At 40.6% G+C, this 72,089-nt stretch overlaps 2 protein-coding genes across 5 annotated transcripts; one reads left to right on the top strand and one right to left on the bottom strand.

Moving 5' to 3' along the window:
* The first annotated feature begins 13,914 nt into the window (after nt 1-13,914).
* Nucleotides 13,915-29,911, top strand: ndrg1a (N-myc downstream regulated 1a). 2 transcript variants are annotated; one of them, XM_060942781.1, is made up of 16 exons: nt 13,915-14,026; nt 18,038-18,106; nt 18,195-18,230; nt 24,408-24,513; nt 24,638-24,758; nt 25,601-25,663; nt 25,781-25,841; nt 26,197-26,283; nt 26,486-26,542; nt 26,628-26,731; nt 26,824-26,886; nt 26,972-27,023; nt 27,200-27,247; nt 27,668-27,703; nt 27,929-27,980; nt 28,654-29,911. In XM_060942781.1, exons 2-16 carry the CDS (start codon nt 18,056-18,058, stop codon nt 28,857-28,859), a joined length of 1,143 nt encoding a protein of 380 aa, XP_060798764.1. In that variant the 5' UTR covers nt 13,915-14,026; nt 18,038-18,055; the 3' UTR covers nt 28,860-29,911. The 2 variants fall into 2 exon arrangements, with proteins under 2 accessions (XP_060798764.1, XP_060798765.1); XM_060942782.1 differs by lacking the exon at nt 13,915-14,026 and adding an exon at nt 15,280-15,371.
* ccn4a (cellular communication network factor 4a) lies at nt 29,847-43,979 on the bottom strand. Of its 3 annotated transcripts, none has more exons than XM_060942785.1 (5): nt 43,746-43,979; nt 38,812-39,094; nt 38,115-38,369; nt 37,352-37,545; nt 29,847-31,027 (listed from the first exon to the last, which is right to left on the bottom strand). In XM_060942785.1, the coding sequence occupies exons 1-5, from the start codon at nt 43,791-43,793 to the stop codon at nt 30,935-30,937; spliced, it is 873 nt and encodes a 290-aa protein (XP_060798768.1). In that variant the 5' UTR covers nt 43,794-43,979; the 3' UTR covers nt 29,847-30,934. The 3 variants fall into 3 exon arrangements, with proteins under 3 accessions (XP_060798768.1, XP_060798766.1, XP_060798767.1); XM_060942783.1 differs by lacking the exon at nt 29,847-31,027 and adding an exon at nt 32,053-35,469 and having other exon boundaries at nt 43,746-43,972; XM_060942784.1 differs by lacking the exons at nt 29,847-31,027; nt 43,746-43,979 and adding an exon at nt 32,053-35,469 and having other exon boundaries at nt 38,703-39,045.
* Between the last annotated feature and the right edge of the window lie 28,110 nt (nt 43,980-72,089).

Below are 72,089 nucleotides of genomic sequence, written 5' to 3'. Positions count from 1 at the left end.
CTAGAGATAATGAGATGAGATGAGATTTTACTATTGTACCCCCCAAATAAACACTAATTTAAATTTTCTTGCAACTTAGGCCCTGTCCACACGGCAACGGATTCAGCTGAATCTGATAAAATTTTTTATCGTTTCAGCCTGGCGTCCACACGGCACCGGCGTTTTGGGTGCCCCAAAACTATATTTTTTGAGAACGGGTTCCAGAGTGGAAAAATCTGGCAACAGTGCCGTTGCGAAGTCGTCTAGATGAGTAGAACGGATTTGTTTACGATGACGTCACAACCACATGACTAGAACAAGCAGCACTCTCGCGCGCATCATTCGTAACAACAACAGCAACAATGGATAAGAATCTTTATTATTGGATAAGAATATTTTGAAATTGTTTACACATTAACCTGACTGACCTGCCAGACAGACAGTTTACACCTGCTTTGATGAACAGAAAGTACAGCCTTCCACACAAAGCAACAGTTACCTGACTATCATGGAGGCAGAGGGGAAAAGGGTCAGAAGACCCTTCAACAGACTGTTTTGTATGAACCACTGCATTGCATTCACTTTTGTATACAGCTTTTCTTTTAAATAAACAACTGAACCATTTCTTGAATTTCTTTTTTTTATTGGATAAGACTGCTTTTCAAAATGTTCACACACAATATAAAAAGTTATATAAATTATATAAAAATGCTTGGCGGCACGGTGGTGTAGTGGTTAGCGCTGTCGCCTCACAGCAAGAAGGTCCTGGGTTCGAGCCCCGGGGCCGGCGAGGGCCTTTCTGTGTGGAGTTTGCATGTTCTCCCCGTGTCCGCGTGGGTTTCCTCCGGGTGCTCCGGTTTCCCCCACAGTCCAAAGACATGCAGGTTAGGTTAACTGGTGACTCTAAATTGACCGTAGGTGTGAATGTGAGTGTGAATGGTTGTCTGTGTCTATGTGTCAGCCCTGTGATGACCTGGCGACTTGTCCAGGGTGTACCCCGCCTTTCGCCCGTAGTCAGCTGGGATAGGCTCCAGCTTGCCTGCGACCCTGTAGAAGGATAAAGCGGCTAGAGATAATGAGATGAGATAAAAATGCTTTTCAAAATGTTCACACACAATAAGAAAATTAAGTTATATAAAACTATGCACACTAATAAAACTAATTTGTACACACAGAAGGCACGATTTCCTTGCGTAGTCACAGCCATCTTCTTCTTGTTGTTGTGTGTTTGTTCCTGTGAGTGCTTCACGCTGGGTAGAAGAAGGGGTTTATGCACATGCGTCCTACTTCTTCTATTGTTCTGGTGTCTCCGATGGGACCGTCTTACAGCGCACGTAGAGGTGTGGCATGTGTATTGCATCGTTTTCAGCAAGCGTTGCGTTGCCATATGTACCTGATATTTTACTGATCTGTTGCCCATGTGGACACGATATTTTTTTTACCCGCTAAAAAAAAAATCTCGTTGCCGTTGTCGTGTGGATGTAGCCTTAGTTCAATCCTTGCATCAAGCTGAGACGGTAAAGCATTTACCACTTCATAATGTCATTCCTTCTCACAACACTTAAAAGATGTTTAGGGACTGAAGACAGCAAGTAATGAAGCGTTTCAGGTGTTATTTTGCTCAATTCTTCCTGTAAACAGGTCTTAAGGAGTGCAACAGTATGGAGTCGTCATTGTCATATTTTTTGCTTCAAAATTCGCCACACATTCTCTCTTGGGGACAGAGGGGACAGGCACCCTCTTCTTCTTCAGCCATACCTTTGTAATGTGCACAGAATGTGCTTTTGTGTTGTCTTGTTGAAATATTCCTGGAAAAGATCTCGTCCTGAAGGCGATATTGCTTCAAAATCTCAATGTACTTTTCTGCATTAATGCTGCCATCACAAAAGTGTAAGTTACCTTTCCCAAGGGCACTGACACAACCCTATACCATGGCACACCCTGGTTTTTGGACTTGTTGCTGGTAACAGTCTGGATGGTCTTTTTCATCTGTGGTCCAGAGCACATGGCGTCCATTCCTTACAAAAAAAGACCTGGAATACTGATTTGTCTGACCAAAATACATGTTTCCACTGTGTAACGGTCCATCCCAGATATCCCCAAGCCCAGAGAAGTCGATGGCACTTCTGGACACAGTTAACATAAGGCTTCCTTTTTGCACAGTAAAGTTTTAACTGGCATTTGTGGATGTAACTCTGTATTGTAGTGCTTGCCAAAGGTTTGCCAAAGTAATCCCGAGCCCATGTGGTTATATCAGCTATAGATGAATGACGGTCCTTGATGGAGTCCTGTCTGAGATCACGGGTGTTCAGCTTAGGCTTGTGCCCTTGCCCTTTATGCACCAAAATTCCTCCAGATCCCTTGAATTGTTTAAAGATATTATGCAACACAGAGGGTGAAATATCCAAATCCCTTCGTATCTTTCTTTGAGGAATACTGTTTTTCAACATTTCAATAATTTTCTCACACATTTTTTGACAAACTAGAGATCATTGGCCCATCTTTGCTCCTTAAAGACTAGGCCTTTCCTGGATGCTGATTTTGTCCCAAATCATGATGTCACCTGTTGACATCACTGTTTCAAATCACATAATTATTTAATTGTTTTACCTCATTACTAGCCCTAAATTGCCCCAGTCCCAACTTTTATTTGGAATATGTTGCAGGCCGGGCGGCACGGTGGTGTAGTGGTTAGCGCTGTTGCCTCACAGCAAGAAGGTCTGGGTTCGAGCCCCGTGGCCGATGAGGGCCTTTCTGTGCGGAGTTTGCATGTTGTCCGCGTGGGTTTCCTCTGGGTGCTCCGGTTTCCCCCACAGTCCAAAGACATGCAGGTTAGGTTAACTGGTGACTCTAAATTGACCGTAGGTGTGAATGGTTGTCTGTGTCTATGTGTCAGCCCTGTGATGACCTGGCGACTTGTCCAGGGTGTACCCCGCCTTTCACCCGTAGTCAGCTGGGATAGGCTCCAGCTTGCCTGCGACCCTGTAGAACAGGATAAAGTGGCTACAGATAATGAGATGAGATGAGATGTTGCAGACCTGAAACACAGGAATGGATGTCTCATCTCATCTGATTATCTCTAGCCGCTTTATCCTGTTCTACAGGGTCACAGGCAAGCTGGAGCCTATCCCAGCTGACTACGGGCGAAAGGCGGGGTACACCCTGGACAAGTCGCCAGGTCATCACAGGGCTGACACATAGACACAGACAACCATTCACACTCACATTCACACCTACGGTCAATTTAGAGTCACCGGTTAACCTAACCTGCATGTCTTTGGACTGTGGGGGAAACCGGAGCACCCGGAGGAAACCCACACGGACACGGGGAGAACATGCAAACTCCGCACAGAAAGGCCGTCGCCGGCCACGGGGCTCGAACCCGGACTTTCTTGCTGTGAGGTGACAGCACTAACCACTACACCACCATGCCGCCCCCAGGAATGGATGTATATTAACAAATTAAAAGTTGACTAGACAAAACATGAAATATCTTGGGTTCATACTGTCTGCAGTGTCAAAGTAAATTTATAAGTCAAAGTAAATTTAGAAATCACTGTTTTACTTGCATTTTCCATACCATCCTAACGTTTTCTGATTTGGGGTTGTATTCATTTAGCTGTAATGCAGAGAACGAATGTATCTCCACTTGAAACACACATCCTGAGAAACTGTTAGAAATCAGACGGAAGCAGATGCATTGGGCTTTCCTGAGTAAACTCTGGCAGAGCACACGTCATGAGGGTTCGAATCACTACTCACAATGATTCATACTGTAACCAGCATCACTGTGTCATATCCTCATGCTATACATCCCTTTGGATAAGGGCGTCTGCTAAATGTCACTAATGTAAAAAATATTCTGTCATGAAGATTGTCTCATGGAGGAAAACATATAATAAGTATATTATTACTAATTTGTGAAGGAAAAAAGTTCTTTTTTCTTCACAATAACAACAGCTTTTAAAATCCATTTCTTATTAGTCTTAGATTATGTTGGGCATCTGCCAGCTTGCCTGCGACCCTGTAGAACAGGATAAAATGGCTACAGATAATGAGATGAGATAAGATAGAAATGATAACGTTTTAGAATGATCATGTTTTAGAATAAACCTGTGATTTGACTTAAAGTCGACACTATCTACACCACACTGATCAACACCTTATGAACAATCAGATTCGAATATTCAACAGCTATGTGGTACGTTATGTCACACTTTACATTAAGATTCCTTTAATCAATGTAATTTACACCACTGGTGAACATTAACAAAACAAACTACAAATGCCATCATTAGTATCGAATTAATCACTTTAACAAAGTAATTAACACTTGTATTCCTTGATATTTGTAACTTGAATTTACGGTAGCTTTGTTAACATGACTTACAGTATGTTTTGCTCATGTTATCTAGCTCAGTAAATAATGCAAGTTAAGAGAACCAAACTATAAAGCCTCGATTTTATTCTTTTTCTGCTTTCCTGACAAGACGTTTGCGTATAGGGTGTCCAGAGAGTAAGCTTTGGTCACATTCTTGACACCCAGCCATACCAAACTACCCAGTGAAAAGGGAAAGGCCATTGTTTACATAATTATTCTGAAGAAATGAATACTTTCAGTTTTGCTTATATTTAATTACACTGTGAAAAAAAGAGGTGCTGGAAAAGCTGGACAATGGTGTAGAGCTTTCTCATGAACCCTAAATACATATTAGTATGACTGTCTTCCTAAATGTTGAAATGTTGAAATCTTTCTAAATTAAAAAACAAAAACGCAAACTTAAATATCAGTAAACAATAAAAAACAACAACAATCTTTTTTGCAGTGACCACCCTTTGCCTTTAAATCACAAGTATGCTTGTTGTACAATTTTAAGGAATGCAGTTGTTCTAACATCTTGAAGAACCTGTCACAGTTCTTCTGAAGAAATGTTTGTTATCTATGCTGAACAGGCCCTCTCTTGGGTTTTCTTCCTACAAATTAAGTAATTAAGTATATTTAATCTAAAAAGTGGTCTATCATTGGATAAGTTGCTTTACTTAATCAAAAAAGTCTCATCTCATTATCTCTAGCCGCTTTATCCTGTTCTACAGGGTCGCAGGCAAGCTGGAGCCTATCCCAGCTGACTACGGGCGAAAGGCGGGGCACACCCTGGACAAGTCGCCAGGTCATCACAGGGCTGACACAGACAACCATTCACACTCACATTCACACCTACGGTCAATTTAGAGTCACCAGTTAACCTAACCTGCATGTCTTTGGACTGTGGGGGAAACCGGAGCACCCGGAGGAAACCCACGCGGACACGGGGAGAACATGCAAACTCCGCACAGAAAGGCCCTCGCCGGCCACGGGGCTCGAACCTAGGACCTTCTTGCTGTGAGGCGACAGCGCTAACCACTACACCACCGTGCTGCCTTAATCAAAAAAGTACCACTTTTAATTTTTTTGGAAAACAAATGTTTGGTTATCAAAAACTTGCTCTTTTCCACTGACACAGTGAAACTCAAATAGATATAATTAAAGAGAACCTAAGACTTTTTGTCTAATATTGTGCACTCTAGTACATTTGAAGGCCAAAAGTATCCAAAAATGTACAAAAGTCTTAAGCCGGCTGAAAAACATATAGGTACACTATTGAGTACAAATCCTTCAAATGAACCAGAGTGAGGCGGCATAGTGGTGTAGTGGTTAGCACTATTGCCTCACAGCAAGAAGGTTTTGGGGTCGAGCCCAGCAGCCAATGGGGGCCTTTCTGTGTGGAGTTTGCATGTTCTACTCATGTCTCTATGGGTTTCCCCCCCAGTCCAAAGACATGCAGGTTAGGCTGATTGGTGGCTCTAAATTGACCGTAGGTGTGAATGTGAGTGTGAATGGTTGTTTGTCTCTGTGTCAGCCCTGTGATGACCTGGCGACTTGTCCAGGGTGTACCCCACCTCTCGCCCATAGTCAGCTGGGATAGGCTCCAGCTTGCCCGTGACCCTGTACAGGATAAGTGATTACGGATAATGGATGTAACCAGAATGAAACAACAAGATAAAATAATGTAAATGATTATCGAAAACCTTTATTTTATATGCAACATTTGACTTGACTTTGAGGTAACTTTGTGCTAACTGAACTTCTACTAATTTTAAATACAACCCCGATTCCAAAAAAGTTGGGACAAAGTACAAATTGTAAATAAAAACGGAATGCAATGATGTGGAAGTTTCAAAATTCCATATTTTATTCAGAATAGAACACAGATGACATATCAAATGTTTAAACTGAGAAAATGTATCATTTAAAGAGAAAAATTAGGTGATTTTAAATTTCATGACAACAACACATCTCAAAAAAGTTGGGACAAGGCCATGTTTACCACTGTGAGACATCCCCTTTTCTCTTTACAACAGTCTGTAAACGTCTGGGGATTGAGGAGACAAGTTGCTCAAGTTTAGGGATAGGAATGTTAACCCATTCTTGTCTAATGTAGGATTCTAGTTGCTCAACTGTCTTAGGTCTTTTTTGTTGTATCTTCCGTTTTATGATGCGCCAAATGTTTTCTATGGGTGAAAGATCTGGACTGCAGGCTGGCCAGTTCAGTACCCGGACCCTTCTTCTACGCAGCCATGATGCTGTAATTGATGCAGTATGTGGTTTGGCATTGTCATGCTGGAAAATGCAAGGTCTTCCCTGAAAGAGACATCGTCTGGATGGGAGCATATGTTGCTCTAGAACCTGGATATACCTTTCAGCATTGATGGTGTCTTTCCAGATGTGTAAGCTGCCCATGCCACACGCACTAATGCAACCCCATACCATCAGAGATGCAGGCTTCTGAACTGAGCGCTGATAACAACTTGGGTCGTCCTTCTCCTCTTTAGTCCGAATGACTAATAATGTTCTCTGGATATATTCCTGAGCCCATTTTGTGATTTCCAATACAGAATCATGCCTGTATGTCATGCAGTGCCGTCTAAGGGCCCGAAGATCACGGGCATCCAGTATGGTTTTCCAGTCTTGACCCTTACGCACAGAGATTCTTCCAGATTCTCTGAATCTTTTGATGATATTATGCACTGTAGATGATGATATGTTCAAACTCTTTGCAATTTTACACGGTCAAACTCCTTTCTGATATTGCGCCACTATTTGTCAGTGCAGAATTAGGTGGGGTTTACATTAGACCGTATCAGCGGATCATCAGATTAACGTTTTTAAAACGATTAGTGTGCACACAGCAACACCAATACACGATTCGCGTGCACACAGCAACACCAATACACGGATACACTCGGCTCCGCAGGCATCCTGCGCTCCAAATCACTCCGCCCTGAACAGCGAGTGCCCTCTGGAGGGTGCGCACTCCGGCCCTGCGCAGCTCACAGAGTGCGCGAGTGAAGCGCACAAGCAGTGATTTGGGACTGAGCCGCTGTGTGTGTGATCTCAGTGCATGTCGGGCACGCGCGTCACTTACCACTTGCAAGTGGAAGGATAGCAAGCCTAAAAACAATCATAACTACACAATGGGCAGTATTTGCATCAGTATTTGCAGTATTTTCATACTTTTATACTCTTTAATGAAAGGTGATACAAGGCGGAAGTCCGCGCCGTTTTTCAGCAGTCACGTCACATGACCAACGCCAGCGAATCAGGAAGGTGGATGTCACAGTGACGTTGTCCAATGACGACGCCAGCTAGAGCTCAGCACAGCGTATCCGCGTATTCTCAATGTTTACACAGCACCGGACCAGACACGATCTGGATTGAATATGTGGACCCTGGCGGATTCCCGTTTCCCAGCGTTTCCAGGCGTTTTAATGTAAACGGACAGTGCATCTGCGAAGAAAACGAGACAGATACGGTCTAATGTAAACTTGGCCTTAATGACCTATTGCCAATTGACCTAATGAGTTGCAATTTGGTCCTCCAACTGTTCCTTTTTTGTACCTTTAACTTTTCCAGCCTCTTATTGCCCCTGTCCCAACTTTTTTGAGATGTGTTGCTGTCGTGAAATTTCAAATGAGCCAATATTTGGCATGAAATTTCAAAATGTCTCACTTTCAACATTTGATATGTTGTCTATGTTCTATTGTGAATACAATATCAGTTTTTGAGATTTGTAAATTATTGCATTCCATTTTTATTTACAATTTGTACTTTGTCCCAACTTTTTTGGAATCGGGGTTGTACAAGCTAACATCACAATAAATACAGCCTCGCAAAATATGTACAAAGACAAGGTTAATAAACCTTTTAAGAGTTAGCAGACGTCTACGTGAGGAGTCTTTGATCTCGAAAGTAAGGTGTGAGGACACGGATCTCAAATACAGGGCAGGTGAAAGTCCATCACTCTTAGCTTTAGTGTAGTAAATAAACTCTTTGGTCCAAATCTCAAGCCTTGAATTTGTTTTACTTTGAATGAATATTTTTCAATTAAAGGTTGGCTTTTTCTCATTTTTTTTTCCAGTGTGAGATGAAGCTACTTCACCATAAGGTGGATTTTTTTCTAATCTCTTTTTTTTTTTTTTTTACTAATCTTTACAAGGGATGGCAATAATTGTGGAGGGCACTGTGTATTGTAAAAATATAGTGGTCTTCTAAACTATTTTAAATGCAGCTAGTAGTGTTCATCAATGATTTGTGGTGACACTGCCAAGCTGCCACTGCTGGGCCCTTGAGCAAGGCCCTTAACCCCTTCTGCTCCAGGGATGCTATATCATGGGTGACTCTGTGCTCTGACTCCAACTTCCTAACATGATGAGATATGCGAAGAAAATAACTTAATTATTTAAGACAAATAAGCCTTCATCATCATCTTCTTCTTCTGGGGATGAATGCTCATGAAAATGGTTTTGACTAGACTGCCACCCCAGACTAGGAACTGCTTTGCTGTGTGTTCAAGCAGAGGATCTGCCATATCCGTCTCCCACTGCTTATGTGCACCTTACTGGATGTAGTAAAATAAGTCGGCCAGATAAGGTCATAGTTTATAGCTACGTTTTATAACTATAAGTGAGATATGAGGTGGGTAGTAACCTTTTCCCATACAATGAAAATTGGTTATTTTACTCCAGTTGCATTTGTCCTGCATCTGATTGAGGTTGCAGTGGAAATAGAGCTCGATAGTTGATTAGCATGAGTTCTAACTTGGAGCTCTATTGTGAATGTGGCCCTTATTAGTGCTGCAGTCAGCTCACACTAGCTGTATTGTACAGACACAGAAATCTCTCTCTCTGTCTCTCTCGCTCTCACACACACACACACACACACACACACACACACAGATACACACGTACGTGCACACACACGTGCGTACGCACACACACAGATACACACACAAACACACAGATACACACACACACAGATACACACACACAGATACATGCACACACAGATACATGCACACATACACGCACGCACACACACACACACACACACAGATATACGCACACACACAGATACACACACAAACACACACAGATACACACACATGCGCGCGCACGCACACACGCTATAATAATTAAGGGGTAGATAATGTAAGGGTAAATATAGTACATGTAAGTAGGATGAGTTAACCATTTATATATAGTGGATATAAAAAAGTCTACACGCCCCTGTTAGAATTGCATGTTTTCAATGAAAGCAAGACACACTATATAGCTAAACATTTGTGGACACCTGACCATCACATCCTATTCCATTTTTTGTGCCCCCTTTGTAGATTTACACTCCACTCTTCTTTCCACTAAAATCTGGAGCGCAACTTTAGGGATTTGTCCATTCAGACACACAAACATTAGTGAGGTCAAGCACTGATGTCAGACAAAGAGGCCTGGGCATGTCCCAGGTCATCCCAAAGGTGTTCAGTGGGGTTAAGGTCAGGGTTCTGTGCAGGCCGCTCGAGTTCTTCCACTCCAATTTTGGCAGATCCGTTGGGTCTTCAACTGCCACCTCCGGCAGAGCTTCAACTGCATACCAGGGGAGGATGGGGACATTGAGTCCGAGTGGACCATCTTCCGTACCTCCATTGCTGAGGCGGCCGTAAGGTTGTTGGTGCCTGTTGTGACAGTAATCCCCGAATCCGGTGATGGACACCTGCAGTGAGGGGAGCTGTCAAGCTGAAGAAGGAGTCCTATCAGGCTTGGTTAGTCTGTGAGTCTCCAGAGGCAGCTGATAGATACCAATGGGCCAAGTGGAACGCGGCTCTGGCAGTCGCTGAAGCAAAAACTCGGGTGTGGGAGGAGTTCGGTGAGGCTTTCCATGGAGAAAGCGACTTTCGGTCAGTCTCGAAGAGATTCTGGCAACCCGTCTAGCGTCTCAGGAAGGGGAAGCAGTGCTCTGTCCCGACTGTTTACAGTGGGGATGGAGTGCTGTTGACCTCAAATGGGGACAGCGTCCGGCAGTGGAAGGAATATTTCGAGGATCTCCTCAATCCCACCTTCATGTTGTCCGAGGAGGACGCAGAGTCTGAGGGTGCTTGGGAGGACTCGCACATCACAGGGGCTGAGGTTGCCGAGGTGGTTAAAAAGCTCCTAAGCTACAGAATTGACTTTAAAGCATTGCTGCTGGTGTACAAATCTCTAAATGGTACAGGGCCCAATTACCTCTCTGATATGTTGCAGCGGCCTAACCCGATCAGATCTACCAGATCGCAGCAGCAAAATTTACTGGTAAAACCTGTTGTTAAAACAAAGTGTGGTGAAGCAGCTTTTAGCTACTATGCAGTACAGCTATGGAACCAACTGCCAGAGGACATCAAAAATGCTCCTGCTGTTGGCAGCTTCAAATCTAGACTAAAGACCAAGCTGTTCTCAGATGCTTTCTGCTAACTGATAAATATCGTCATCTTTACATGTTTTAAACTTTACTTAACTTTTACAGTCTTTGCATGTTTTAAACTTTACTTAACTTTTATTCCATTTTATTCTGCTGTTTTTAATTGAACTTTTACTTCATTTTATTACTTTATTTCTACTATTGTTTAATTCTGATATTATTTTTATTTTTCTCTCTTCTTCCCCCTTTATTTTATGTAATTTTATTTTCTATTGTTTACTGTTTTGCTTTTACCTCTGTAAAGCACATTGAACTACCACTGTGTATGAAATGTGCTATATAAATAAACTTGCCTTGCCTTGCCTCGGTAGCCGGGCTCCGGGGGTGGATGAAATTAGTCCTGAGCTCCTGAAGGCGCTAGATGTTGTTGGGCTGTCTTGGCTGACGCGCCTTTTCAATGTTGCGTCGAGGTCGGGGACAGTACCTCTGGATTAGCAGACTGGGGTGGTGATGCCACCAATTTTTCATCGCCAAATATTCGCAAACCCATCACGAACTGTAGTGTGAGCAGGGCCTAAGAACCGCAGTTCTATAAAATTGAGTCTTTGTTTGCCTTGTGTTTAAAGTCGGCCTGTTGTGTAGATTCTCAATTTGTGGATCAAAAGGGCACATTGATTAATTATCCTCTGTGGGTGCTTTTTGACCATGTAATTTACAAATTTTCAACTTTTTAAAAAACTTTTTATTTGAACCAGGATATGTTTCACATGCGAAAAAACTCATTGTTTCATTTCAGGTACCTACAATGGGGATCCAAAGGTCTAAAACCACTTGTGAAAATGCTTCTATTTTGCATTTGTACTTTTTTCAGTTCAAACATTTTTCATTAATATATATATATATATATATATATATATATATATATATTTGTTATATAATCTACAGTAACTTGAGTGCAAAGTAAAATCATATAAATTTTTACATGAATTCTAGAATTTCTTAGTATGTGGTATGACCCCCCCTTTTAGCTGATGTTTTGGAATCTGAAAAGCAGCAGTTTAGCAATACCACCATACTTCCTCTAAAAAAAAACCCTGCTTTGACAACAATGAGTCACAGACACACGCATGCACACACGCACGCGCGCACACACACACGCATACAAGCAAACTGGGATTATTCTTCATTGCCAGATTTGCATTCAGTGTACACTCTGAAGAAATGGTCACATCTAAAATCCTTAAGGGCTCGTCAGGTTCTATGCAGAATGCTACAAAAGAGTGTTCTCCCAACTAGGAGACAAATTAGAGCCCTGTTAGGAAGCTAAGCACCTGTAACTATACTTGAAGGGTCTTCAATATGTCTAAAATGAGTGTACTGATGATATATTTTATAACACTCTGAGATAAACAAACCAACCAACAAACAAATCTTACTTCATATGTTATTACCTCCACCAACTTTGTTGGAGGAGGTTATGTTTTCATCTCCATTTGTTTGTTTGTTTGTCTGTCTGTTCCCAACGTGACTCAAAAAGTAGTGAATGGATTTTGATGAACTTTTGAGGAAAGGTGAGCCATGGACCAAGAAACAAGCAGCAGCAGCAGCAGCAGAACTTTATTCATCACACGCTTGTGAAATTCCTCTCTGCATTTAACCCATCTGAAGCAGTGAACACACACATGAGCAATGAGCACAAACACATACCCAGAGCAGTGGGCAGCCATGCTAATAGTGCCCGAGAAGCAGTTAGGAGTTGGGTGCCTCGCTCAAGGGCACCTCAGCCCAAGGCCGTCCCATATTAACCTATTTGCTTCATTTTTCAGTTGTTGAACTATGACCAGTTCATCCATCCATCCATCCATTATCTGTAACCGCTTATCCTGTGCAGGGTCGCGGGCAAGCTGGAGCCTATCCTATGGGCGAGAGGCGGGGTACACCCTGGACAAGTCACCAGATAATCGCAGGGCTGACACATTACCCCTTTTCCACCAAATCAGTTCCAGGGCTGGTTCGGGGCCAGTGCTGGTGCTGGTTCACAACTCGTTCAACTTGCGAGCCAGCTGAGAACCAGTTTGCTTTTCCATAGCTCGGGGTGCTAAGGGGAGCCACGTCATTACGTCGCTGTATACGTCAGTTGTGTCGCTGTATACGTCAGTTACATCACTGCGTTTGCATAAACCTTGGCGCGAACATCGAAGCAACAACAACACGGAGAAGAAGCAGCAACAACAACAACAATAATGGATGACTTCGCGTTTGTACAGCTGCTGCTTCTCGTCACTTAAAAATGGCAACCTTTCGCGGTCTTGCTATTGTTGTTGATCTTAACAACTCCGCCCCCCCCTGCTGACGTAAGCGGTTCTTTCCTCTGGCCCAGCAGAGAGTTGGTGCTAGCCTGGAACCAGTTTTTCTGACCCCAGAGCCAGTTCTTTGTCAGTGGAAACAGAAAACCCGGTTCCAAACTAAGCACTGGTCCCGAACCAGCCCTGGAACTGCTTTGGTGGAAAAGGGAAAAGACAACCATTCATATTCACACCTACGGTCAATTTAGAGCCACCAATTAGCCTAACCTGCATGTCTTTGGACTGTGGGGGAAACCGGAGCACCCGGAGGAAACCCACACAGACACGGGGAGAACATGCAAACTCCACACAGAAAGGCCCTCGCTCGAACCCAGAACCTTCTTACTGTGAGGTGACCATGCCACACCACAGCGCCGCTCATCTAAACAATTGATTAGATTTTGCTGCAAATCCGAACATGTGGCTTGGTAGAGGTCAACCGAGTGCCCTTCTATTTTCATCGTGTGTTTATTTTTTTTGTACATGTAGTGCCTGATTTTTATACATGATTTATTTTCACATGATTTATGAAGACTTTATGCATGGTTTTTCACTTGCGATTTTATGCATGATGAATTCAGTCTCACATGTCACCTGTTTACTGAGTTAAACTTTCACACGATTTTTCCACGAAGTTGAAGAAAGGGAGTATCACAGGAAATCAGTCAGAATCGCCTGGTCAATTGATTCAGAAACACTGGCCAGTTGATGTGAACTCTGACTCCTGCCTCTGTGGTGTAGTGCTGCAGGAATGAGGTGTGGGTGAAGGTGTCAGTGTTGCAGTGGGATTGGCTTATAGTGGGCTGGGCTCAGTTCACACAAGCCTTTATAACACTCTGCATGAGACATCCTGTAGGAACAGTAGAGATCACACCAGTAACTTTTCTTCGAGTTTTGCATCACTTTCAGTCTCTTACTGGACAGCTAAAGAGAACTGGTGAGTGATCACTTGATGAAATGTTTACTTTTACAATGTTTTGTTACGGTTTATTCTTTAATCATATGTAGCCTATCGTGTGTTTATTTTCATTATATACAGCCTGTTGGACACCTTCTAAACCAGGTCTCATGTTATTACCCTGTCGACTAGTTATTGTGTTTTTATTTACTTACCTCATTCACTTCCTGCTCAAAGAAGGAAGCGCGCCTTGTTTTGCCTCATGGTGCGCGTGGCACTGGTGTTGTTTACACGTGCGTTATGGCGCATGCGCGACTTTTCACGCTGTTTACAGTTATTTTTAAATAGACGCCTACCTTACCTTGAAACGTCCTCTTTTCTCTCTCCAGTGTTCACATTCAGTCCCCTAATCTTAAGTCTGGCCCCCTACAGTCAGTCAGTCAGTCAGGGTGTTAGTGGTTATAAGTCAATGGTTGAGCTTTGGCACTCGATTGAACGGATGTGAGTCCAAAACTCACCCTTGAGCAAGACACCCAGCCCTCAGCAGCTCTGCTGTACACTAACACATCTTCATTAGCCTCTGTCAGGGAAACCTTGAAGGTTTTACACTACCGTTCAAAAGTTTGGGGTCACCCAGACAATTTTGTGTCTTCCATGAAAAGTCACACTTTTATTTACCACCATAAGTTGTAAAATGAATAGAAAATATAGTCGAGACATTTTTCTGGCCATTTTGAGCATTTAATCGACCCCACAAATGTGATGCTCCAGAAACTCAATCTGCTCAAAGGAAGGTCAGTTTTATAGCTTCTCTAAAGAGCTCAACTGTTTTCAGCTGTGCTAACATGATTGTACAAGGGTTTTCTAATCATCCATTAGCCTTCTGAGGCAATGAGCAAACACATTGTACCATTAGAACACTGGAGTGAGAGTTGCTGGAAATGGGCCTCTATACACCTATTGCACCAAAAACCAGACATTTGCAGCTAGAATAGTCATTTACCACATTAGCAATGTATAGAGTGGATTTCTGATTAGTTTAAAGTGATCTTCATTGAAAAGAACAGTGCTTTTCTTTCAAAAATAAGGACATTTCAAAGTGACCCCAAACTTTTGAACGGTAGTGTATGTAGAACCTTTTATTTATAGGCCTACTAGACCTGTTGTCCATACATAGAGCCCGCAATTACCCCCTTTTTCTAAGTATATAGGCTTATGCTTGTATCTGTAATTTTTACTGTTGTAATTTCTCTCTTTTTTTTTTTCTCCTCGATGTGACCATCATAGCTCTGAGTATTCAAGTCTGATCTGATACGGATGTGTAGCAAGTTGATTCTCTTCACAAATCCGTTGCAGAGTTGTGCAATGCAGATTATTGGATCAGGTTAGAAACCGTTTAAAACCTGATCTGATCTCATTCCAACATTTCAGGAAATGTTGGCATGCATTGCTAGTAAACCAATAAAGAAAATCAATTCTGTACATGATTTATTTATTTTTTTTTTAGGGGAAGCTAAAATGGTTGAGCTTTGGCACTTGATTGGCCAAATGGTTAGAGAAACAGCTTTAGAACCAAAAGGTTGCTGGTTCAATTCCCTGAACCAGCAGGATTGGCTCAAGTGCCCTTGAGCAAGGCGCATTACTGCCAACTGCTCTGGCATGTGTGGTAGTGTACCTTGTGTCTGATTAACCAAAGAAAAACTGATGATGCAATTATCAGCTCAGGCAAGAACCTGGCCATAATAATAAATTAAACAATAACGTAGTGATTTTTCTATTAGCACACTGAACAACCTCAGCATACTGATTTTCAGCTGTTTATCATTTAAACTGCAGGGAATTTGACAAACTCTGCGACGTGTACAAAGTTAAATGTAATTTTTTTAAGATATGATTTTTCCATTCTGAGCAATATTGCAAATTTTTTTAGATTATATAATATTAATGCAAAGTATTGTAGCTTGTTGTTGTAATCTTGGGTTAATAGGTTTCATATAAAAAGTACAGAACTTTGACATGCTTCATGGGTGCATAGTCTGTATTTCTGAAACCACACCCTATTTCATTAGACAGTGCATTATTTAGAGAATTGTGTTTTCATTCTAAGATGGTCCTAAACTTCTCAAATGCACCACCATGTGTTAATATCCAAATGATGGCACTTCGATGATGCAAAACATTCAAATTGCCTTTTTCAGGCCATTGTCTGGAGAGCAAGTAGAGTCTGTTATGTACAAGTATAACCAGTAGTAACTGATCTATCAGGCCTCCGGATATGGCAGATTAAATAAGTAACCAAAGATCATGGGCGTGAACATGGCAATTGCAGATGCCAGGTCTTGCTCTTTATGGTCTAGATTATAATTTGGCTTTGTGTAATGTTTAAAATAATTTGTCACATGAACACAAGACAGTAGACTTGAATATGGTCAGTACATTGAAGATTCCCTCTTTTTTTTTTTTATAAAATATATCCAAAATATGATGTGTGCAAAGAAGAGTTAGACAAAAAACATTCTCTATATACATATGGAAAACTTTTTTTTTTTAATTATTGTAAGTGTGACAATTTGTAAATGTACAAAATCCTTTTGTTTAATAGTTGGTGGCCTTACTAGATCATTTCTTAAATTATTAAAGCGAGCTCTTTCCTTTTGAAAGTGTAGTAGTGATGAAGCAAAATCCAGCAGTGACAAAAAGGAAGTGATACCAACATTTCCTAAGCTTTTGTGCAATGTCTAACAGGCAGAGATATTTCTTGCAGCTTGTATTTATAATGTTCACATTTTCTTACATGAAAGTTCATTGTCCTATGAGACGAGCTATAAACTAGGAAAATAATCATTGATGTTATGGTTGAGTGTCCTGTGTGTCAATCCGTACTGAGCAGGTGGCCCTGGATGTTTTTATGAAATAGGAAAGGTTAATGTCTTAACAGAGAGCATGCCCTAGTCACATGGAGATCTTACTGAGGCTTAACGTGTGTGTGTGTGTGTGTGTGTGTGTGTGAAAACTCCCAGGTAAACAATTAACTAGGATAGAAAACAAGTGAGCAGCCAAGATGTCAAACTGCGAACTTGCTTTATAACATAACTGGCCTGCATGCTTTAAAGTTTCACAGTGAAATCAAGGCATGTCTCATCATGACTGAGGTAGTATTGTAGCATTTCAGTGCTCACGTGTTCCCTGAGCAGGAATGTGCATGGGGATTGACACTGTACACCTCCACAGATGATGAAAAGCAAAGGAAATCATACTGTACTCGAACCCTCAGGATCACTGCTTGAAAAAGTGACCTAGCTAAAACTTTCTATCTACAGCCAGTTGTAACACAAAGACTTTTAACATCGCTTCAAAGCCAAGCTGTGGTTGTGTAAAAGGGGTGGAGTGCAGGGAGGGAGGGAGGGAGGGAGTCATGGAAGAGGCTGTGTCAGTGGCTTCCTCTGTGCAGCGTCCAGTCCCTGCCATAGAGGAAGAGCCTGACTGGTGACCTTTAGAAACCTCTCTTCAGACAAAGAGCCTGTTCAAGCTCTCGTTCCATTTACATGCACAGCAACATTCCGGCTGCCATCCTCCATAAGTACCAGCATCAATGTTGTTTAATTGCGTTATTTTCCCCCCTCTGTCCAAGTTATTCTCATTTTTTGGAAAAAATTGGCATACAGAAGAACCCATTCAGTATCAGAGTACCTATAAACAATAGAACCTATTTTGTTTAGACTGATATTTTAAAGCTGGATGTTATTTTTCTTTTGTATTGGAGAAACTATGTATGAGCACGCATTTGGATCCTGAATATGTTTACTCTGTCTTATAAATAAGCCAGTCAAGAAGAATAATGAAAGGAAATGTGTACTTCCTGCTTACAAACAAGATCCGGGGGAAAAAAGAAAGATGTACAGTAAATTTAGTAATGGGGCCAGCCAGAGAAGTGTATCATCTGTCTAACTGATAATGCATGTGTTCACTTGTACTGTTTTTCTGATATATTGTGAAAGCTTATAAGTGAAACTGTTGTGTGAAATATTAACATTCTCTTTCTTCTCACAGGTGTCTCCAAAACTGAAAATGGAAGAGATCCAGACCGAGACGAGACATTTGCTTGAAAAAGACCTCCAGGTATTATGATGAATAGATACTTTTTTTGTTTCTAGTAAATCCATACTTTTTACACCAGCGTTAAATCTCCATTGTTTGTTTACTCCAGGGATTAAGAGCAGCTGTTCAGCAGCTTGAGATGAAGGTAAGTCTTTTATAATTTTTCATATTTTGTTTTAAAGTTTTGTATTCAATGAGATGCTATGCACCAAGACTTTCTTCAGGTCATGATCAAATTAGGTGATCTTGAACAAAAGGAAATGAATGGGGTGGGGTTTTTTTTTTTTTTTTAATAAACTTTAGCAGTTTGACTTAACTTGTATCACACTTTTGGCAGTATACATCGCCGAAAAGCAGCTTTACAGAAATTGTGATGAATTTACAGAATTTTACAGAACTTTACAGAATTTAGATCCCTAATGAGCAAGTGGGATTATAAATCGCTGCATTGTGGAATTATATCATTATTCTTCTACAATTTTATATCCATGACATGTATACATATTTTTATTATTATTATTTTTTTAATATATACATCTAAAGTCAGAGTATGAAGTGTGTTGAAAGTATGTTGAATAGGAATCCTGGGATAAGTATAGATAGTTTTCACTGACGTCACGGCATTCCGGGGAACGCCCTCCAGCCGCCATCTTGTGGGGCAAACAAAACGGACCATTGCCATTACCGGCTACATTATCTCGGACGAATTTATGAAGTTATATAGTCAGTTTTCTAAAATAAAGATCAATGTCGGCAAAATTAAGCAAACAGAAGTATATAGATACATTAGATGACATCTCACGACAACGGTATGCAGCCAAACTGGCCTTGATTGGGGGAATTGACCCCTACGAAGTGGACAAAGATGCATTTTCAAGTGACTATGCAGGGCTGCCAAAGCCTGAAACTGCCAAAGCCTGCTCCAAAGCCTGAAACTGACTTCATCAAACTTTAAAGGCTGTCTGATATATACAACTTTATATATTCACAGCGTGCCTTTTGTCGGATGCCGCCTTTTTCACGGCTGAATCGCACAGATCCGTTTTTTTTTTTTTAGGGCGGCGTTGGAGTGTCTGATTATAATTTCAAAGTAAATTCTGTATTAAAATTACTAAATAAGCAAATCCATTACAGTCCATGAAACAGGAAGTATAAGGATGAGAAAAAAACAGTTTAAATCGGAAAGCTGCACACATTTGCGCAGTCCTGCACACCGCTCGGGCTGCGCAAATGTGCGCAGCTTTCCGATTTAAACTGTTTTTTTTTAGGCGCGCTGTTTGCATCCCAAACACAAATCAAATCATACAGAATAGACCTAAATGTCGTGGCTCAGGTGGCTAAGGCGCCATACCATAAATCCGGGGACCCGGGTTCGATTCCGACCCGAGGTCATTTCCTGATCCCTCCCCGTCTCTCTCTCCCACTCATTTCCTGTCCTGTCTCTACACTGTCCTATCCAATAAAGGTGAAAAAAAGCCCAAAAAAATATCTAAAAAAAAAAAGCGCTGTGCACATTATTTGATCAGAGATTTCTTTTCATCACGAGCGACCATGCGTCGGGCCAAGAAATTCTCTGCGTTTCCATGGAATCGTCTTCACAACGGTGAAACTCCAAAAGTCTCGGAACGTATCTCCATAATCTTGCTATAAGCAAGATACTGAAGTAAGACTGGCAATTTTTGGGCAAAAAGACTAGTCTTAGGAATTGGCTTATGAAGTAGTGTGAATTTAAACTCAGGCCCTGTTTAAGTGTGCACACTGATTTTGTGTTCCATAATTGTTCTATGTTCTCTCAGTCGTTTGTTTAATAGATAAGGTTTTGCATGCTCTCTCTCTCTTTTCCTTTCTAACACTTTAATTTCATTATTACACATATTTTGACCTCATCAAGACTTCAGTGGATTTAGTAGTGTTCTAAGCTAGTGGAGTTAGCTACCAAGGCTAATCTTTGTCTCCACACGTGGCCACAGGGCTCACAAACACACCTTAGCTGGCATTCCATTGTCTTAGCTAGCAATACAAGGCTAATCTTTGTCTCCACACGTGGCCACAGGCCTCACAAACACGCCTTAGCTAGCATTCCTTTGTCTTAGCTAGCAACCAAAGCTAACTCTTTTGTTCTACTTAGAAACACGTGGTCACGACCCCCCACACCTCAGCAAACACACACACACACATACATACACACACACACACACACACACACACACACACACACACACATAACACACACACCGTTTATGCTTGCTTATATGTATATATCTGCTGACATTATTCATTTTTATCTTTGTTATAATAAATTCATTTATTATTGAAACTGTGTTTATTTGTGTACCGATATTTTTGAAGCCATCCAATCTCAAAAGAATTCCAAGGTGCATGAGTTATGTAATACGGTACGTGATCATAATAATTTGGAATATACCATAATTTAACTGTTTGGTAATTTATTATTAAGCACCAAAATTAATGGTATTAATTAATGAGACTGATTCCATGAGTGATTTAATGATTCAACGAGACTGATTTAATGAGATTGATCACTTAATTACCAATTGCACCTACAGGAGCCATGTGACGCCACTGGTGTGTGTCGGCCATGAATGACAACATGGGCGAGCAGGAATTTAGTGAGGGAGAAACTTTTTAAGTTTTAGTAGTTTTTCGTCAGTTCAAGTTGATGACGATGTACTGACAGAGGAAGAAGTGGCCAGCGATAGGGAGGAAGATAGAGGTATTGAACCATACCAATTCGAGCCAGAATTGTCTGAGAGCGGGGACAGTGACAATCATGCAGACTGACTTGCAAACATGGAATGGCAAGCTTTTCAAAACGTTCTTAGAATTAGAATAGACTTAAAAAAAAAAGACTAAGATGATATGCTAGCCTAGTACAGCTACAGCTGACAGTCTTCAGTTCAACTTTTCCGTGGCTGTGCATAGTCTATCGCCGGCAGTAGACCACCCAGTAAATGTGCAATGGGGGGGGTTGGATGACAGATGACTGGAAGTTGAAGATGCATTCCTCAAGTTAGTAGTATTGCAGTATGTTGGAAACAAAATGCTTTACAGTTCATTGTAGCAAAGTCTTGACTAATTAGTGATTACCGTTATCTTTCGGAAAAAGGAACAGGACCACTTTCTCCACGGCATTTGTGTTGCTGCACCCGGCAGCGATACATTGCTTTCCGGGTTCTCGCCCCCTTTTTTTTTTTTTTCTCCTCCCCCTTCTCCATAACAGTTATAGGTTGTAGTTCAATGATTTGTCTCTTTCTCTACGTCATATGTCATAAGTTTCCGTCAAAATGAAAGTAATCTAGCAGAGAGTCGGACAAGCGCTACACTGTGTGGACGTCTGTGGGAAAACTGCTGGTAAAACCACCCACACTCCTGACGTTACTCAAAAGCCGCTAATAACGGCAACGTTGGTACCAGGATTCCTTTGGCGGGAAATTTAAACTTGACAAATTCTGAATGTTTCTGAGATTTACGACGTGGGTTTCAATTAAGTTTTGATTGTGGGGGCTTGTACTATTATTATCCAAAGAGGAAGGGGATACATTTCTTTTGGCCTTTAAGACTAGCTTTTGTAACTGATTGCATTTTCAATATCAGCTAGCTTTGTAAAAGTTTCAATATTTTTAATGTTTTATTTTTATTAATTATGCATTTATCTGCTTATATTGTAAATACTTCAATATGACTAGCCTGTTTTTTTTGCAAAGTTTATTATAAACTTTTTTTTTTTTGAAGAAAAATCTATTAAATGAATGTGCATTAAAGTGTGGGTTTTTGGGTTTCATCTCCTCTCATTATCTCTAGCCGCTTTATCCTGTTCTACAGGGTCACAGGCAAGCTGGAGCCTATCCCAGCTGACTATGGGCGAAAGGCGGGGTACACCCTGGACAAGTCGCCAGGTCATCACAGGGCTGACACATAGACACAGACAACCATTCACATTCACACCTACGGTCAATTTAGAGTCACCAGTTAACCTAACCTGCATGTCTTTGGACTGTGGGGGAAACCGGAGCACCCGGAGGAAACCCACGCGGACACGGGGAGAACATGCAAACTCCGTACAGAAAGGCCCTCATCGGCCACGGGGCTCAAACCCGGACCTTCTTGCTGTGAGGTGACAGCGCTAACCACTACACCACCGTGCTGCCCAGGTTTTTTTTTTTTTTCATTTAAATGAATTTGATCTTAATTTTACGATCTTGGACAACTCCATGTTAAGACATGAGATAAACACCATATTTGTGAATTTCCACTTCAAGCCAAATGATAATAGTTGAATAAAGTTAGTTACTATACCTGACCTGTACCTTCCACAGAAGGTGTCACAATGAATAAGTAAACCTACATTCATACAAAATAACTTATGGATGAGGGATTGTTCATGATGAGGTCAGTCATTTCATATTTCTGATTAACACATGAATTATGAAAACTCGGTTAGCCTAATTCTTGTGGCGCATCAGATGCTCTCATACAGCATCATGCCAGTGTCTTGCAGAGTGGCCTGAGACTTGATATGAGGGAATGCAACAGCTTGCCCTCCCATGCTGACCCCTACAGATTAGAGTGATCAGATTCCAGGTCATGTGTTTATTATGGAGCCTGTAGTGACGTGGGAGGCAGAAAGATGCGGCAGCCATCTGCCCAGAACTGGTTTAGGGCTGCTGGCAGAATTCACATGTAGGGCTTGTATTCTTTAAGGGGATTAGCAGTGAGCAGCAGACAACATGTGTTTGTCTTCAGTTGGCAGCGAATGAAGGCGTACAAGATATTTATCTCCTCACCTTGTCTAAACCCTTCTATTCCCATGAATTTTTCATCATTTATTTTTGTAAATCTACACCTACTTTGCATTCAACAACAACAAAAAAAAGAGTAGATGGAAAACTGGTTATTTTTGAGCTATTAATATATACACACAATGTTGTGGTAATGGAGATCGAAAACGATAATCAAAGAAAAACATCTGCAGTGTAAGCATTAAATGTATGATTTTGCTCTTGTCTTTGAGGGAATAGAGGATGGTTTGTGCTCCGTGAGCCTGTTGCTGTTTAGCCAGAGCCCCTCCTACAAAGATCCCCACTAACTTGGAGGTTTTTTTATTTAATTTATTTATTTAGGAGAAATATGTCTGCACAAACATGGTGGAAAGGTTTAGAACAATCTGCCTACGTCCTGTCTTGACCACGTTTTGGAGGCTCATGGGTTTTTAAATGTATTTATTTATTTTTAAAGTTAACTTCTCATTTCCACTTCCCATACCTGCCATTTTTACATGAGTAGAAAATGTTCAGTTAAAAAAGTAACGGGTTCCTGTTGTATATAAAAACCCATTTAAATCATTGAATCATCATTTTTAGTAAGTAGTTCAAAGCAAGTGCATCATGTACACATTTGTACTACATGTTGACATGCTACTACATTCGGTACTATATTCGGCTTCCTTGAGTGATGAACTCCACTCCACAATAAATGGGCCTTGAAGTTTCCGATGGCCGAATATTCAAGTTGTCTGATTCGGTCTGATCCAATTTACAGATCTCTTCAACTGGAATTATCTTGTTTTTGTCATAGTGCAAAGCATGCTGGGAGTGAGGGGCTTATGAAGAGGAGTGGCAACGGGGTATAAAGTCTTGAGCGCAGATGCAAAAGCTTACAAAGAGCTTACTTCCAGTTGGATCTTACTCACCTATTTACTGAACATTAGTTGCTTTTAGAGTTGCTATTACCAACAACCAACTGTAGAAATGGTTCTTGATGATTCTGAATCCGAGCCAGTGTTTGAAATCGAGTGTTTTGTGAGTACAGACTCTATGGCTTGGTGCTCAAACTGTTGTGAAGATTACTTGTGCTGGTTTTCAGATGTGGTCACAGACATGTTTGATGATAAATATTGGGATTTGCTGCAGCATTGATGCCAATTCTGTTTATATTTGCATTATAGATAATGAATAGGGGAGTTAAAGTTAGTACAATGGCTAAATATCTGAAAGAATGCTGTTAATGTTTAATAATCTGTGACTTAATGGGATAAGACTGTCTATTAGTGATATTTGTATTGGGTGAGATGTCAAAAATGGATTTGCAGTCTTCAGATCTGTGCATGCAGTGTTGAGCAGGTGTAATATGACGTTTACCTCATTTACAAATAAAAAAAATCAATTATACAGTGCTTTTTTACATTTTCTACTTAATTTTGTGGAATTATGTGCTTCCGATAAAGTCCTAAAATGTCCAGTTTTCTCAAGTGCATTGTAAAAATGCATTCCGCTTTATTTTCATTATGGTTCTTTGTGTACAGGAGCATGATGTTGAGACACCATATGGCCGAATCCATTGTACTATGAAGGGAGTCCCCAAAGGAGACAGACCTGTTATTCTCACCTTCCACGACATTGGCTTGAACCGTAAGTGTCAACCCAATTCCAGCATATTCATTTTGCATGCCTTTCAATAGTGCTGTAAATATGGCACTAAAAGTCTTGTGCCCCCTTTTTTTATTGTATTTAATTTTTTTTTCTCTCTCCAAAGACAAGACATGCTATGACACTCTTTTCCAACACGAGGACATGCATGAGATCATGCAGCACTTTGCTGTGTGTCATGTGGATGCACCAGGACAGCATGAGGGTGCTAATACTTTTTCCACCGGGTAAGCTGGAAATTGAACTAGGTTGGGCAACATACAACCTTTAACCTTTTAGTCTTTGAGTGCTGACAACTCTGTATTCAACCTCAGTCTCAGCCTCATCTGTTAATTATTAGCTTTTCTTTGACCTATATTGCTTTGCTTTGGCTCTGTATTAAAGCAAAATGTTATCATACGCGAGATGAATGAACAATCATATAGTTCAGAGTTCAAATGTTTCTCTACTCCAGGATTTTAAAATTGGGTGGGGGGGACTGGACCTCTAATATATTAAAATTTGTCACCTGCACAATCCTACGGAGTATGACATGCAGGGAAATGTTTATTGTAATGCTCCGTAGGTCATGAAGATAGTTTGGGGGAGGAAAAGTAGTAAAAAGAAGGGGAGTAAAATAGAATGTAATATATAGAATAAAAAAATGTGGCGATGGAGTGCTCTGCAGAATGTACTGTGTGTTTTGACATATATACGCGCAATATACAATGTACAGAATATGTATTGCGTACAAAAAATGAAGCGTATTGTACTTAAACAAATATATTGAAATGTGTTGCACAAAGGGGTATAATTGCAATAGAAATGTACTGTATATATGACTGACCTATTTATAAAAAAAAAAGTGAAAATCCATCGAGTTTAATTTGAAATGGTAATGTATCGTGCAACAGGATAGGAATCCAGAAACATTGGACAAAATCAACAGGCCATATATTGAAAAGTTTTGTCACGACCTCTGTTATATATCAGGAGGAATTTTGTACTATGGATACACAAAAACATTTGCACTGGACAGTATATTATTAATGTAAAATAAATGTAATTTTGCATCTTTGGCTTCCTTTAGATACGAGTACCCATCTATGGACCAGCTCTCCGAGACACTTCCTCTGGTCCTGAAACATTTTGGGTAATATTGCATTCTGTGTCTTTCTCTCCCAGTTGCTCACTAGTACTTGAATCACTCAAACTTTTAAAAACTAAGGATTCTTATATGTAACTTGCTTTTGTTTTTGTGACTGTATAGTCTTAAGAGTGTGATCGGAATGGGGGTTGGAGCTGGTGCCTACATTCTTGCAAAGTTTGCTGTAAGTTGCCATTTTAATAACCTAATACTGTTTTTTTTTTTTTTTTTTTTTTTTTTAATCAAACCTGGATTAAAAGCAGAACAAGCTCATTTATTGTTCCATCTTTATTGTTTTTGCTTTGTTTTGCTGCTAAGGAATGTTCCAAACTTGTTAAACCCCAGCGACGCTCGCTGTAGGGAGTCCTGATCTGATTCTTTTGAGCTTATTACCGCAGCCGTTAGCACTTAACTTCAGTTTTATTACATGTATCCAGTTTCAAGTATATTTTAGGTGTTTAATTTTCAGAATTATTATTATTATTATTATTATTATTATTATTAAAAATGGCTTCTTGAATATATTTTCCCCTCCCCAGCTGGACTACCCTAAAATGGTGGAAGGTATTGTTTTGATCAACATCAATCCATGTGCTGAAGGTTGGATGGACTGGGCGGCACAAAAGGTAACTTTTTTTTTTTAAGAAGCCATTCTATAGCATTGATGTGTTTAATGTTATCTTAAAGCTTGTTATTCAGTAACTACAATGAATTATTCAGTAATTACACTGAAACTAAAAGGAAAAATGATGCAAGTCTGGCTTATGTGGCTAAATAGTTATGTTCCTTAGGGATGCAAGCAACCCTTTTACAATTAATGTATTCTAGATCAGTGGTTGGACTCATGACATGCCTGACATGATCATCAGCCACCTTTTTGGAAAGGTGAGTTTGAACCCATTTTGTTGGTATCTCATTTTTATAAACTTTATTATTTTTTTTAAAGTGATTTTTGTGGGGTTGGTTTTAGGAAGAAATTCACCACAACCATGACCTGATTGGCACTTACCGCCACCACATCATGAATGACATGAATCAGTACAACCTGCAACTCTTTGTCAAGGCATACAACAGGTGAACAGAGCCTTGATCACTTAACCAGTTACCATAAAGACTTGGTCAAACACGGTTATTACAAATGACTGACGTTTGTTTCCGCTACATAGCCGAAGAGACCTGGAAATCGAGAGGCCTGTTCCTGGAGGAAACATTAACGTCAGAACCATCAAGTGAGTTCAGAGCATTGACTGGATTTTGTATTGGTTAATATGTACCATTTTATGTCCTAATGATTTGGTGGTGCTCTGCTTTCAGGTGCCCCTCTCTTCTCGTCGTTGGAGATAGCTCTCCTGCAGTGGATGCTGTGGTAGGTCTAAGTTCATACCAATGGTACACATTCACAAGGTGAACCAGTGACCTTAATGAATTATAGTACTCCAGCTTGTACAGCCATTATAAAATGGTTAAAACACCTTTTTTTTTTCTATGACGTATTATTTACAATCTATAGCATTTTTCTAATTCATTGTACCTTATTCACAGGTGGAGTGCAACACCAAGCTGGACCCAACCAAGACCACACTGCTCAAGGTGAGTGAGCATTCTCATATTCTCTGGCTCTTTAATCTATCCACCTATTCATAGCCTGGATGGAAAAGTTGTGAGTTGATAAGATTACGATAGCTCAGCACCTGGTGACTGATTTACCTGAGGCTCGTTTTCATGCTTGGACTAAGGACCGAATTCTTCTCCAGTTGACCTCGTTTCCTTGGCCTGACCCGTGTTGCTATGGGGAGAGCAGGTTTATAATGGCTCCACTGACTCCTTTGTTGCTGATAAGTGTTGTGAATGGGCTAGTTAATGGAACACTTGATGGTTAAGAAACTCGTGCTGATTGCGATGGTTTCAGGTCTTTGAAAGCTTGGAGCAGAAAATGAGCAGTGAGGCATGTGTTATAGCTGAAAGTTGCCGTTTTTAAATGCACTTCTCTTTTTTTTTTTTTTTCCACAGATGGCTGACTGCGGAGGCTTGCCTCAGGTTGACCAGGTGTGTGGACTGTGTGTTTGTTTTGACTGCTAGACTCGTTGGTAAGATCTTCAGGATGATCATTTTGGATCGTTATCTGACTGCTTAAGAGGCACGAATACCAATTCTAATACCATCCTGAACATCTGCTACTGACCTGGCTTCTGGTGGAGAAAATGATTATTAGAAACATTTTGTGTATCTACAGTCATTGACACTTAGATTTCTTTCTTATTTTATTCACAGCCTGGAAAACTGACTGAAGCCTTTAAATACTTTATACAGGGAATGGGCTACAGTAAGTATTTAATCAATTACCCTGCCAATACTTGTTTTACACTTCATGATAGTATTTTTTTTTTTTTAAACACTTGCCTCGCCTTCTTGCTGAAAACGGCTCAGAGGTTTATGATGGTTAGCTTTTCTGCCACCTAGTGGTGAAATGTTAGTGACATCTGATTAAATATGAGAATCAATATTAAACTCCACATGCATGGTGGAATATGTCCACTCCTCACTATTTTCTCAAAAAAAAAAAAGCACCCTACAATCTCTTCTCCCCCCCATGTACTTTTTAAATTTTGGAAATATAGAGACATGCATATAGTGACGTATGAGGGCAGCACTGTGGTGTAGCAGGTAGCATTGCTGCCTCATAGCTCCAGGTTTTGTTTCCTCTCAGTTCTCTAGTTTCCCCCGTCTCCCAAAAATATGCCAGTGGGTGGATTGACTGCTCTAGGTGTGTGTGTTTTCATGCAGGTCGTCATAGTCAAGTCTTCCCAGGATAGGCTCAGGATCCACTGTGACCCTGACTAGGATAAGGTCATATTATTCATCTTACTGATGAATAATATGACTCAGGAGACAAACCATTTATAAGGACATCAGGCTTAGACCTCAGTCTCCCTGGTCAGAAGACAAGTTCTGAGGATTTTTTTTTTTTTTAAATGATTTTTTTTCTGTCCCCTCAGTGCCTTCAGCCAGTATGACTCGCCTGGTCCGCTCTCGCACTGCCTCCGGCTCCAGCGTCACCTCCTCTGATGGCAACCGCAGCCGTTCTCACACCAACGAGGGCAGCCGCAGTCGCTCACACACTGCCGAAGCCCATCGTGCACGCTCCCACACTGACTCTGCAGAGGACCAGTCCGTGCCCAAATCTACCGAGGTGTCATGCTAAAGCAGCTCCATCTTTCCCTAAACCGTACCATGCACTTCCTTTAACACACTTCCTTTCCCTTGTGTGTGTATATGTGTGTGCATGTTGCGCTGTCGTAAAAATGCCCAGGAGTGCAGGCCACCAGCTTTGGGCACGCTGTCATCCCAGAATACAGCTGAATTAGTCAGTGTATTACTTGAGAGTTCTCTGGGAAATGCTGTCTAGATGTAGTAAAATGTTTGAAAGGGAAACTCCCCTAATCTGTTGATTCACCCCATTTTGGGGGCTGATTTTCTTTATGCAGGAAACAGCAGATATGCTGTAAACAAGAGAATTAGATGGTCTGGAAAGCATCCATGTTTGTACATATGTACTCTTCATGCATTTATCAGTATACTTTCTTTGCATTCTCATTTACTTGATTGTAGTGTTGCTTATCTCACAAATGCCTGTAAATGGGCTTTTTTTTAAGCAGTAATGTATTTGCTTATTAGTTTTAATACTGGATTAATTTTATGTATATTTTGAAACTGATTGATGAAAGGATATGGTGGTGGATATGAAGGTTGGCTTTTTTTTTTCCTTTTTTTAAAAAATTCTACCTACCTTAAAAATAAATAACATACACAGACTATTTTCCTTTTCATTCATCTATCCCCCCAACTATTTTCCTTTTCATTCATCTATTTCCCCCCCCCCAAAAAAAAGACTATTTTGGGGAAGTATTTCTAACCTAGTTGGTATTGTTCATTAACTTTTTTTTTTCTACTAGCGATCAATTATCAAGTGATCTGAGACATTTCAAAAAATAAACAAAGGAATTACTGTAAATATTCAAATGAATGATTTCATTGGGGTTTTGGACAGAATCATAACTTTTATGGAGTTAAGCAAAACAACATGTGCCCTGGAAATCTATTCTGTTGTGGTTTAGAAGAATAGAGGGGGAAATCCAATAATGGGCTTTTAAGGTAACAAACATTTGGAAAGACGCACAGAAACCCAATGCAGACTACACTACAGTTTAATGGACTAGGAGTTGTATTTATTAAAAAGAAAGAAAGTAATCCAAACCGTTTGACTCTTTTTGTATGACTGAAGCACTTCAATCTATCCATAACTGCCTACACATGGTGATTAAACTTGCACATAAAACAAAGTAATTTTTTTTTTCAATCATCTTTCAGGCTATTAACTTTTATACAGTATGCTGATACCAAAGAGCTGTTTATTATTTTCATTTTTCAAGACTATGGGCAAAAATGATTTGCGTGAAAAAACATGCAGTACATACAAGGAGTCAGAATTTTCATTCAATCTCTTGTATCAGATAATTTGTGGAAAGAAATTTGTATTTTCTATCAAAAGCATGTGCGATTCTATTTTAAATAAATGCAAGCAAATTGGCAGTCATGACAAAATTCTCTAGAAATAATGTTCTTGTTGGGTTTTTACCATTTCCTGTTTCCATGGGATATAAATACGAGGTTTCACATATGTAAAATCCCTTCATCGTTTCTCACCATGGGTCACTATTTATTACCATGATTAACGATGTGGCTGGTCGTCCAAGTGCTTTTGTGACAAATGATTGCATCACAGATTCTGTTAAGTACCATGATAGCTCAAAACTTGTTTGCTCTGGTAGAGCTTTCAACACTAAGATCCAAAATACACAAATGAAAGGAAAATTAAAGGAAAAAAAAAAGCAGTGGCACTGTTTAATGCTGTGGTTCCTGAAATGGCCACTAAAACCACAAAAATTATCTCTAAATGGTTATATTTTGTAGTCTTAGTATGCCAGGTAATTTGTAAAGTTCAAACTGTTTGTAACAGCAGGTCATGATGCTTTCTGTGCTCAGTCTGGTGTCCCCTAGATAGTGCATCATGTAGAATAGTGAAAGAGTGAAAGGCATTTCACACAGTGTCAGTCTCCATATTTGAACTCTCTTTAAAACCTATGGTTTTAAAACTGAATTAAAGAGAGTTATCCACATGTGCCAGCCTCATAATATCAAGGAGTGTAAAATGTTCTGCTTGGAGGAGCGGATCAAGATCCTACAGTATACTACACGCATCTTCAGCCTTATTAGATATTAAAGGACATTACAGTATATAGACACAAAACAATAAAGTGCTGTTATTCTCTCCAGAGTATGCTTCAACCTACTGTAGGGGTGCTGATAATTCTGAAACAAAATGGAAAAAAATCAGTACTTAAATCCCTTTTATGTTAGAAAATATTCCGTGCTGTTAAATGCAACTATACAAATGACACTATATGTAAGCTCAACACATCAGTCACAACATGTGCTGGTTGTTTTTTTTTTCTTTAGTTAACATCAGGCCAAGTTATGTGCTATATTTCAGCTTTACACATCCATTAATAAGTTAAAGCCGAAGTGCAACAAAGATTTTTTTTAACCAAATGTATTACTTGCATCATAAACATCATGCAAATGCAGGTTTCTTTGGGTCAAAAGAAAGGAAACAAGAAAAGTCAGTCATAAAAAAAAAATGACTGCAATAAAAGTAATATTAAAGTCAGAAATTATGTCCAAATATACTGGATGTATATTATAGAGTACCAATATCTTCCCACAGGAAAAAGTCAAAGACCTTGTGAGAGAAACATTCAGTGTATATCAGTGGATAAGGCTTAAAGCTGAAGTGTCAGACTCGAGTCAGACTGCAGTTTATCCATCCTACTTCATTTAACACACACGATTCAACTAATCTACTAAGCATCAAGGCCATCGTTGGCTAAATTTAAGCTTTGGTCTAATTTGACGTGATGGAGCCGACACAGTTTCAAGCTGTCTTTTGTAGAGTCATTTCAAACTGAAGTGATAAAAAGCATGATGGACTGATAAAAACAACTGATGGACACTACGTTCCCTGGATTTTTTGTTATTGAAATGGTGATGACAACCAGAATATTTCATCTCATCTCATTATCTGTAGCCGCTTTATCCTGTTCTACAGGGTCGCAGGCAAGCTGGAGCCTATCCCAGCTGACTACGGGCGAAAGGCGGGGTACACCCTGGACAAGTCGCCAGGTCATCACAGGGCTGACACATAGACACAGACAACCATTCACACTCACATTCACACCTACGCTCAATTTAGAGTCACCAGTTAACCTAACCTGCATGTCTTTGGACTGTGGGGGAAACCGGAGCACCCGGAGGAAACCCACGCGGACACGGGGAGAACATGCAAACTCCGCACAGAAAGGCCCTCGCCGGCCACGGGGCTTGAACCCGGACCTTCTTGCTGTGAGGCGACAGCGCTAACCACTACACCACCGTGCTGCCACAACCAGAATATTTACCGATAAACGTCGGTCAAGGTCAAGTACAAAATACAGTATATTAACATTTATATTTTGTATTGTTCTATCCACATTCACTGGGTATGAGCAATCGTGCGCTCTGATTGGCTAGGATATCAGCTCATATACCATGAGTAGAAAAAACCAAAATGGCGGAGCGTTTTAGGACAAAATAAAAACTCTACTCGAAAACAACCCCCCCCCCCCAAATACAAAAAAGCAACAAAATATGGAATAAAAGTTATTGATGGTAAGTACATATCTTTTTTATTTTTCAAGAATTATTATTATTATTATTATTATTATTATAGCATTTTTCACACATTGCTACTGTCATGTCACCGGTTTGTTTACATTGTAAGCGGAAATGATTTTGTTGGGCGTTTCGTATAAAGTTTTTATTTATCAAATTTACCCCCCAAAAATGCTCTGTTTCTCAAAATCCAGTGAATGTGGATAGAATTGAGATTGAGTTATTCCACTCAATCTCGTCCTACATGGCTTATAGCTATCAGCTCATGTACGACTTGATTTCATGGAATAATTGTTAATTAGTAAGTTGTACCTTAAAGTAATAAAACAGCCAAAATGTGCTACATCATTGAAACTGTTTTTTTTCCATGTTTTTACTGCTGCATCAAATAATGTAGTTGCTTGGTTAACTACATCAGTTTATTGCATTTGTAAATTCACAAATTCAGGCGAATTTGTGAATTGTTACACAAATGAAGTATAACTAACAAATGAAATAGGTATTGGTGTGGGGAATATTTTACTGCTTATAACATTATTATTTAGTTATATGGGTTATTTTCATTTTATTTACATAAGTGCCTATTCACAGAAGTTCTCACAGAAGATGGCATAACCTTCAGAGGGAGTCATAGTTGTACTTCCTTGGTATCCTAGAAAAGTCAAATCATGCATCTCTGTAAGGCCATGGCAACATTTTGATCAGAGTTTGACACTGTGGACTTTTGATCAGAGATTGACACTGTGGACAAGAAATCCTTGCATAAGTATTCCCCCCTCCTTGAATTTTTCCACATTTTGTAGTGTTACAACCTGGAACTGAAGTGGATATAAATGGATTATATAAGTGGATATAAATGGATTGTATGTCATAAATGTACGTGTGAGATGTGGAAAATCATTTTTAAAAAATCAGATTTGTGGTAGAGGGCGGCATGGTGGTGTAGTGATTAGCATTGTCACCTCACAGCAAGAAGGTTCTGGGTTCGAGCCCAGTGGCTGACAAGGGCCTTTCTGTGTGGAGTTTGCATGTTCTCCCCATGTCTTCCGGGTGCTCTGGTTTCCTCCACAGTCCAAAGACATACAGGTTAGGCTAAATGGTGGTTCTAAATTAACCGTGAGTGTGAATGGTCGTGTGTCTCTATGTGTCAGCCCTGCGATGACCTGGCGACTTGTCCAGGGTGTACCCCAACTCTCACCCATAGTCAGCTGGGATAGGCTCCAGCTTGCCTGCAACCCTGTACAAGATAAGCAGTTTTGGATAATGGATGGATGGATGGATGGATGGATGGATGGATGGATGGATGGATGGAGATTTGTTGTAGAGTGGTGAATAGAGGAAAAAAGATGTAGATACTGAGTAAGGCACACCTGCTGTTTATTTGAGAATGGTTATTAATAAGCACTCTCGCTCACACACACACACACACACACGGAGTGAGTGAGGATGATACAGTAAGTGTGTGTGACATGTGATCTGAAAAATAAATGATCTGTGCCCAAAATAAATGCTCACCATCCATCACAACCTGAGACCACTGTGTTCCTGAGTTGTGTCCACTGCCATCGGCTACACATGTATTGTCTGCTTTTTTGTTGAATTAACCTTTGTGTAACATTAGGACTATTTGGAACTTTGAAACGTTAGGCATTTTGTGTAAATCAATTGGTAAAAATCCTAATGAAGTAATGTAAAGTTCCAGGCTGTAACACTACAAAACATTAAAAAGTTCAAGGGTGTGAATACTTATGCAAGGTGTTTCTCTCAGTACGTTTACATGCACATCCAAATTGAGCTGCTGTCGGTAATCGAGCTAAGGGTCCCAGCAGGGGTGCCAGAGAAATCCAATCCTACATGCACACAAGGAAATCGAACTATTGTGTGAGGTACATTGTGCACCCGAGCCACAGGTGGCGCTACACGCCCCATCATGTTGATACACTTCCGGTTGTCGTCATGAAGAAGAGCTATTCAAGAGTGTAAACAAAGTTATCAGTTCCATGTTCTCCATTGTGCGTTTTTCTCCCGTCCATGAATTTTAATATATTCAACTCCTTAAGCTGAATGAGCATGAACTCTGTCTCCTCATTGCTCCAGAAGTGCACGTTTCTGCTCGCCATTTTCTCTTCTTCGTTTGTTCCTCCTGACCTCTTCTGCTGCTCGCTACTACTGTTGTCATGCCGACCGAGGCTGTAGTGTTTCCCGCTTGTGGTCTCGTCACTCGTCACTTCCGGAAGGGGCAGTGCTGAAGTAAGTAGCTTGACTACGTAGCTTGATAGGGTTTACATGCACTAAGTAGCTTGGCTAAAATCGCATAATCTAGGTCGTGTAGCTCGATTATGAGAAATCAAGTTCGGTTCAATTTCATCCTAGCTAAGGTGTATCCATGGCATTTAGAACTTCGATTTCAGTCGAGCAACGGCAGAAATTCGATTTTCTCTATGTGCATGTAAATGCACTCACTGTGGCAGTTTTGCGGTCATTATAAAATGGCTTATTTGACAGTTATTACAAAGCATTAAATAATAAAGATTTAACTACAAAAACGTTACTGTAATATGAATCACCAAATTTTATACATTCAGTAATAAAGTTGAATTCAGTAATTAAGTGTGATGTCTATTGCTGAGAATTTATCACATTATAGAATTAAAAAAAAAAACATTTCTGTTGGGTTGGTCCTTTTTATTGTGTCGACTCCAAAACATGACCGACTGGACAGCAGCACAGTACTCGCCTATTCCTCAGTTCATAATCTCTCGATTCTCATAGTACTGCTCTAAATCTGCAAAGAAGTCATTGGGGTTTTTGCAGCTGAGGTTGCAGAAGCAGGCATTAATCCACATCATCTGCCAGGTGAGCGTGTCTCCATTAGGGCATTGGAACTCCACCTGCACTGTTTTGGATTTATAAGGGATGCAGCAGCGCTCATCTGTGCAGACACCACAGTACTTGGGCCGGAAAAGCTTCTTGCTAGTGCAGCCTGAGATGGTGAAGTTGGTCATTTGATCTTCCCTGTAGATGTTTAGGCACTTTTTTCCAGGCTTTAGGAACAATTGAAAGAAAATTCACAATATCTTTGTGAATATCTCTGGATGAAAACACAACAAACTCATGCTCTTATGTCAGTAGATAAGGGCTTATTATTATAATTAACCTTCATCCTACCAAGTGGGGTCCATCTGGACCCCGCACCTATATGTTTGTTTGCCATTTAAAAAATATGTGACATACTGCTTCACCGTTTTATGAATTTGTCGGAATTTATGTCTTAATTAAAACACTAAAGCACCGGAAGATCAGCTTTTTGCATTGTGAAGGTATAATTAATTTGTTACTGGGGTCCAACCGGACCCCAGAGTAAAGTTTATCTGTCTTTCATTTTATAATTGAATAGCACACTGAAAGTTAACTTCTTTTATTTCCTTTATGTTCCATAATGAAACTACCAAGGCATTCCTTCTTGGGGTCCGTGTGGACCCCACTGCTGCAATAAGCACAGGCTGCAAAACAAAAGCCCTAAATTATTTTACAATTACTTTTTTGTTTTAAATTCTGTAAGAAAAGACCTAAGTTGTAATCCAGAATGTTTTACAGCTGCATGAGCTGCAAAAATCATGTATATAATGCCAATTTTTTTTGTGGCGCTATAATTTGCTACATGTATGCTAGTTATTGCAATGTTATTGCATTTATAATACATCATTGATATTCAGCCATAGTGGATTTTGTTCTTCAATAAAGTTATGTCTGTTTGCTGCATTGAATTGGTTCTTACTGCATTGATTTCAAGGTATTCCCTCCTGGGGTCCATACGGACCCCGCCTGGTAGTTTGTGTATGTAAAATTGGCTGGTAGGATGAAGGTTAAGTGTGTTCTTTATGCCTTGGGCCCTTTAGTGTATTGCTGTTATTAATACAAGATGTTCTGAACAAAACTTATCTGGTGATTTTGTCTTTATAAGCTTTAATTTTAAAGAAAAGTATTGGGGTCCAAACGGACCCCACATGGTAAGATTAAGGTGTAAAATAGCATGGTAGGATGAGGGTTAATAAGGGTCTATTTAACAATTATTCCATGAAATCGAGTCATACATGAGCTGATAGCCGACGAAGCGTGTCACATCAAGTTGGCTATAAGCCATGTACGATGAGATTGAGTGGAATAACTGTTTTATTCTATCCACATTCATTGGATTTTGAGAAACAGATCATTTTTATTTTTTGCGAAGACAATAAATAAAAACTTTATACAAAATGTCCGACAAAATCATTTCCGTTTAGGTGGACTTCTTAAAAACCTATCGAATTGACTTCAGTGTTGCTGGTTTTTGTAGAAAGTTCCATCTTGCTGTCATGCCGAGATATAGAATAGCTTTAGACATTTATTTAATTCTTCCTTAAACATTTCAGTTATGTAATTTTCAAATTTCTTTGAGCTTTTGAACCAGTCTAAAAAAAATTCAACAAATTTTAAAGCTGAAAGATGAAGAATGTAAATAAACTAGTGAAATGACAGTAGCAATTTGTGAAAAATGCTATAATAATAATTCTTGAAAAATAAAAAAGATACGTTCTTACCATCAAATACTTTCATTCCATATTTTGTTGCTTTTTTTATTTTTTTGGGTTTTGTTTTCGAGTAGAGTTTTTAATTTGTCCTCAGTTGGTTCGGCAACACACTCCACCATTTTGTTTTTCTCTACTCATGGTATATGAGCTGATATCCTAGTAGTAGAGTCACCAATCAGAGTGCACAATTGCTCATATCCAGTGAATGTGGATAGAATAATATGAATTATTCAGTAACTACAGTGAAACAAATAGTAAAGGTATATAATTACAAAGTTAGGAGAGAAATGTATGTCAGCACCCACTGATGGATCTTTAGTGTTTAATGGATTGCAGTAAACAGAGAAATTTCTACCTTAATATGCTTAGTGATGTCCACCTCACAGGGTCGGATGTTACAAAGCCGCCTCTCCTTGACCATCTTACACTGCTTGTTGGCGTTAGTGATGCGTAAAGATAATCCACGGCCACAGGTCTTGGAGCATGGGCTCCATGATGTGGTCTGTGTCACGCAGTTCTCCTGCCAAGTGTCTTTTCCATTGGACAGAGCTGGCAAAAGACAGGCAACCATTGTTTCATCCAATGTACTGTATAATTCAAATGCAGAAGCGAATACAGAATACAAAGGTATTCCTTTTTTGCCTTCCACCAGAAGCATCCAAAGCAGATTTTTGTGTTTCCTGCTTTTCACTACCTGTACACTGGCCCTGACCCAATGCCAAACTGGTTCCCTTTGTTATTTTATCTTTTAACAGAATCAACATTATACAGCAAGCCTTTCCAAAAATCGTTAAACTTGGAGAGCTTTCAGAAGATGTGCATTTGCTTAGCAGATGTCTCGCCATAATTTCTTCAATTTTTACATTTGCAAAAAAAACCCCCACAAAAAAACCCCTTACCATTTTCTAATTGATCTTATTCTATAAAATGGAATTTGCAGTCTTCAGTAAGTATGTCCTGTTCACTATTTTTTTTTTATTATTTGACCTCATTGGATGTTGGTTGTTGAATAAAAACTATTGGCTAAGAAAGTATGGCAAAAATAACGTTGTAATTTTTCCTGACACTATAATTCAGCTAAACTAACTGCAAATCATACAGTCAGTTTTGGATCATACCTGCCATGGCATGCCGAGGTGCTGCCTTGTGCCCTCTCCTGGGCTCCTCACAGATCCACTGCTCACAGCAGCGGCCAGGGATCTTGACCCGCCGTGGCGTTGGGCACCACACCCTTGGAGGCTGAGACTCATTACACAGTGGTACACAGCCAATGGCCCCATTCACACACAGACACTGGTATTTACAGTTGGGCTGAAAATTCTGCCCATTGCGATAGATTACACCATTGTACTCACAGCCTGTGCCGAGTAAATCTGTACATCATCAAAGATCACAACTTATGAGTTTCTGATAAGTAAAGGGAATAGTTATTATGTATAAGATAAGTAGGGATTTATTACTAAAGATAATGGTGTGATTTTGAGTGACAGAAAGATTTAGAGCTCAAAAGATCATTGAGAAGTTTTCCAAAAAACAACAGGGTGGTGAATAAATTGAACAAATTACTGCTCTGGTTTCTATCTGAGCCTGTAATCCACCTTAATTAACCTTCTTAATCTCAAACTAATACCTGGGAAGAATCTGGGTGTTAATGTGCTTAATGGAAGCCTGAGCACAAGGACATGTTTAGTGCAGGGGACACTTACATGCACACACTCCTTTTTCGTACCTAGGCTTGTCTGGATCTGAATCTGGTGTTAATGTGCTTAATGGAAGCCTGAGCACAAGAACATGTTTAGTGCAGGGGACACTTACATGCACACACTCCTTTTTCGTACCTAGGCTTGTCTGAGCTGTAGTCACAATAGAGGCCGCGGTGGTGATCACAATTGTCTGCCTCGTTGCACTCCTCGCCCACCTGCTTGGCGCAAGCTCTACAACAATCACAGCCATCCATGATGAGGCTGACACCAGGCGGGCAGCTCAGGGGAGTCTCAGGGCAGGCGCAGGGCCACTTACAGTACTGAGTCCGGTTGTAGGGCTCAGGGGTAGTAGACTCAGGTATGACTGTCGCAATGAAGGAATTCAGGGAGATGGCCTGGAGGAGATGCAGAGAAATAAAGAAACTCTGTGAGTAAAAGTTGAAATTGGATTTTTACCACATTAGTGCACCCCCGGGCGGCATGGTGGTGTAGTGGTTAGCGCTGTCACCTCACAGCAAGAAGGTACGGGTTCGAGCCCCATGGCCGACGAGGGCCTTTCTGTGCGGAGTTTGCATGTTCTACCTGTGTCCACATGGGTTTACTCCGGGTGCTCCGGTTTCCCCCACAGTCCAAAGACATGCAGGTTAGGTTAACTGGTGACTCTAAATTGAGCGTAGGTGTGAATGTGAGTGTGAATGGTTGTCTGTGTCTATGTGTCAGCCCTGTGATGACCTGGCGACTTGTCCAGGGTGTACCCCACCTTTCGCCCGTAGTCAGTTGGGATAGGCTCCAGCTTGCCTGCGACCCTGTAGAACAGGATAAAGCGGCTAGAGATAATGAGATGAGTGCACCCCCTTAGACAATCCATAGAACATTCCCAGGAACTTCGCACAGTCAGTAACCTGAGATTAGCATAGAAGTTCTGGAGATTCCAGTTTGGATAAAAAATATTTGAATTTGTAATTGAACCAGGATAGCATGGCAGTAATTGAACCAGTTAGCTCTGCCTTTGTGGAGTTTGACATGGCATAATTAGAAGAGTTAAATCAATTGCTCTTAATGGCAGTGAAGGATTTTTGCACATAACGTTTTGTATGTACATGCTAAAGGTGCATAGGAACACCAAAAACAATGCAGAGTAGAATTACACTGCTATCTAATAATCATAGATACAAAAATATCAAATTCTGGAAGCACCAAACACATAGCAACAGCGAGTCGTCATTGTAAAATGCTGCAATATATGAAGGCCTGAGCAAAGACAACAATCCTGTCACTCAACCCCCCCCCCATGTTTGCTAACATTTTACAGATTCAGAGGCATAAAAAACCAAAAGCTAAGAATAAACCAAAATGCAACATGTTTTAAACAAAGACATGTTATGTACTAGGAAACAAACACAACTACAGAGCACACTGCGATGCCATCTGACTCAGATCAAACACAGTACACATTGGACAATTACCTGAGCTTGATGACTAATTGCACACACAGTCATGCTGACAAAGTACAGTCAAGATGCAGACAAACCATGCAACCAAATGCAAACCTACACTTCTTGACTGAATGCTGAAAACTCATCTCATCTCATTATCTCTAGCCGCTTTATCCTGTTCTACGGGGTCGCAGGCAAGCTGGAGCCTATCCCAGCTGACTACGGGCGAAAGGCGGGGTACACCCTGGACAAGTCGCCAGGTCATCACAGGGCTGACACATAGACACAGACAACCATTCACACTCACATTCACACCTACGCTCAATTTAGAGTCACCAGTTAACCTAACCTGCATGTCTTTGGACTGTGGGGGAAACTGGAGCACCCGGAGGAAACCCACGCGGACACGGGGAGAACATGCAAACTCCGTACAGAAAGGCCCTCGCCAGCCATGGGGCTCGAACCCGGACCTTCTTGCTGTGAGGCGACAGCGCTAACCACTACACCACCGTGCCGCCCATGCTGAAAACTATATAAATATAATTTATATGGGGGAAACCATGGCCTAATGGTTAGAGAAGCAGCTTTGGGACCAAAAGGTTGCTAGTTTGATTCCCTGGACCAGCAGGAATGGCCGAAGTGCCCTTGAGTAAGGCACCTAACCCCTAACTGCTTCCCAGGCTGCTCTGGGTACACTGTACACCACTCTGGACAAGAGTGTCTGCTAAATGCCATTAATGTAATGAATGTAATGAATATAATGTAATGAATATAATTTATTCAAAGGATTAGCTTCAAACACACTGAGTTCATTAACTTCCCAAAATATTACAAAATTACCTGTTAGGCGAACACAGTAAACAGTAATATGAAATTACTACAGCGTTTATTCAGAACTTTATCTAGTAGTGACCTATAGTACCTTTTCCTATTTTAGCATGTAGTGAATTTCAACAAAACCACTGAAATTCCTCCATGAAGTCAAAGTCAAGAAAAGAATAGTCTTTCCTACAAGAAACTCTTTGCTATAAAAGTTATTCCATATATCTGGCTAGTAAAAGTTCATAGTCATTAATCATCCTGCTGAGGAACTTCAGATCATGAAGCATTTTACTTGCTTGGGCCTGTTCCTAATAAATCTGTTGAGTTATTTGACTCATGTACAACATTTCACAATCAAATGCTTTAACATTGATAAATCATAAACATTCATAACAGTGTTAACAGGACATCTTCAAACGTGTTAGAATACACCACCATATTTCTCATGAAAAGCATTTGTGCTGCACAAAAGGGTATTTTCATTAATTTTTTCCAATGTAATATTAAGCCTATAGATGTGGCCGCACGGTGGTGTAGTGGTTAGCACTGTCGCCTCACAGCAAGAAGGTCCTGTGTTCGAGCCTAGCGGCTGACGGGGACCTTTCTGTGTGGAGTTCGCATGTGTCTGCGTAGGTTTCCTCCAGGTGCTCCGGTTTCCCCCACAGTTCAAAGACGTGCAGGTTAGGTTAACATGGGGCGGCCTTGGGCTGAAGGTTGGGCTGAAGTGCCCTTGAGCAAGGGCACCTAACCCCCAACTGCTCCCCGGGCGCTGTAGCATAGCTGGGTATGTGTGTGTGCTCATTGCTCACTTGTGTGTGCATGTGTGTGTTCAGATGGGTTAAATGCAGAGGCTAAATTTCACTGTGTGCTTAAGTCTGTGCTTGAGTGTACGTGTGACAAATAAAGGCTTCTTGGCTTCATAACATTTGCTTCCTTGCAATGGCATTAATCTTCAGCATGCAAATAACAGTAAGTTTTCCACAGTGAACAAATGACAATAAATCCACTGAGTTCTCAGGTTTGATTGAGTGCTTCCAAACAAATTTAAAAGCAGAATGGAATAAAATTATATTTGAATTATAGCCACGATTTTCCGCCACAAAGTTATTAAAATACCTTTTAAATCAAGTCAACTGACAACACTGATGACCTTGCAGAATAATTTCCACTCGGTGGCAGTATAATCACTTGCATTTGGCTTTTAGAAGTTGTCACCACATTCCTCAAATACATGTAACATGATGTAACTCAGTCCTTCTCTCAGGGATGTTTAATGTACTTTTCTGCATGCACCCTTTTATATACAGTAATAATAATATTGTTGTTGTTTTTTCCTTAAATCAGATGCCTGTGAACAGGTACTGAGTAGGGGTTTTATGGTTTCATCTATTAGGCTACATAACACAGGTTAATAGGAGTATGTGGCATTTATAACACACTTATAACAGTTTACTTCAGATGATGGCAATATTTCTTTAAAATTTGCTTCTGACTAATCTCCTATAGTGTATTAAGCAATTCTGAACAATTCTGCACTGTGTGTGTGTGTGTGTGTGTGTGTGTGTGTGTGTGTGTGTGTGTGTGTGTGTGTGTGTGTGTGTGAAATGACTGCATGTATTTCTATTCATAATTGTTCAAAAAAAAAAAGTAAAAAAAAAACCGGATTACGATATAATTAATTTAATCACGAACAACAACAACAACACTTTCATATAAGAAGGATCTGAACAAAGCTGAATGATTTTATAGAAACAACAACAACAACAACAATAATACTTTCATATAAGAAGGATCTGAACAAAGCTGAATGATTTTATAGAAACAACAACAACAATAATACTTTCATATAAGAAGGATCTGAACAAAGCTGAATGATTTTATAGAAACAACAACAACAATAATAATAATACTTTCATATAAGAAGGATCTGAACAAAGCTGAATGATTTTATAAACAACAACAACAACAACAACAACAATAATAATACTTTCATCTAAGAAGGATCTGAACAAAGGTGGATGATTTTATAGAAACAACAACAACAACAATAATAATAATAATAATAATAATAATAATACTTTCATATAAGAAGGATCTGAACAAAGCTGAATGATTTTATAGAAACAACAACAACAATAATAATAATACTTTCATATAAGAAGGATCTGAACAAAGCTGAATGATTTTATAAACAACAACAACAACAACAACAACAACAATAATAATACTTTCATCTAAGAAGGATCTGAACAAAGGTGGATGATTTTATAGAAACAACAACAACAACAACAATAATAATAATAATAATAATAATAATAATAATACTTTCATATAAGAAGGATCTGAACAAAGCTGAATGATTTTATAGAAACAACAACAACAACAACAACAATAATACTTTCATATAAGAAGGATCTGAAAAAGCTGAATGATTTTATAAAAACAACAACAACAATAATAATACTTTCATATAAGAAGGATCTGAACAAAGCTGAATGATTTTATAAACAACAACAACAACAACAACAACAAGAATAATACTTTCATCTAAGAAGGATCTGAACAAAGGTGGATGATTTTATAGAAACAACAACAACAACAACAACAACAATAATAATAATAATAATAATAATAATAATAATACTTTCATATAAGAAGGATCTGAACAAAGCTGAATGATTTTATAGAAACAACAACAATAATAATAATACTTTCATATAAGAAGGATCTGAACAAAGCTGGATGATTTTATAGAAACAACAACAACAATAAGACAATCATTTTTCACCTGATATAGTCGGGCGACAAGCAGGACCCAGGTCAGGAGCCAGCTCATTACTGAAAATTACTCCAAGTGGTAAATACATTGAATCCAGAATTAGATGCTGAGTGTAAAACAGAGTGCTCAGGCGCAAGTCCCCTCCATCGTTAAGGCAGCCGGTGAAGCCTGACATACGGAGGCTCGTGCGTTCGGTTTTGAACACCTCCGTGACGTCAGAGCTGGGAACAAGCCCCGAGTTTCCTTTTCCCCCCTTTCCCATCAGCACTGAGGACGCGCATGGACACACTGGCTAACGGGCGCGCGCGCAAGGCACGCGCAATCTCAGCATACTACTGTAATAATCAGCATTCAGCACTCAGGAGTTCTTCTGAAAAAAAAAAACCAATAAAAACCCCACAACTTTTTTCATAGAACAGTAAAACAGATACTTGTTTTAAAACACGTAGTAGAAACCAGTACACCTTTACACTTACACTTGCTTATCTTTTTTTGGGGGTTATTGGATTTAGTTTGTTGGGGTGATTTAACCCAAACTGGGCTGATAATTGGTAACGGACCTGAAAGGGAGCAGGCACACTGAGTCAAGAGTAATTGTCTGGAACTTTCAGCAGGCACATTGAGTCAAGAGTAATTTTCTGGAATTTTCCACTGTGCCTGTTGAGACTAAGGATGTAATGCAGCAGTGCTACTATCCGTGTCTGTTTATAGGCTTTTCGGATTTAAACACAAGTGGGCATGCTCTATATTCATTCATTCATTCATTCATTCATTCATATGCATTTGTTCATTATCTATGCCGCTTATCCATTGTGGGTCGCGGATGAGCTGGAGTCAATCCCAGCCTACAACTTGAACAGGTCATCAATCAATCGCAGGGCTAACACAGAGAGACGGAGCCATTCACATTCACACCTATGGGCAGCACGGTGGTGTAGTGGTTAGCAAGAAGGTTCTGGGTTCGAACCCAGCGGCCAGCAAGGGCCTTTCTGTGTGGAGTTTGCACGTTCTCCCCGTGTCTGCGTGGGTTTCCTCCGGGTGCTCTGGTTTCCCCCACAGTTTAAAGACATGCTGTTAGGTTAATATGGGACAGCCTTGGGCTGAGGTGCCCTTGAGCGAGGCACCTAACTCCCAACTGCTCCCCGGGCACTGTTAGCATGGCTGCCCACTGCTCTGGGTATGTGTGTGTGCTCATTGCTCACGTGTGTGTGCATGTGTGTGTTCACTGCTTCAGATGGGTTAAATGTAGAGAGGAAATTTCACAAGTGTGTGATGAATAAAGTTGTGCTTTCTTGTGCTTGTGGGTCGTGGATGAGCTGGAGTCAATCCCAGCCTACAACTTGAACAGGTCATCAATCAATCGCAGGGCTAACACAGAGACAGAGCCATTCACATTCACACCTATGGGCAATCCTAATCCACATGTCTTTGGGCTGTTGGAGGAAACCAGAGCACCCGGAGGAAACCCACACATAGGCAGGAGGAGAACATGCAAAATCCATACAGAAAGTGTGTGGCACTGCTGTGCCGCCCTGGAATCACTTTGAATGACTGAAATGGCAGCACACTGAGTCTGGACTATGAGCGCTGCTCAATCTCAGCTACACGACTTGAGTTTGTAATTGGTTTCAACTTGTGATGCATACAGCATTTTATCTATTTTTCTTTAACCTTCACTGAAAAAAATGGCCTGTTAAATTAACACAAACAAATCTTGTACATCGGTTGCACTTATTAAAATCATATCCACTAAGACCAATTAAGTCATGTTCAGTCAAACAGAACATGACTTAATTGGTCTTAGTGGATATGATTTTAATAAGTGCAACCGATGTACAAGATTTTTTTGTGTTAATTTAACAGGCCATTTTTTTCAGTGTTGCTTGCAGTTATTATATTTGTTTGTATCAGCCCATGATATTTTCTGTTATACAATAGTTAATTCTAGTCCAGGTGGCACAGTGGTGTAGTGGTTAGCACTGTCGCCTCACAGCAAGAAGGTTCTGGGTTCAAACCCAGTGGCTGACAAGGGCCTTTCTGTGTGGTGTTTGCATGTTTTCCCCTTGTCTGCGTGAGTTTCCTCCGGGTGCTCCGGTTTCCCCCACAGTCCAAAGACATGTAGGTTAGGCGAATTGATGGCTCCAAATTGACCGTAGGTGTGAATGGTCATGTGTCTATGTATCAGCCCTGCGATAACCTGGTGACTTGTTCAGGGTGTACCCCACCTCTCGCCCATGGTCAGCCGGGATAGGCTCCAGCTTGGCTGCGACCCTGCACAGGATAAGCGGTTACAGATAATGGATGGATGGATAATTCTAGTCCACTAATTTCATTGGACAAGCAGTGTTCCCAGAGTGCTGATATTTAGTATAAGAGCACTGGGATATTTCACTGTTTGTCTCACTCTGCTCATCTGTGTTCAATACTTAAAATTCCAAATCTGGCACAATTTGCTACACTGAAACTGTTACTACATCTCTGATCAGTCTGTGCAGCAGTTGTACAACTTTCTATCCAGCTGCGGCTTCTTTGGGAACTAATGGCATTGAAGAGGCAAAAATAATTTGACTATATTGTGTCTGAAATGTCAGTTATTAGTTTATTGTCTATAGAACTGTATAAAAGCAAGATCACACTCATAATCCTGCTGTTGTACTGATTTTCAGCACAACTGTGATTACTTGCGGATTACCCATGGTCAAATCACAGCCTGATATTCAGCACAACAGCACTCTTGCTTGTGTGATATTGTTTAAATTTCCAAAATATAAACAGAATGTGCATTAATGCACATTCCTGAATGTAATAAAGTGACTTTTGTTTCTTTCATATCTGACTGCTCATTCACACTAACAAGAAAGTAAAAACCTCCCGCTCACGTGATAATTATCTCATTTCATCTCATTATCTCTAGCCGCTTTATCCTATTCTACAGGGTCGCAGGCAAGCTGGAGCCTATCCCAGCTGACTACGGGCGAAAGGCGGGGTACACCCTGGACAAGTCGCCAGGTCATCACAGGGCTGACACATAGACACAGACAACCATTCACACTCACATTCACACCTACGGTCAATTTAGAGTCACCAGTTAACCTAACCTGCATGTCTTTGGACTGTGGGGGAAACCGGAGCACCCGGAGGAAACCCACGCGGACACGGGGAGAACATGCAAACTCCGCACAGAAAGGCCTTCGCCGGCCACGGGGCTCAAACCCGGACCTTCTTGCTGTGAGGCGACAGTGCTAACCACTACACCACCGTACCACCCCGTGATAATAATAATAATTATTATTATTATTTTTGTTTCATCCTGCAGGATCCCAGGTCCAATTCACATCTTTTAAAAAAAATGCTCAGTAAAAAAAGCTAATTAACTGAAATGGAAAGTACGTAGACCTGAAATATGTGGTTTTGCCTCTGATAGCAGTTAATTTAGCTTCAAATCAGCTTTATCTATGTGAACTTTGCCAACAGAAAACAAGTAGGCAGGACTGTCTCTTTCTTCTTCTTCCATCTTTTCCCCCCACTTCTGTTTGCAGATAGGTTGAGTGGATGGGGCTTTACCCAAAGGCCCAATAGTGGCAGCTTGACGATGCTGGGGCTTGAACCCCTGACCCTCAGATCAGTAACCCAAAGCAGAACTGTCACTTTGGTCAGTAAAAAATTAAGCTGTTTTTTATTGTGTAGCAGTCACACCAAACTTACTGTAGGGTTTTAGTGGTAAAATTCTTTTTTTTGCCTCTAATTTCTTGTTAGTAAAACTGGCACCTCTATAGTGCAGTAGTAGAATAGAATATAGAATATACTTTATTATTGTCCCCATGCATTATGCAGAGGGTTTTTTGTTTTGTTTTTTCAATTTACACCCATGTTTCATGTAGTCTCTGACAAGAGTAAATAGTTAAACATGATAGGGAGCGGGCGGCACGGTGGTGTAGTGGTTAGCGCTGTCGCCTCACAGCAAGAAGGTCTGGGTTCGAGCCCCGTGGCCGGCGAGGGCCTTTCTGTGCGGAGTTTGCATGTTCTCCCCGTGTCCGCGTGGGTTTCCTCCGGGTGCTCCGGTTTCCCCCACAGTCCAAAGACATGCAGGTTAGGTTAACTGGTGACTCTAAATTGACCGTAGGTGTGAATGTGAGTGTGAATGGTTGTCTGTGTCTATGTGTCAGCCCTGTGATGACCTGGTGACTTGTCCAGGGTGTACCCCGCCTTTCGCCCGTAGTCAGCTGGGATAGGCTCCAGCTTGCCTGCGACCCTGTAGAACAGGATAAAGCGGCTAGAGATAATGAGATGAGATGAAATGAGATGAGATGATAGGGAGCCGTGTCTGCGTGGGTTTCCTCCGGGTGCTCCGGTTTCCCCCACAGTCCAAAGACATGCAGGTTAGGTTAACTGGTGACTCTAAATTGACCGTAGGTGTGAATGTGAGTGTGAATGGTTGTCTGTGTCTATGTGTCAGCCCTGTGATGACCTGGCGACTTGTCCAGGGTGTACCCCGCCTTTTGCCCGTAGTCAGCTGGGATAGGCTCCAGCTTGCCTGCGACCCTGTAGAACAGGATAAAGCGGCTAGAGATAATGAGATGAGATGATAGGGAGCAGTTATTACTATGACAAATGACCAATGTTTGTTTAAAAGAAGCAGATAAAGAACGTGCCACACCGCAGAGTCAGGGACGGCCCTGTTCTTGTCACCAAGTATCGGTTTTCCTTTAAAGTGTATGTAATGCCTTATTGTAATGCTTTAAAATGAATATATATCATTATTAATGACCAAAATTAATTAATAAAGCAGGGGAAAAAATAATATTAATTATTTGTTATTTTGTTATCAAGCACAAAACTATCGATAAATCATGGCTTCTGGATCCCGGAAAAAGACAGCCTTGCCTCAGGGCTAATCATATGATGTCACACGTGGAATCCCCAGTTATCTGGGTCATTTTGGTTCATCTGATTCTATGCTTGTTTACTCGCTGAAATTGGATATTGTTGTTGGAATCTTACAAAAATAATGATGGGAAAGCTCTGCATTGTGTTTGGATGTTCAAATCCATATACAACAGAACATTCAGTTCACGAATTTCCAAGAAATGACACTAATCTAAAGCGACAGTAGGTGAGGTTTGTGCAAACGAAGCAGGCAGATTGATGAAATCGCATCATCACCAGAACAACCACATGGGAATTATTGGAGCAAAAAATAAACCCATTTATTTATTATTATTATCAATAATAATAATAATAATAATAAATTCAGGGTGGCATGGTGGTGTGGTGGTTAGCGCTGTTGCCTCACAGCAAGAAGGTCCGGGTTCGAGCCTCGTGGCCGGCGAGGGCCTTTCTGTGTGGAGTTTGCATGTTCTCCCCGTGTCCGTGTGGGATTCCTCCGGGTGCTCCGGTTTCCCCCACATTCCCTGTAGAACAGGATAAAGCGGCCAGAGATAACCTGGCTGCTTTATCCTGTTCTACAGGGTCGCAGGCAAGCTGGAGCCTACAGTGGTGCTTGAAAGTTTGTGAACCCTTTAGAATTTTCTATATTTCTGCATAAATATGACCTAAAACATCATCAGATTTTCACACAAGTCCTAAAAGTAGATAAAGAGAACCCAGTTAAACAAATGAGACAAAAATATTATACTTGCTCATTTATTTATTGAGGAAAATGATCCAATATTACATATCTGTGAGTGGCAAAAGTATGTGAACCTCTAGGATTAGCTGTTAATTTGAAGGTGAAATTAGAGTCAGGTGTTTTCAATCAATGGGATGACAATCAGGTGTGAGTGGGCACCTCGTTTTATTTAAAGAACAGGGATCTATCAAAGTCTGATCTTCACAACACATGTTTGTGGAAGTGTATCATGGTACGAACAAAGGAGATTTCTGAGGACCTCAGAAAAAGTGTTGTTGATGCTCATCAGGCTGGAAAAGGTTACAAAACCATCTCTAAAGCGTTTGGACTCCACCAATCCACAGTCAGACAGACTGCGTACAAATGGAGGAAATTCAAGACCCTCCCCAGGAGTGGTGGACCAACAAAGATCACTCCAAGAGCAAGGCGTGTAATAGTCAGCGAGCTCACAAAGGACCCCAGGGTGACTTCTAAGCAACTGAAGGCCTCTCTCACATTGGCTAACATTAATGTTCATGAGTCCACCATCAGGAGAACACTGAACAACACCTGGACCTTCTTGCTGTGAGGCGACAGCGCTAACCACTACACCACCGTGCCGCCATGAGATGAGATAATAAATTAAATTTATATAACGCCTCTCTCACACCCAAGGTCACTTTACAACTAGGGAAAGAAAAAAAAGAGAGAGTCCACCAAAAGAGGGTCAGGATGTAATTCCAATGGCATAGCTACCTCAGTCCCACCAGGCGAACGAAGCTAAATCCCATACAGTCTGCACAGCCGCTGCGATGCTACTGGGCAATATCACACAGAACACCATGCAATGTAAATAAATGACATTTGATCTGACATTTGAATAGTTTGTCGATTCCACTATTATTGCCCACTTCATATTTTCTTTCAGTAATTACACTGAATAAGTGTATGTTTTAAAGATTATATTTCTGCATTTATTAAGGTATGTGTAAATATTTTCCCTATATTTTGCAGTGGCCAGCTTAGAATAAAAATCCACAAATCAATTTGTGTTTCCAATTCTCTCTGGTTGGTGGTGCGCTATTGGCGGTGAGTGGGACTGTCGTGAACTGAGTGGACTGAGTGAACTGGCAGTTTCTTATGTTGGGGGCTTGAAAAGATAACTATTTACTCCGGAATATCCTTTATAATCATCTGCCCCTTCATTCGACATATAAGAATCCCAATCACTATCAGAATTCTCTCCAAAACGTGATTCTATATCGAGACTGGTCTAACCACTGTTGTGCACATAAACAAAATTGATACTTGTATTGTTACACGTGTGACGTCACACACCCCTTCGGGATCTTCCAGTTCAGTCTCGGCAGATTCCATGAAAATCGACTGATCTTATTGATTTTCAATTAATTTATAGCCTTTTGGATCAGCTATGGTTCGAAAACACATGGTCAATCAACATAATGATTGTTGCTTTGTACAAGGATAAAAGTAGGGTTTAGGGACATTACATTCACTTTAAGCAATTTAGTCTATAGCATTCAGGTTTTTAACATTCAAATGCCACTGTATTTTCCTCATGACACAAAAAGCAGTTCTGTATTTTTAACCATCTATTAAAAACCTTATCACCTCTGTCCAAATCACAGAGTCATAACTGACTGATGATACCATAAAGTTAATTTTTTATGTATAGGCAACCGACTGTATATTGTTAATACTTATGGTAAAGCATTTAATCCAGTATGGAGATATATAAATTAAAGGTTAAATAACCAGGTTATACTGGTGTGTAATGCTAGCTGTAGGTCTGAAGGAAGGTCATAACCATGACGATGTCTCACCATTCTTCCAAAATAATATTTTTATTTCACTAAAACCACAAATGTGTAAGAACCTTCACTGTTCATTGAACAGTTTTTACAGTTTTGGTTTGGTTTGGTTTTTACAGTTCCTATGAAGTTCCTAGGAAGTTAGGTATTCAGTGAGCAAATTTAACCTGTTATTATAACTTGAGACATTATTATTAGTAGCATCATAAATACTGTACACCGTTCCAAAATCACATTACAGTGCTTTATGTATGATTTATATGTTATGTGTTATATGAGGATCTCCTGTTTGTGCACAAAAAGAATGCCTGTATTCTCTCGTTTGTGGGCAGGAACTGTGAAAGACACTTTTGAGATCAGTACGATCTATTTTCTATGCATTATGTAAAATCTTGTTCTGGCACAGAGACGTCAAAAATCCCCTTTCAAAATGGATTCAAGCTTTAAAGCTGTGATTTGGTTTAAATTTCCATCTGATGTTAATGTGCCCAGAACCACAGAATTTTAACAGGAAATGTTTGACCCAACATCCACAAGGATGATCAGATAGAAGAACAGATATTACTGCTCCTGTCCTCCATTAAATGACTTCACACTGAAGCTATGCAGAGTAAGGGGATGAATTAAAATGAACTTCTGTCTATGAAAGAACACCTCTCTCTGAGCTTCAGTGACATCATGGATCCACTGACAGTCAGTTTAGGGAAAAGTACCTGGAATATTCTAGACTACATGAAAAATATAGTTTAAAATATTACTCATGTCTTACTCACTTCTTACTAGCTGTAAACACACAGAGAGGCCAGAAAGAACTCGTGACAGAATCTGTCCAAAAGACAAGTTTACATAAAAATCTTCAATAAACATTTGTGCCTGCAGTAAGCTGCAAGTATTCACAAACTATTGAGCTGCCATAACAAATATTTTAACTCGCTCAGCATGTTTTCAGGAATCAAGACCTTTAAAAAGTAACATACGCGCTTCTTAAAAAGCAAAAAACAAAAAAACACCCACACAACAAAAAAGTCTCAAGGCTTTAAATGGTGAACAGGTCTCGCTTGTCCCAGGTCAAGCTTAAAGAGGTTCTTTGAATGTTTTCTAAAAGGAAATGAGATCTACATAAACATGTAAGTTCTGCCCAAATCAAATAAATCTTCACAGTGCCAAATGGAATAGTGTGGTGAAAATCTTCAAAACTGTTCATAGTTCCTCCCATAGATATTATAATAATAATAATAATAATAATAATAATAATAATAGGGGCGGCACGGTGGTGTAGTGGTTAGCGCTGTCGCCTCACAGCAAGAAGGTCCGGGTTCGAGCCCCGTGGCCGGCGAGGGCCTTTCTGTGTGGAGTTTGCATGTTCTCCCCGTGTCCGCGTGGGTTTCCTCCAGGTGCTCCGGTTTCCCCCACAGTCCAAAGACATGCAGGTTAGGTTAACTGGTGACTCTAAATTGACCGTAGGTGTGAATGTGAGTGTGAATGGTTGTCTGTGTCTATGTGTCAGCCCTGTGATGACCTGGCGACTTGTCCAGGGTGTACCCCGCCTTTCGCCCGTAGTCAGCTGGGATAGGCTCCAGCTTGCCTGCGACCCTGTAGAAGGATAAAGCGGCTACAGATAATGAGATGAGATAATAATAATAATAATAATAATAATAATAATTTCCATGTATATAGAGCTTTTCTAACACACGAGGTTGCTAGGTTGCTGTACACAAGTTTATATATAACATTCTCATCACAGTGGCATCTGTCAAGGGGTGGGATATATTAGGCAGCAACTGAACAGTCAGTTCTCAAAGTTGATGTGTTGGAAGCAGGAAAAATGGGCAAGCATAAGGTTCTGAGTGACTTTAACCAGAGCCAAATTGTGATGGCTAGACAAAAGGGTCAGAGCATCTCCAAAACGGCAAAGTCCTTCCCACACCATGTGGCGCATAGGGCGTCGTCGATCTCCGTAGCCCTCGGCCTCTCGCCTATTACATAGCTAGGGTTACAGTGGGGGGCTAGTCCTCTGGTAGCTGCAAGAGTTTGACTCCCCACTCGCATCTGTATTGCAGCATGCCTTGCCAGACGGCAGTAGGTACCATTTTTATGATGGTCTTTGGTATGACCCGACTGTGAGTAGAACTCGCGAGCTCCCGATTGAGAGGCAGACACGCTAATCACTAGGCCAACTCGCAGTGACTAGGCCAACTCGTGGTATCCAAAATGGCAAAGTGATTAGTATCTACCAAGGGTGATCCAAGGAAGGACAAGTGACCTCTATGACATGGTCATGGGCTCCCAAGGCTCACTGATGCGTGTGAAAATATTATCCGGTAAAAGATGTTAAAGCTTAATGCTGGAACATACATAACTCAGTGTTCTTTATCAGTTTGACCAATTTTGTTCTTTAACTTTTTTGACATATGACCAAATGCTCCAAACATTCCATAATGGTGCATGTAGATTAGCTGAAAATAAAAGGAGTCATGATTACACACATGTTACATGATTACACACTCATTCTGTGCACTGCCAACATCTAGTTATCTTTAAGATATTGCTTTTAACAGAGCACTTTCATAATAGCAATGTCAGACTCAGATTAGAATCAGATTTATTGGCCAAGTATGTTGACACACACAAGGAATTTGGTTCTAGCAGTTGGTGTCTCTCTAGCGATACGGAAAAAAGAAGAAAATGCAAAGATGTATATATAATCTACAATATAGACAATATAGACATTACACAACATAAATATTTTTTATTACACAAGTGTTTTACTGGAAAATACGCCACTCGTATTTTTCATACAAACTACATCCGGGACATTGAGTAACATATTTTCCAATATCTTCACTTGTGAGGAAATTGATGAATTGTTTTGATTAATTTGCCTAGTTTGTGTTTGTGAAAGTGTCTATATAATAAAAAGAAAATCACACGTTGGCTTGAAGATATGAAATTTATCTTCTCTTGTTGAAAAACGTGTATTCTTCATACGAACTACGTCCCGGACCCGAGTAACATTTTCCAATATCTTCACTTGTGAGGATATCCATGACATCACTCCCAGTGTTTTCCCATTGACTTAACATGCATTGTCAAAATGATGAACTGGTTCAAAATTAAAATTATTTTGATTAACTTGCTTTTGTGTGTGTGTGTGTGTGTGTGTGTGTGTGTCTATATAATATAAGGAACATTACATGGTGGCACAAAGATATGAAGTTTATCTTCTTGTGTTGAAAAATACAGTAGTTCACTCGTTCGCTGAGCTCACTCGTGAAATATGTTCACCACTCGAAGATAAACTTTATATCTTTTCATCACCATGTAATATCCTCTCTATCTATGCAATCTACAAAACCTATAATATATACAACATATCTATTATATATATTCTAGCCACATTCACTGCATATGAGTAATTGCACACGCTGATTAGCTACTCTACTACTATCAGCTCATATACTGTGAGTAAAGGAAAACAAAATGGTGGCACGCATCAAGTCAGATATATCACTTTGTTATCAAATATTTAAAAGAAACAGAAATAGTGAAAAGAATATAGTCCCCCCCCAATATCTCCTGTTCCACACACCAGCCCAGTCGGTGGCGGTAATGCACCTTTAAGTTGGTTTGCCAAACCACCAAAAACCCTAAAGAAGAAGAAGAAAATGGTGGCGCGTGTTACTGAACCAACTAAGGATGAAATAAAAACTCTACTCGAAAACAAACCCCCCAAAAAATACACACACAAAAAAAGCAACAAAATATGGAATAAAAATATTTGATGGTAAGAACATATCCTTTTTTTCATTTTTCAAGAATTATTATTATAGCATTTTTCACAAATTGATACTGTCATTTCGCCAGTTTGTTTACATTCTCAGTGGAAATTATTTTGTCGAACGTTTTGTATAAATTTTTATTTATCGAATTTTCAAATAAAAAAAGCTCTGTTTCTCAAAATCCAGCGAATGCGGATATAATCAAACAGTTATTCCACGAAATCTCTTCGTACATGGCTTATAGCGCCTCATCGGCTATCAGCTCACGTATGACTTGATTTCGTGGAATAACTGTTAAATATATGCTATCTACAATATCGACAATATAAACAGGACACAATATACAGACAATGTGCAGTTTATTTACAGACAAGACACAATATACAAAAATTATTCACATTAAACAGTCAGTGTACATAGAGTGCAGTGTGGTAGTGCAAACAAGAGTATATGATACAGGAGGCACAAGTGGCACAACAATATATGACAAAGATGGTTCAGATCAGTTATTTATGAGGGTGATGGCACGGGGAAAGAAGCTGCTCCTATAGTTTTGGTGTGCAGTGGTTTATAGTGCCTGCTGGAGGGGAGGAGTTGGAAAGGGTTGTGTCCAGGGAGTGAGGAGTCCTTAATGTTTTTTTCTGCCCGCTTCCTGGTTTGAGAGGTGTATCAGTCCTGGAGGCTGGGCAGGGGAGCCCCGATGATTCTTTCCATTGTCCTTACTGTTCGCCGCAGTCTGTTCCTGTCCTGCTTTGTGGCTGCTCCGAACCAGACTATGATGGATATGTACAGGACAGATTCAATGACAGCGGTGTAGAACGGAATCAGCAGCTCCTGTGAAAGACCATATTTTCTGAGTTGCCGCAGAAAGTACATCGTCTGTTGGGCTTTTTTGTGGTTGGGGCTGATGTTAGATTCCCTCTTCAAGTCTTGTGAAATGGTAGTTCCCAGGAATGTAAAAGTTTCCACAGTTGGCACAGGACTGTTGGATATAGTGAGGGGGAGCATTGCAGAGGGGTGTCTCCTGAAGTCCGCTATCATCTCCACCATCTTGAGCGTGTTTAGCGCCAAGTTATTCTGACTGGACCAGAGCACTAAACATTCAACCTCCTGTCTGTATGCGGACTCTTCACCATCTTGGATGAGCTTTATGACTGTAGTGTCATCTGCACATTTCAGGAGTTTAACAGCTGGGTCCATGGAGGTGCAGTCATTGGTGTAAAGGGAGAAGAGCAGTGGGGAAAGGACACACCCCTGAGGAGCACCAGTGCTGATTGATTGCATGTGGAAGTGACATCCCCCAGTCTCACCTGCTGCTCCCTGCTGGTCAGGAAGCTGGTGATCCACTGACACATGACAGGTGAAACATTGAGCTGGGAGATATACAACCCCGATTCCAAAAAAGTTGGGACAAAGTACAAATTGTAAATAAAAACGGAATGCAATAATTTACAAATCTCAAAAACTGATATTGTATTCACAATAGAACATCGACAACATATCAAATGTCGAAAGTGAGATATTTTGAAATTTCATGCCAAATATTGGCTCATTTGAAATTTCATGACAGCAACACATCTCAAAAAAGTTGGGACAGGGGCAATAAGAGGCTGGAAAAGGTAAAGGTACAAAAAAGGAACAGCTGGAGGACCAAATTACAACTCATTTGGTCAATTGGCAATAGGTCATTAACATGACTGGGTATAAAAAGAGCATCTTGGAGTGGCAGCGGCTCTCAGAAGTAAAGATGGGAAGAGGATCACCAATCCCCCTAATTCTGCGCCGACAAATAGTGGAGCAATATCAGAAAGGAGTTCGACAGTGTAAAATTGCAAAGAGTTTGAACATATCATCACCTACAGTGCATAATATCATCAAAAGATTCAGAGAATCTGGAAGAATCTCTGTGCGTAAGGGTCAAGGCCGGAAAACCATACTGGGTGCCCATGATCTTCGGGCCCTTAGACGGTACTGCATGACATACAGACATGCTTCTCTATTGGAAATCACAAAATGGGCTCAGGAATATTTCCAGAGAACATTATCTGTGAACGCAATTCACTGTGCCATCCGCCGTTGCCAGCTAAAACTCTATAGTTCAAAGAAGAAGCCGTATCTAAACATGATCCAGATGCGCAGACGTCTTCTCTGGGCCAAGGCTCATTTAAAATGGACTGTGGCAAAGTGGAAAACTGTTCTGTGGTCCGACGAATCAATTTGAAATTCTTTATGGAAATCAGGGACGCCGTATCATTCGGACTAAAGAGGAGAGGGATGACCCAAGTTGTTATCAGCGCTCAGTTCAGAAGCCTGCATCTCTGATGGTATGGGATTGCATTAGTGCGCGTGGCATGGGCAGCTTACACATCTGGAAAGACACCATCAATGCTGAAAGGTATATCCAGGTTCTAGAGCAACATATGCTCCCATCCAGACGACGTCTCTTTCAGGGAAGACCTTGCATTTTCCAACATGGCAATGCCAAACCACATACTGCATCAATTACAACATCATGGCTGCGTAGAAGAAGGGTCCGGGTACTGAACTGGCCAGCCTGCAGTCCAGATCTTTCACCCGTAGAAAACATTTGGCGCATCATAAAATAGAAGATGCGACAAAAAAGACCTAATACAGTTGAGCAACTAGAATCCTACATTAGACAAGAATGGGTTAACATTCCTATCCCTAAACTTGAGCAACTTGTCTCCTCAGTCCCCAGACGTTTACAGACTGTTGTAAAGAGAAAAGGGGATGTCTCACAGTGGTAAACATGGCCTTGTCCCAACTTTTTTGAGATGTGTTGTCATGAAATTTAATATCACCTAATTTTTCTCTTTAAATGATACATTTTCTCAGTTTAAACATTTGATATGTCATCTATATTCTATTCTGAATGAAATATGGAATTTTGAAACTTCCACATCATTACATTCCGTTTTTATTTACAATTTGTACTTTGTCCCAACTTTTTTGGAATCGGGGTTGTACTAGCTCTTACATCATGGCCAGAAGATGCACATTACTTAATCCACAGCCTAACGATAATGTGTGATTTTAATGCGGATTTACTTTCTGATTAAAAATATGGCAACATTCTAACTGAAAACTCTTTCTCAGTGGCTTCTTTGGAAGACAAAAGCCGTTCCTGAATATCAAAGTTTTCCACAGTGACAGACTTATTGTGGTTTTAATTAAAAGAAAAAAAATAATGAATGTTTTAATTCTGTTAAAAGCGAGATTCACTCATATTTTCCTTATCTTTTGATCTAGCCTGCTTTTTGAGTTATGGCAGATGTCAGTGGAGTCTACTCCTCTTGAACCTGTTTGGGCTAAAACCAGGCATTAAATCAGCCACTTTTATGCAATCCCAGTTCTCAGTAACTCCTAGAACTGTCAAAGGTTCCCCAGAATTATAATGCTTTCTAAAAATCCATTGCACATCTAGTACTTAAGATTTATTCTGAAAAAATGTGCAAGACAATAATAACCATAAATCACTATCTGAAATGTTTGAGAGACAACTCACAACCTCTGACAACAGAATAATTTCTCATGAGCTGAGAAGTACAACAACAACACCAGACACATACAGTGGTGCTTGAAAGTTTGCGAACCCTTTAGAATTTTCTATATTTCTGAAAAAATATGACCTAAAACATCATCAGATTTTCACACAAGTCCTAAAAGTAGATAAAGAGAACCCAGTTAAACAAATGAGACAAAAATATTATACTTGGTCATTTATTTATTGAGGAAAATGATCCAATATTACATATCTGTGAGTGGCAAAAATATGTGAACCTTTGCTTTCAGTATCTGGTGTGACCCCCTTGTGCAGCAATAAATGCAACTAAACATTTCCGGTAACTGTTGATCAGTCCTGCACACCGGCTTGGAAGAATTTTAGCCCATTCCTCCGTACAGAACAGCTTCAACTCTGGAATGTTGGTGGGTTTCCTCACATGAACTGCTCGCTTCAGGTCCTTCCACAACATTTCCATTGGATTAAGGTCAGGACTTTGACTTGGCCATTCCAAAACATTAACTTTATTCTTCTTTAACCATTCTTTGGTAGAACAACTTGTGTGCTTAGGGTCGTTGTCTTGCTGCATGACCCACCTTCTCTTGAGATTCAGTTCATGGACAGATGTCCTGACATTTTCCTTTAGAATTCGCTGGTATAATTCAGAATTCATTGTTTCATCAATGATGGCAAGCCGTCCTGGCCCAGATGCAGCAAAACAGGCCCAAACCATGATACTACCACCACCATGTTTCACAGATGGGATAAGGTTCTTATGCTGGAATGCAGTGTTTTCCTTTCTCCAAACATAACGCTTCTCATTTAAACCAAAAAGTTCTATTTTGGTCTCATCTGTCCACAAAACATTTTTCCAATAGCCTTCTGGCTTGTCCACGTGATCATTATCAAACTGCAGACGAGCAGCAATGTTCTTTTTGGAGAGCAGTGGCTTTCACCTTGCAACCCTGCCATGCACACCATTGTTGTTCAGTGTTCTCCTGATGGTGGACTCATGAACATTAACATTAGCCAATGTGAGAGAGGCCTTCAGTTGCTTAGAAGTCACCCTGGGGTCCTTTGTGAGCTCGCTGACTATTACATGCCTTGCTCTTGGAGTGATCTTTGTTGGTCGACCACTCCTGGGGAGGGTCTTGAATTTCCTCCATTTGTATACAGTCTGTCTGACTGTGGATTGCTGGAGTCCAAACTCTTCAGAGATGGTTTTGTAACCTTTTCCAGCCTGATGAGCATCAACAATGCTTTTTCTGAGGTCCTCAGAAATCTCCTTTGTTCGTGCCATGATACACTTCCACAAACATGTGTTGTGAAGATCAGACTTTGATAGATCCCTGTTCTTTAAATAAAACAGGGTGCCCACTCACACCTGATTGTCATCCCATTGATTGAAAACACCTGACTCTAATTTCACCTTCAAATTAACTGCTAATCCTAGAGGTTCACATACTTTTGCCACTCACAGATATGTAATATTGGATCATTTTCCTCAATAAATAAATGACCAAGTATAATATTTTTGTCTCATTTGTTTAACTGGGTTCTCTTAATCTACTTTTAGGACTTGTGTGAAAATCTGATGATGTTTTAGGTCATATTTATGTAGAAATATAGAAAATTCTAAAGGGTTCACAAACTTTCAAGCACCACTGTAGGCCTCTCTGTCAGTTGAGGAGTGGAAGAGAAAATAATTTGTCGCCATACATGGAGATTTTAGTGACACTATAAATTCCTGAGGCTATAGAGACAAGTAAAAATGTCAGCAGTGGATCCATTCCAGCATTCTTCACATTTTTTTTTTTTTTTTGCAAGCAAGTAAGTCACTCTAACCAAAAAAAAAAAGATTCTTAAATGATCCATACCATTTATGGATGTAACTTCGATGCTTCTTATAGATTAAGAAGGCTAGAGTTTTGGACTTAACTTTTCTTATACTTAGTTTTATATTTCTTACAGGTTGTTTACTTTGTATGTACAGTAACAGTATGGTAATAGCTGTGATAAGGAAATATACAGTGGGGCAACAGAGTATTTAGTCAGTCACCAATTGTGCAAGTTCTCCCACTTAAAAAGATGAGAGAGGCCTGTAATTTTCATCATAGGTATACCTCAACTATGAGAGACGAAATGAGAAAAAAAAAATCCAGAAAATCACATTGTCTGATTTTTAAAGAATTTATTTGCAAATTATGGTGGAAAATAAGTATTTGGTCAATAACAAAAGTTCATCTCAATACTTTGTTATATACCCTTTGTTGGCAATGACAGAGGTCAAACGTTTTCTGTAAGTCTTCACAAGGTTTTCACACACTGTTGCTGGTATTTTGGCCCATTCCTCCATGCAGATCTCCTCTAGAGCAGTGATGTTTTGGGGCTGTCGCTGAGCAACACGGACTTTCAACTCCCTCCAAAGATTTTCTATGGGGTTGAGATCTGGAGACTGGCTAGGCCACTCAAGGACCTTGAAATGCTTCTTACGAAGCCACTCCTTCGTTGCCCGGGCGGTGTGTTTGGGATCATTGTCATGCTGAAAGACCCAGCCACGTTTCATCTTCAATGCCCTTGCTGATGGAAGGAGGTTTTCACTCAAAATCTCATGATACATGGCCCCATTCATTCTTTCCTTTATCTGGATCAGTCATCCTGGTCCCTTTGCAGAAAAACAGCCCCAAAGCATGATGTTTCCACCCCCATGCTTCACAGTAGGTATGGTGTTCTTTGGATGCAACTCAGCATTCTTTCTCCTCCAAACATGACAAGTTGAGTTTTTACCAAAAAGTTCTATTTTGGTTTCATCTGACCATATGACATTCTCCCAATCCTCTTCTGGATCATCCAAATGCTCTCTAGCAAACTTCAGACGGGCCTGGACGTACTGGCTTAAGCAGGGGGACACGTCTGGCACTACAGGATTTGAGTCCCTGGCGGCGTAGTGTTTTACTGATGGTAGCCTTTGTTACTTTGGTCCCAGCTCTCTGCAGGTCATTCACTAGGTCCCCCCGTGTGGTTCTGGGATTTTCGCTCACTGTTCTTGTGATCATTTTGACCCCACAGGGCAGAGCCAGCCCGTGGCATAGGCAATATAGGCAAATGCTAAGGGCGCTGCGTCCATCCAGGGGCGCAGAAACGGGGGGAGAAAAATTATGACTTCCACTATTCTGAAAACGAGTCAGCATTATAATGTCTTAGCCTAATTTAATTGTACAGCAAAGCATGTAGTCAGGGTGCGATTTGTCAAAAAAAGCGGGGTGGGGTGGGGGTTGTTAATCATGAAACAATAAGCGCTCAACAGTGGTTCGCCCTGTCTATAGTGTGTCTTCGGGCGCGCAAGTGCGCATCCGCGGCTATTCTCTGTTTTGGCCATGTAATAGCCTAAGTGTTGTTGGCTAAAGAGTGTTTTTGAATAACGTAGATAACTGACATAGATCTGTTGCTTGTTTTGAATATGGCTGCACTTGGAGCAGTCTGTCGGTGTCGTTGAGCAGTCTGGGCTGAAGTAAAGGTCTTTTATGCACCGAACACGTTTCGCAGCGAGATATTCCAATGGTGCCTGGCACGTTTTTTTTTTTTTAATAAAACAAAGTTGCTTTGTTGATCTGTGTTCTCATTAAAATGACAGTTTAGCAGCTCATTCAAGCAACCATGTTGCGAAGAGCTTCCTGGAGGAAAATATAATAAACGCGTTAAAAACAAGAAACAATCTCAGTGCGTCAAGACTGCAGGGAAACGAAACAAGCAGAGCGCAGTGTGCCCAGGGGCGCCAAGGGCGACCAAAACCCCACCAAAAAGGAGGGATGGAGTTATTGAATGGAGATGTTACCAAGTGCATCAGTGGTGTACAGTGTTTTCAACCACTGTGCTGCCGAACTCTAGTACCGCGGAACACTAGTGTGCCATGAGAGATCACCAAGTGTACCATGGAAAATTATAGAATGACTGTATATTGTAAATATTGGCAACAGCGTTTTAGTTTCAGTCAACATTTTCTATTGGTGATGTGCCTTGAGATTTTTTTCATTGCAAAAAGTGCACCCTGGCTCAAAAAGGTTGAAAAACAAGTGTAGCCTATGCAGTAGTGGTCAGTGATTTCCTTATGCCTACTAAAAATACACAATGATAGGTTATAAGGGGGGCGGGGGGAGCGGTGTTCATCGGGGAATGAGTGGCTATCCACTGCAAAAAGTAGCCCAGACTACAAGTGCTTAAATGAAGAAATCCAAACTCTCGGGTGCGCAAGGGCGCAAACGAAGGCTACAGGAAGAAACAAATAGAGCCAAGTATAGAGGTAAGTCTGATCTAATCTCTCATATCAACCATTATAGTGGCAAATTAATATTTTAGACGCCTGAATCAATGTCTGCCTAGCTAACTAGATGCAAACAGCAATAGACTTCAATAACAAAGTACCCATAATAGCACTTTTGTTTGAAAATACAGCCCATTGATGTCCTAACAGGGTGCTTAAGTTTGCACAATTTAGAATTGTAGAATTTTTTATTCATTTAATTTGTTAATTCTTCAGAGATGACTTAACTTTTAATAGCAAAAAAGAAACTAAAAATAATTTCTTGTTTATTGTCCATGCACTACACTTTGAACAGGGTGCGGAAGAGTTTTTGCCCATTATATGGAGATACAGTGGGGAAAACAAGTATTTGATCCCTTGCTGATTTTGTTGGTTTACTCACTAAGAAAGACTTGATCAGTCTGTAATTTTAATGGTAGGTGTATTCTAACATGTGGAGACAGAATATCAAAAAGAAAATCCAGAAAATAACTTTTAAATATCTATATTAATTTATTTGTATTTTATTGAGAAAAAGAAGTATTTGATCCCCTAGTAACCATCAAGAGTTCTTGTTAATACAGACAAGTTAGACTCTCCAAATTACCTTGTCACCTAAATTGAAGACACCTGATATCACTAATGACTTGTATAAAAGCCACCTGGCCACAGAATCAATCAGTTTGTCAGACTACAAACTCTCCAACATGGGAAAGACTAAAGAGCTTTCTGTGGATTTAAGGGAGAAGATTGTAGACCTGCACAAGACCAGTATGGGCTACAAAACCATTAGCAAGAAGCTGGGCGTTAAGGTGACAACTGTTGGTGCAATTGTGCGCAAGTACAAGACTCACAACATGATCATCAATCGACCTAGGTCTGGGGCTCCAAACAAGATCTCACCTCATGGGGTTTCCAGGATCATGAGAACGGTGAGAAATAGACCTAATACAACACGGGCAGAGTTAGTGGATGATCTTAAAGCAGCTGGGATCACAGTCACCAAGCAAACAGTTGGTAACACTTTACACCGCAATGGTCTAACATCTTGCAGTGCTCGCAAAGTACCCCTGCTTAAGAAAGCACATGTGCAGGCCCACCTGAACTTTGCCAATGAACATCTGAATGACTTGGAGAGTGACTGGGAGAAGGTGTTATGGTCAGATGAGACCAAAATTGAGCTCTTTGGCATCAATTCAACCTGTCGTGTCTGGAGGGAGAGACATGCTGCTTATGACCCCAAGAACACCATCCCCACTGTCAAGCATGGAGGTGGTAACATTATGCTTTGGGGGTGTTTTTCTGCACAGGGCACAGGGCTACTTCACCGTATCAATGGGAGGATGGACGGAGCCATGTACCGTAAAATCCTAAGTGAAAACCTCCTTCCCTCTGCCAGGAAGCTTAAAATGGGTCGTGGATGGGTCTTCCAGCAGGATAATGACCCAAAGCATACAGCCAAGGCAACCAAGGAATGGCTGAAGAAGAAACATATCAAGGTCATGGAGTGGCTCAGCCAGTCTCCGGACCTGAATCCTATAGAAAATCTATGGAGAGAGCTGAAGCTCAGAGTTGCCAAGCGACAGCCACGGAATCTTGATGATTTAGAGGTCATTTGCAAAGAAGAGTGGACCAAAATTCCTCCTAATATGTGCAGAAACCTGGTCATCAACTACAAAAAACGTCTGACCTCTGTGCTTGCTAATAAGGGGTTTGCCACAAAGTACTAAGTCCTTTTGGCAAGAGGGTTCAAATACTTATTTTCCTCAATAAAATGCAAATAAATTAATACAAATTCTTTAAAGTCGATTTCTTGATTTTCTTTGTGATATTCTGTCTCAGCATGTTAGACTACACCTACCATTAATATTACAGACTGATCGAGTCTTTATTAGTGGCCAAACCAACAAAATCAGCAAGGGATCAAATACTTGTTTTCCCCACTGTATGTATTGAATTTGTGTGGTCATTTTACTTTGTGACACTTTATATTAACAATGATAACAATAATAACAATAATGAAAAAGATAAAAATGACTTCTTGTTTATTGTCCATGCACCGTACATTGTTTAATAGTAATAGAATAGAGTGATTAGATTAAAGTGTTATTTAGATGTCATTAGAGGGTTTTTTTCCTTGGGGGGCGCCAAAACTCAATCTCGCCTAGGGCAGCCAAAGACCTAGAGCCGGCCCTGCCACAGGGTGAGATCTTGCGTGGAGCCCCATATCGAGGGAGATTATCAGTGGTCTTGTATGTCTTCCATTTTCTAATAATTGCTCCCACAGTTGATTTCTTCACACCAAGCTGCTTACCTATTGCAGATTCAGTCTTCCCAGCCTGGTGCAGGTCTACAATTTTGTTTCTAGTGTCCTTTGACAGCTCTTTGGTCTTGGCCATAGTGGAGTTTGGAGTGTGACTGTTTGAGGTTGTGGACAGGTGTCTTTTATACTGATAACGAGTTCAAACAGGTGCCATTAATACAGGTAATGAGTGGAGGACAGAGGAGCCTCTTAAAGAAGTTGTTACAGGTCTGTGAGAGCCAGAAATCTTGCTTGTTTGTAGGTGACCAAATACTTATTTTACCGAGGAATTTACCAATTAATTCATTAAAAATCCTACGAGGTGATTGCCTGGATTCTTTCCCCCCATTCTGTCTCTCATAGTTGAAGTGTACCTATGATGAAAATTACAGGCCTCTCTCATCTTTTTAAGTGAGAGAACTTGCACAATTGGTGGCTGACTAAATATTTTTTGCCCCACTGTATGTATCAGTGTTGTAGTCGAGTCACTAAACCTCAAGTCCGAGTCCAGTCTCGAGTCTCCAGTGTTCAAGTCTGAGTCAAGTCCAAGTCATTAAAGAAAATTTCGAGTCAAGTCCACAATTCATCCAAGTCGAGTCCGAGAACAAGACTCCAACTGCACCATTTGACGGTGGCTGTTGCTGCCTGCTACTATGTTGGACTAACGTTACTGCTCGACTGTCTCATTTTAGTTAATAGGCTACAGATAAAAAGCTTCTTCATCGCTCAGCAAGCCCTGCCTACTATCAACAGGGCAAATAACATGAGAGAGGGTTAACACTCGCTAGTTCATCAGTGAGCAAGCAAACCCCACTATCAACAGAGCAATGAACACAGCATGTCACTTCCTTCTCTGGGTGGAGTCTTGCCAAACAATGATTGAAGTTTGAGGTTGTCCCCGTCATCTATTCAATAGTTCTTCTACATATGAAACACATAGCAGTGCATTTTTTCCCACTGCCCCAGAAGTCTGTATGCTTCTCTCCAGGCATTTTAGTGTCATTAATGTTAATTTGTTCCTGAACATGACATATGAACAGGTCAATGTGCATTCTCTTGCATGAAATTCGTATAAAATTAGTGTAGATATAAATATCTTGTGCCAAATCATTATGGCATGTTATAAAAAAATAAAGAAAAAATCAAAGTCCTCATCTCCAGTTTACGAGTCCGAATGCAGTTAATGCACGAGTCAGAGTCCAAGTCCGAGTCATCAGTGCTCAAGTCCAAGTCAAGTCAAGTCAAGTCAAGTCAAGTTTATTTGTATAGCGCTTTTAACAATAAACATTGTCGCAAAGCAGCTTTACAGAATTTGAACGACTTAAAACATGAGCTAATTTTATCCCTAATCTATCCCCAATGAGCAAGCCTGTGGCGACGGTGGCAAGGAAAAACTCCCTCAGACGACATGAGGAAGAAAACTCGAGAGGAACCAGACTCAAAAGGGAACCCATCCTCATTTGGGCAACAACAGACAGCCTGACTATAATATTAACAGTTTTAACAGGTATAACCCTCAACTGTCCTCATGGGGCCGTCCTTCACAGGAGCGGTGCGATAAAACTCTGACCAGACACAGGGCACCAGGATGGATCAAGCAGGTCTGAGGGGCAGAAGAGGCCAGCATCTCAATCCCAGGATCAACATGTAACTCAGAGGGACAGATTGGGGGGGAGGGAAGAGAGAGAGAAAGAAAACACAGGTTGTTAGGTATGCCCTAAAAATGACAAGTATTAAATCTGTGTGGTAGGCTCGCAGAGACGAGAGTCTTTACATCAGGCATAACACACAACAATGGCATGTTAATATGGTAAATATCATGACCTGCTCTGGCTGGATGCTTGATTGGGTGATGGGAGCACACTCCTCAGCAATGATGAGATGCAGATGGGACCCTTAGGGCTGGCCAAGACAATTCAGTTACATTTCACCGGGTCTGGGACATGTGACAGAAAGTCTGACGGCCGATTCCCTGCAGGCTACGATAGCCAGTCGAGGTCTCCACCCTCTCCACCAAAAGATTTCCTGTTGACTCCATGTAACTCAGAGGGACAGATTTGGGGTGGGGGAGGGGAGGGAAAGAAAACACAGGTTGTTAGGTATGCCCAATGTCACCTGAATAAGTAGGAGCAGTATACATATTGCACCGAGTATAAGCAGGGACTCCGGCAACTAACTATGACAGCATAACTAAAAGGAGAGAGCCAGAAGGTAACACAGGCATGAGGGAGCCCCGGGACATAAAGCAGCCAGCCACTACACCGTCAACAAACTCGAGTGAGCAAGCGAGTGGGGACTGACAGCATCCATACATCCCAGTTTACCAAAACACTCTATGTCTGAGGACCCTCCAGATCTACTCCTTTACCTCATAAACACCATTAACAAAAGGCTTGACTAAACAGATATGTTTTCAGCCTAGACTTAAATGCTGAGACTGTGTCTGATTCCCGAACATTACTTGGAAGGCTGTTCCATAACTGTGGGGCTTTGTAAGAAAAGGCTCTGCCCCCTGATGTAGCCTTCACTATACGAGGTACCAGCAGATAGCCTGCACCTTTTGATCTAAGTAGGTGTGGCAGGTCATAGAGGAGCAGAAGTTCACTCAGGTACTGTGGTGCGAGACCATTTAGTGCTTTAAAGGTCAATAGTAGTATTTTATAATCAATACGAAATTTGATTGGGAGCCAATGCAGTGTGGATAAGACAGGCGTGATGTGGTCATATTTTCTAGTTCTAGTAAGGACTCTTGCTGCTGCATTTTGAACTAACTGGAGCTTGTTTATGCACTTATTGGAACATCCAGACAGTAAGGCATTACAATAATCCAACCTGGAGGTAACGAAAGCATGGACTAGTTTTTCTGCATCATGCAATGACATTAAATTTCTTATCTTTGCAATATTTCTGAGATGAAAGAAAGCTATCCGGGTGATGTTATCAATGTGAGTTTCGAATGAAAGACTGGGGTCAATAATCACTCCGAGGTCTTTTACTGCTGCACATGAAGAAACAGAAAGGCCATCCAGAGTCACTGTGTAATCAGAAAACTTACTTCTAGCTGTATGTGGTCCTAGCACAAGTACTTCAGTCTTGTCAGAATTAAGCAGAAGGAAATTAATAAGCATCCAGTGTCTAATGTCTTTAACACATTCCTCAATTCTATTAAGCTGGTGTCTCTCATCAGGTTTTGCAGAGACATACAACTGTGTGTCATCAGCATAACAGTGGAAACTAATACAATGTTTACGAATAATATCGCCCAGAGGTAACATATATAGAGAAAAAAGCAGTGGACCCAAGACAGAACCTTGTGGAACACCAAACTTTACCTCGGTACGTCTAGAAATATCACCATTTATATCAACATACTGATAACGATCAGTTAGATAAGACTTGAGCCAGGAGAGGGCCATTCCCTTAACTCCCACAACATTTTCTAGTCTATCCAGAAGAATGGAATGATCAATGGTATCAAATGCTGCACTAAGGTCAAGCAACACAAGTAGCAAGACACAGCCCTGATCAGACGCCAACAGTAGGTCGTTTACTACTTTAACCAGTGCTGTCTCTGTGCTATGATGAGGTCTAAATCCTGACTGATACATTTCATGGATATTATTCCTATGTAAATATGAGCATAACTGCTGTGCCACAGCTTTTTCAAGGATCTTGGAGATAAAGGGGAGGTTTGATATTGGCCGATAATTGGACAGCTGACAGGGATCAAGGTCAGGTTTTTTAATCAGGGGTTTGATAACTGCTAGTTTAAAGGATTTGGGTACATAGCCAATCATAAGAGAAGAATTTATTATTTTTAGAAGCGGTTCAATTACTCCAGGCATTATCTGTTTGAATAGATGTGTCGGTAAGGGATCTAGTACGCAAGTTGAGGCTTTTGATGTAGAGATTAATGAAAGTAATTCAGTTTTTTTAGGGGAGTAAAACATTCTAACTGATGATCTGATACAGTTATATTGTTAACTACAAGGTCACTTTCATTGTCTAACCTTAAATTAGTAGTTTGAATTTTTTGTCGGATATTCTCAATTTTGTCATTAAAAAATTCATGAAGTCGTTGCTACTACATACTGCAGGTGTGCATGTGTCTATAGTGGACTTATTCCTGGTTAATTTCGCTACAGTATTAAATAGGAATCTAGGATTATTTTTGTTATCTTCTATTAGGGAGGAGAAATATGTTGATCTCACAGCACTAAGAACTTTTCTATACTTCAGGAAGCTCTCCTTCCAAGCTAATTTGAACACTACCAATTTTGTTTGACGCCATTTACGTTCCAATTTTCGAGTGGTCTGTTTTAATATGCGAGTGTCATCATTATACCAGGGTGCTAATTTTTTGTCTTTGACCATTTTCCTTTGTAGAGGAGCTACATTATCTAAAGTATGGCGGAATGTTGACTCTAAGCATTCAGTTGCCTGATCAAGTTCTGCAGGGGCTGACAGTGACCCAATCAAAGTTGACAGCTCTGGGAGATCATTTATAAAGCTCTGTGCAGTAGTTGACGTGAAAGTACGTTTAATACAGTAGCGTGGTGAGGTGCATATATTATTACTCAGACATATTTTGAATGAGATGAGACAATGATCTGAGATAACTTCAGACTGTGGAAGTATGACTATATTGTCTACGTTTAATCTGAATGTTAGTATTAGATCAAGGGTGTGACCACCATTATGGGTCGGTCCTATGACATTCTGCTTAATCCCGACTGAATCCAAGATGGACGCAAACGCTGTTTTTAAAGGGTCTTCTGGGTTATCGAAGTGAATATTAAAATCTCCGACAACTAAAGCTTTGTCTAAGGAAATAACCAGATCTGAGATAAAATCTGCAAATTCGGAAAGAAACTCAGAATATGGCCCCGGGGGCCTGTAAATAATAAGCAATGGAATTAACTGGGTAGACTTATTTTTCGAGGCTACATACATTATACTAGTATGAAGAACTTCAAATGTATTAAATTTATAACCAGGTTTTTGTGTTACACCTAGATAATCGTTATAAATAACCGCGACGCCTCCTCCTCTGCCAGTTAGACGAGGCTGGTGTATATAACTGTATCCAGGAGGACTCGCTTCATTTAATGCTATATATTCATTTGGCTTAATCCATGTTTCTGTTAAACACAGTACATTAAACTCCTGATCAGTAATGAGTTCATTAACCATTAGCGCTTTAGATGTAAGAGATCTAATATTTAATAGCCCCACCTTTAGATCAAAGGTGCTGGCAGCAGCTGTACAGTCAGTATGATCTAATTTTATATTGATTAGGTTACTGGAACAAACTCTCTGAAAATTTCTACCTTTTTGTTGAGCTCGGGGAACAGACACAGTCTCGATGTAGTGGGCCCTGAGTGACGACTCTGTGCAGCTAGCAGACAGTCGGTTTAGCCTGTTCGTCTGCTCCCTGGCCTTGGCTCTGGATTGTCAGAAATTAACTAGGCCTGTTCTGAGACTATGACCTATGCTGCAGGAAATGAGAGCAGCACCTTCCCGAGTGGGATGGATACCGTCCCGCCCTAACAGGCCAGCAATGCCCTCAAAATTAGCCCAATTATCTATAAAGCCCACACTGTTTTCAGAGCACCACCTGGACAGCCAGCAGTTCAGCGACCATAACCTGCTGTAAGCTACATCGCCACGCCGCATTGGGATGGGGCCAGAGCATACTACAGCATCGGACATCGCCTTCGCTAATTTAAACACCTCTACAAAGTTACTCTTAGTAACCTCAGACTGACGAAGGCATATATCATTAGCTCCTGCATGGATAACTATCTTTGAGAACCTGTGCTTGCCTAGGACCCTAAGATTACCTGCTATGTCCGGCGCCCTGGCTCCCGGTATACACCTGACTAAAGCTGCTGGTGCCCCTAAAGGCTGAGCTAATTTCACGTGCCGTATGATAGAGTCCCCTATAACCAGAGCTCTTTCAGGTTTCTCAGTGGGTGCATCACTAAGGAGAGCAAACCTGTTCGACACGTGACGCGGAGAGGAGTGGTGCTCCCGTGGGCGAGCCTCAGCGGTAGCTTTGGCTCTACGCTTATGCCGCCGAGCTGTCACCCATTCGCCCCGCTGTAAGGGCTCTAATGCCGGAGTTGGGGGATTGCTAACTCCACCTAGGGCATCCAGACTTTCCCCTACAGAAACTACACTGTTCTCACGCTCACTAACCTGCTCTAAAGCCTGGACACGTGCTTCTAGCACTTTAATCTTCTCCGTCAGAGAGCTAACTAATCTGCACTTATCACAAGTAAAGCTAATAAAGCTATCGCTAGTGATGGAGGAAGAATGACTAAACATCCTGCACTCAGCACACTGAACAGGCTGAAGGTGTGCCATGATGAAAAGATTCACGTACCTTAAATGAAGATCTGTTGATATTAAAGCAGATCAGATGTGGATGGCCTCCGCTTGTCAAGTCACAAGTCCTTAAAATTAGGGCACGAGTCGGACTCGATTACAAGTCCTGGACTTGAGTACTACAAGCCTGATATGTATTATGTTTGTGCAATATTTTATTATACCTCTACATATGTAGACTGGAGATTTGCTGATTTGAATAAAAAATATCTCAACATATTGGCTTGAGTGTCCATTTATAATTATGTATCTAAATAAATAGATTCTGAATCAAATGGCAGCACAGACGTTGGTTTTGATTGTTCCTCTTAAGAAATAGTGCAGACATATCTGTGAAGATACTCAGTCATCCAGGTACATAGTATCTGTGGTTGGTAGAAGAGAGCAACTGGACTTGCTTGAAAAGTCATGAAGACGTTTCGCCTCTCGTCCGAAAGGCATCCTCAGTTCTGTCTGTCTAATAGGGAGTATCAAGTATTTATCCTCTCATGGATCATCATAGAATCCGAATCAAAAACGTCTTCATGACTTTTCAAGCAAGTCCAGTTGCTCTCTTCTACCAACCACAGATTAAATAGTGCAGACATTTTTACTGGAATGTTTGCTGTTTAAGCAATAA

Source organism: Neoarius graeffei, chromosome 16 (assembly GCF_027579695.1).
Source record: "Neoarius graeffei isolate fNeoGra1 chromosome 16, fNeoGra1.pri, whole genome shotgun sequence".
Taxonomy (NCBI): domain Eukaryota; kingdom Metazoa; phylum Chordata; class Actinopteri; order Siluriformes; family Ariidae; genus Neoarius; species Neoarius graeffei.
This window is presented reverse-complemented; position numbering and strand designations above follow the sequence as displayed.

What these genes read in the sequence shown, in the direction of transcription:
- ndrg1a (XM_060942781.1), top strand. Translation starts at nt 18,056, where the DNA reads ATGGAAGAGATCCAGACCGAGACGAGACATTTGCTTGAAAAAGACCTC. An exon ending in GCTAATACTTTTTCCACCGG is followed by an intron (nt 24,759 to 25,600) that starts GTAAGCTGGAAA and finishes GGCTTCCTTTAG; the next exon opens with ATACGAGTACCCATCTATGG. An exon ending in CTGGTCCTGAAACATTTTGG is followed by an intron (nt 25,664 to 25,780) that starts GTAATATTGCAT and finishes GTGACTGTATAG; the next exon opens with TCTTAAGAGTGTGATCGGAA.
- ccn4a (XM_060942783.1), bottom strand. Translation starts at nt 43,793, where the DNA reads ATGAGCTGGCTCCTGACCTGGGTCCTGCTTGTCGCCCGACTATATCAG. An exon ending in CGAAAAAGGAGTGTGTGCAT is followed by an intron (nt 38,370 to 38,811) that starts GTAAGTGTCCCC and finishes GATGATGTACAG; the next exon opens with ATTTACTCGGCACAGGCTGT. An exon ending in ACCTCGGCATGCCATGGCAG is followed by an intron (nt 37,546 to 38,114) that starts GTATGATCCAAA and finishes GTCTTTTGCCAG; the next exon opens with CTCTGTCCAATGGAAAAGAC.